This window comes from Hemicordylus capensis, chromosome 14 (assembly GCF_027244095.1).
Source record: "Hemicordylus capensis ecotype Gifberg chromosome 14, rHemCap1.1.pri, whole genome shotgun sequence".
Classification (NCBI taxonomy): Eukaryota; Metazoa; Chordata; class Lepidosauria; order Squamata; family Cordylidae; genus Hemicordylus; species Hemicordylus capensis.
Window position 1 is genome coordinate 1,217,619 of NC_069670.1, and position 72,089 is coordinate 1,289,707.

Below are 72,089 nucleotides of genomic sequence, written 5' to 3' on the forward strand. Positions count from 1 at the left end.
CTATGATATTGTTAGTTCTAAAAGTGCCACCACAACGCACTTATCGACAGAGCTTAAATCAAACCCTCACGTGGAAATCCCAGGGAAATTCTCCTGCTTTTGCAACTGAAAAAGAACAGGAAAAACTTCGATGTGCAAGCTTACACGTGGTGATAAAACGAGAAGTTTCTGAACAGATGAGGCATGTTGCACCAGAGAGAAAAGCCCCATTTGCTAGACTTAAAAATCAGCTTGCATAATAAGCTTGTAAAATGTAAAAAAACAAGCTAGGGGGAGCTTCATTCCAATGCTACACACTTCTTCAGCCTTAGGCCCCCTCAGCTTTTAGTTTCCAGTAAAAATACTCAGTGGTTGCAGGAACAGGTCAAAAAGCACCCCAGATCATTTTGGGCTTTGTGTTTTGTGTTTACACAGAATTGTGTTTACGCAGATGCAAAAAACAGGGATGTAAGAAATACCTTTAAAAGGTTAGAGTAGACGGGTAGACCAACCCCCTCAGCGACTCACAAGTAGACCCCAGCTGCCATACATGCGAGTTGGTTTACTCGTGAGTAGACCCTGGTAGCCTTACAAACGAGTAGACCCCGCTCAGCTGTTCCGTGACTAGACCCCAGTAGACTTACTCGTGAGTAGACACCCTGTCCGCTACTCACGCCTGTCGGCTTGTTGAATAAGCCCCTCCATGCTGTTTGAGCAAAGGCTTCTCCCAAAACCTTCCTATGATATTGTTAGTACTAAAGGTGCCTCCACGAACGCACTTATCGACAGAGCTTAAATCAAACCCTCACGTGGAAATCCCAGGGAACTTCTCCTGCTTTTGCAACTGAAAAAGAACAGGGAAAACTTCCATGTGCAAGCTTACACATGGTGATAAAACGAGAAGCTTCTGAACAGATGAGGCATGTTGCACCAGAGAGAAAAGCCCCCTTTGCTAGACTTAAAAATCAGCTTGGATAATAAGCTTGTAAAATGTAAAAAAACCAGATGGGGGGAGATTCGTTCAAATGCTACACACCTCTTCAATCTTAGGCCCCCTCAGCTTTTAGTTACCAGTAAAAATACTCTGTGGTTGCAGGAACAGGTCAAAAAGCACTCCAGATCATTTTGGGCTTTGTGTTTTGTCTTTACGCAGAATTGTGTTTACGCAGAAGCAAAAAACAGGGATGTAAGAAATACCTTTAAAAAGTTAGACCAACCCCCTCAGCGACTCATGAGTAGACCCCAGCTGCCATACATGCGAGTTGGTTTACTCGTGAGTAGACCCTGGTAGCCTTACTCACGAGTAGACCCCGCTCAGCTGATGCCTGAGAAGACCACGGGTGGCTTATTCATGAGTAGACCCCGCTCAGCTTACTCGTGAGTAGACCCCAGTAGGCTTACTCGTGAGTAGTGGCTCACTAGTGAGCAGACCCCGCTCAGCTTACTCGTGAGTAGACCCCAGTTGGCTTACTCGTGAGTAGACACCCTGTCCGCTACTCACGCCTGTCGGCTTGTTGAATAATCCCGTCGATGCTGTTTGAGCAAAGGCTTCTCCCAAAACCTTCCTATGATATTGTTCTAAAAGTGCCACCACAACGCACTTATCGACAGAGCTTAAATCAAACCCTCACGTGGAAATCCCAGGGAAATTCTCCTGCTTTTGCAACTGAAAAAGAACAGGAAAAACTTCCATGTGCAAGCTTACACGTGGTGATAAAACGAGAAGTTTCTGAACAGATGAGGCATGTTGCACCAGAGAGAAAAGCCCCATTTGCTAGACTTAAAAATCAGCTTGCATAATAAGCTTGTAAAATGTAAAAAAACAAGCTAGGGGGAGCTTCATTCCAATGCTACACACTTCTTCAGCCTTAGGCCCCCTCAGCTTTTAGTTTCCAGTAAAAATACTCAGTGGTTGCAGGAACAGGTCAAAAAGCACCCCAGATCATTTTGGGCTTTGTGTTTTGTGTTTACACAGAATTGTGTTTACGCAGATGCAAAAAACAGGGATGTAAGAAATACCTTTAAGAAGTTAGACCAACCCCCTCAGCGACTCACAAGTAGACCGCAGCTGCCATACATGCGAGTTGGTTTACTCGTGAGTAGACCCTGGTAGCCTTACTCACGAGTAGACCCCGCTCAGCTGTTCCGTGAGAAGACCACTGGTGGCTTACTCGTTAATAGACCCCACTCAGCTTACTCGTGAGTAGACCCCAGTAGGCTTACTCGTGAGTAGACACCCTGTCCGCTACTCACGCCTGTCGGCTTGTTGAATAAGCCCCTCCATGCTGTTTGAGCAAAGGCTTCTCCCAAAACCTTCCTATGATATTGTTAGTACTAAAGGTGCCTCCACGAACGCACTTATCGACAGAGCTTAAATCAAACCCTCACGTGGAAATCCCAGGGAAATTCTCCTGCTTTTGCAACTGAAAAAGAACAGGGAAAACTTCCATGTGCAAGCTTACACATGGTGATAAAACGAGAAGCTTCTGAACAGATGAGGCATGTTGCACCAGAGAGAAAAGCCCCCTTTGCTAGACTTAAAAATCAGCTTGGATAATAAGTGTGTAAAATGTAAAAAATCAAGATGGGGGGAGATTCATTCAAATGCTACACACCTCTTCAGTCTTAGGCCCCCTCAGCTTTTAGTTTCCAGTAAAAATACTCAGTGGCTGCAGGAACAGGTCAAAAAGCACTCCAGATCATTTTGGGCTTTGTGTTTTGTCTTTACGCAGAATTGTGTTTACGCAAAAGCAAAAAACATGGATGTAAGAAATACCTTTAAAAAGTTAGACCAACCCCCTCAGCGACTCATGAGTAGACCCCAGCTGCCATACATGCGAGTTGGTTTACTCATGAGTAGACCCTGGTAGCCTTACTCACGAGTAGACCCCGCTCAGCTGATGCCTGAGAAGACCACGGGTGGCTTATTCATGAGTAGACCCCGCTCAGCTTACTCGTGAGTAGACCCCAGTAGGCTTACTCGTGAGTAGTGGCTTACTAGTGAGCAGACCCCGCTCAGCTTACTCGTGAGTAGACCCCAGTTGGCTTACTCGTGAGTAGACACCCTGTCCGCTACTCACGCCTGTCGGCTTGTTGAATAATCCCGTCGATGCTGTTTGAGCAAAGGCTTCTCCCAAAACCTTCCTATGATATTGTTAGTTCTAAAAGTGCCACCACAACGCACTTATCGACAGAGCTTAAATCGACCCCTCACGTGGAAATCCCAGGGAATTTCTCCTGCTTTTGCAACTGAAAAAGAACAGGAAAAACTTCCATGTGCAAGCTTACACGTGGTGATAAAACGAGAAGTTTCTGAACAAATGAGACATGTTGCACCAGAGAGAAAAGCCCCATTTGCTAGACTTAAAAATCAGCTTGCATAATAAGCTTGTAAAATGTAAAAAAACAAGCTAGGGGGTGCTTCATTCCAATGCTACACACTTCTTCAGCCTTAGGCCCCCTCAGCTTTTAGTTTCCAGTAAAAATACTCAGTGGTTGCAGGAACAGGTCAAAAAGCACCCCAGATCATTTTGGGCTTTGTGTTTTGTGTTTACACAGAATTGTGTTTACGCAGATGCAAAAAACAGGGATGTAAGAAATACCTTTAAAAGGTTAGAGTAGACGGGTAGACCAACCCCCTCAGCGACTCACAAGTAGACCCCAGCTGCCATACATGCGAGTTGGTTTACTCGTGAGTAGACCCTGGTAACCTTACTCACGAGTAGACCCCGCTCAGCTGTTCCGTGAGAAGACCACTGGTGGCTTACTCGTTAATAGACCCCACTCAGCTTACTCGTGAGTAGACCCCAGTAGGCTTACTCGTGAGTAGACACCCTGTCCGCTACTCACGCCTGTCTGCTTGTTGAATAAGCCCCTCCATGCTGTTTGAGCAAAGGCTTCTCCCAAAAACTTCCTATGATATTGTTAGTACTAAAGGTGCCTCCACGAACGCACTTATCGACAGAGCTTAAATCAAACCCTCACGTGGAAATCCCAGGGAAATTCTCCTGCTTTTGCAACTGAAAAAGAACAGGGAAAACTTCCATGTGCAAGCTTACACATGGTGATAAAACGAGAAGCTTCTGAACAGATGAGGCATGTTGCACCAGAGAGAAAAGCCCCCTTTGCTAGACTTAAAAATCAGCTTGGATAATAAGTGTGTAAAATGTAAAAAATCAAGATGGGGGGAGATTCATTCAAATGCTACACACCTCTTCAGTCTTAGGACCCCTCAGCTTTTAGTTTCCAGTAAAAATACTCAGTGGCTGCAGGAACAGGTCAAAAAGCACTCCAGATCATTTTGGGCTTTGTGTTTTGTCTTTACGCAGAATTGTGTTTACGCAAAAGCAAAAAACATGGATGTAAGAAATACCTTTAAAAAGTTAGACCAACCCCCTCAGCGACTCATGAGTAGACCCCAGCTGCCATACATGCGAGTTGGTTTACTCATGAGTAGACCCTGGTAGCCTTACTCACGAGTAGACCCCGCTCAGCTGATGCCTGAGAAGACCACGGGTGGCTTATTCATGAGTAGACCCCGCTCAGCTTACTCGTGAGTAGACCCCAGTAGGCTTACTCGTGAGTAGTGGCTTACTAGTGAGCAGACCCCGCTCAGCTTACTCGTGAGTAGACCCCAGTTGGCTTACTCGTGAGTAGACACCCTGTCCGCTACTCACGCCTGTCGGCTTGTTGAATAATCCCGTCGATGCTGTTTGAGCAAAGGCTTCTCCCAAAACCTTCCTATGATATTGTTAGTTCTAAAAGTGCCACCACAACGCACTTATCGACAGAGCTTAAATCGACCCCTCACGTGGAAATCCCAGGGAATTTCTCCTGCTTTTGCAACTGAAAAAGAACAGGAAAAACTTCCATGTGCAAGCTTACACGTGGTGATAAAACGAGAAGTTTCTGAACAAATGAGACATGTTGCACCAGAGAGAAAAGCCCCATTTGCTAGACTTAAAAATCAGCTTGCATAATAAGCTTGTAAAATGTAAAAAAACAAGCTAGGGGGTGCTTCATTCCAATGCTACACACTTCTTCAGCCTTAGGCCCCCTCAGCTTTTAGTTTCCAGTAAAAATACTCAGTGGTTGCAGGAACAGGTCAAAAAGCACCCCAGATCATTTTGGGCTTTGTGTTTTGTGTTTACACAGAATTGTGTTTACGCAGATGCAAAAAACAGGGATGTAAGAAATACCTTTAAAAGGTTAGAGTAGACGGGTAGACCAACCCCCTCAGCGACTCACAAGTAGACCCCAGCTGCCATACATGCGAGTTGGTTTACTCGTGAGTAGACCCTGGTAACCTTACTCACGAGTAGACCCCGCTCAGCTGTTCCGTGAGAAGACCACTGGTGGCTTACTCGTTAATAGACCCCACTCAGCTTACTCGTGAGTAGACCCCAGTAGGCTTACTCGTGAGTAGACACCCTGTCCGCTACTCACGCCTGTCTGCTTGTTGAATAAGCCCCTCCATGCTGTTTGAGCAAAGGCTTCTCCCAAAAACTTCCTATGATATTGTTAGTACTAAAGGTGCCTCCACGAACGCACTTATCGACAGAGCTTAAATCAAACCCTCACGTGGAAATCCCAGGGAAATTCTCCTGCTTTTGCAACTGAAAAAGAACAGGGAAAACTTCCATGTGCAAGCTTACACATGGTGATAAAACGAGAAGCTTCTGAACAGATGAGGCATGTTGCACCAGAGAGAAAAGCCCCCTTTGCTAGACTTAAAAATCAGCTTGGATAATAAGCTTGTAAAATGTAAAAAAACCAGATGGGGGGAGATTCATTCAAATGCTACACACCTCTTCAATCTTAGGCCCCCTCAGCTTTTAGTTACCAGTAAAAATACTCAGTGGCTGCAGGAACAGGTCAAAAAGCACTCCAGATCATTTTGGGCTTTGTGTTTTTTCTTTACGCAGAATTGTGTTTACGCAGAAGCAAAAAACAGGGATGTAAGAAATACCTTTAAAAAGTTAGACCAACCCCCTCAGCGACTCATGAGTAGACCCCAGCTGCCATACATGCGAGTTGGCTTACTCGTGAGTAGACACCCTGTCCGCTACTCACGCCTGTCGGCTTGTTGAATAAGCCCCTCCATGCTGTTTGAGCAAAGGCTTCTCCCAAAACCTTCCTATGATATTGTTAGTTCTAAAAGTGCCACCACAATGCACTTATCGACAGAGCTTAAATCGACCCCTCACGTGGAAATCCCAGGGAAATTCTCCTGCTTTTGCAACTGAAAAAGAACAGGAAAAACTTCCATGTGCAAGCTTACACGTGGTGATAAAACGAGAAGTTTCTGAACAGATGAGGAATGTTGCACCAGAGAGAAAAGCCCCATTTGCTAGACTTAAAAATCAGCTTGCATAATAAGCTTGTAAAATGTAAAAAAACAAGCTAGGGGGAGCTTCATTCCAATGCTACACACTTCTTCAGCCTTAGGCCCCCTCAGCTTTTAGTTTCCAGTAAAAATACTCAGTGGTTGCAGGAACAGGTCAAAAAGCACCCCAGATCATTTTGGGCTTTGTGTTTTGTGTTTACACAGAATTGTGTTTACGCAGATGCAAAAAACAGGGATGTAAGAAATACCTTTAAAAGGTTAGAGTAGACGGGTAGACCAACCCCCTCAGCGACTCACAAGTAGACCCCAGCTGCCATACATGCGAGTTGGTTTACTCGTGAGTAGACCCTGGTAGCCTTACTCACGAGTAGACCCCGCTCAGCTGTTCCGTGAGAAGACCACTGGTGGCTTACTCGTTAATAGACCCCACTCAGCTTACTCGTGAGTAGACCCCAGTAGGCTTACTCGTGAGTAGACACCCTGTCCGCTACTCACGCCTGTCGGCTTGTTGAATAAGCCCCTCCATGCTGTTTGAGCAAAGGCTTCTTCCAAAACCTTCCTATGATATTGTTAGTACTAAAGGTGCCTCCACGAACGCACTTATCGACAGAGCTTAAATCAAACCCTCACGTGGAAATCCCAGGGAAATTCTCCTGCTTTTGCAACTGAAAAAGAACAGGGAAAACTTCCATGTGCAAGCTTACACATGGTGATAAAACGAGAAGCTTCTGAACAGATGAGGCATGTTGCACCAGAGAGAAAAGCCCCCTTTGCTAGACTTAAAAATCAGCTTGGATAATAAGCTTGTAAAATGTAAAAAAACCAGATGGGGGGAGATTCGTTCAAATGCTACACACCTCTTCAATCTTAGGCCCCCTCAGCTTTTAGTTACCAGTAAAAATACTCAGTGGTTGCAGGAACAGGTCAAAAAGCACTCCAGATCATTTTGGGCTTTGTGTTTTGTCTTTACGCAGAATTGTGTTTACGCAGAAGCAAAAAACAGGGATGTAAGAAATACCTTTAAAAAGTTAGACCAACCCCCTCAGCGACTCATGAGTAGACCCCAGCTGCCATACATGCGAGTTGGTTTACTCGTGAGTAGACCCTGGTAGCCTTACTCACGAGTAGACCCCGCTCAGCTGATGCCTGAGAAGACCACGGGTGGCTTATTCATGAGTAGACCCCGCTCAGCTTACTCGTGAGTAGACCCCAGTTGGCTTACTCGTGAGTAGTGGCTGACTAGTGAGCAGACCCCGCTCAGCTTACTCGTGAGTAGACCCCAGTTGGCTTACTCGTGAGTAGACACCCTGTCCGCTACTCACGCCTGTCGGCTTGTTGAATAAGCCCCTCCATGCTGTTTGAGCAAAGGCTTCTCCCAAAACCTTCCTATGATATTGTTCTAAAAGTGCCACCACAACGCACTTATCGACAGAGCTTAAATCAAACCCTCACGTGGAAATCCCAGGGAAATTCTCCTGCTTTTGCAACTGAAAAAGAACAGGAAAAACTTCCATGTGCAAGCTTACACGTGGTGATAAAACGAGAAGTTTCTGAACAGATGAGGCATGTTGCACCAGAGAGAAAAGCCCCATTTGCTAGACTTAAAAATCAGCTTGCATAATAAGCTTGTAAAATGTAAAAAAACAAGCTAGGGGGAGCTTCATTCCAATGCTACACACTTCTTCAGCCTTAGGCCCCCTCAGCTTTTAGTTTCCAGTAAAAATACTCAGTGGTTGCAGGAACAGGTCAAAAAGCACCCCAGATCATTTTGGGCTTTGTGTTTTGTGTTTACACAGAATTGTGTTTACGCAGATGCAAAAAACAGGGATGTAAGAAATACCTTTAAAAGGTTAGAGTAGACGGGTAGACCAACCCCCTCAGCGACTCACAAGTAGACCCCAGCTGCCATACATGCGAGTTGGTTTACTCGTGAGTAGACCCTGGTAGCCTTACAAACGAGTAGACCCCGCTCAGCTGTTCCGTGACTAGACCCCAGTAGACTTACTCGTGAGTAGACACCCTGTCCGCTACTCACGCCTGTCGGCTTGTTGAATAAGCCCCTCCATGCTGTTTGAGCAAAGGCTTCTCCCAAAACCTTCCTATGATATTGTTAGTACTAAAGGTGCCTCCACGAACGCACTTATCGACAGAGCTTAAATCAAACCCTCACGTGGAAATCCCAGGGAACTTCTCCTGCTTTTGCAACTGAAAAAGAACAGGGAAAACTTCCATGTGCAAGCTTACACATGGTGATAAAACGAGAAGCTTCTGAACAGATGAGGCATGTTGCACCAGAGAGAAAAGCCCCCTTTGCTAGACTTAAAAATCAGCTTGGATAATAAGCTTGTAAAATGTAAAAAAACCAGATGGGGGGAGATTCGTTCAAATGCTACAAACCTCTTCAATCTTAGGCCCCCTCAGCTTTTAGTTACCAGTAAAAATACTCTGTGGTTGCAGGAACAGGTCAAAAAGCACTCCAGATCATTTTGGGCTTTGTGTTTTGTCTTTACGCAGAATTGTGTTTACGCAGAAGCAAAAAACAGGGATGTAAGAAATACCTTTAAAAAGTTAGACCAACCCCCTCAGCGACTCATGAGTAGACCCCAGCTGCCATACATGCGAGTTGGTTTACTCGTGAGTAGACCCTGGTAGCCTTACTCACGAGTAGACCCCGCTCAGCTGATGCCTGAGAAGACCACGGGTGGCTTATTCATGAGTAGACCCCGCTCAGCTTACTCGTGAGTAGACCCCAGTAGGCTTACTCGTGAGTAGTGGCTCACTAGTGAGCAGACCCCGCTCAGCTTACTCGTGAGTAGACCCCAGTTGGCTTACTCGTGAGTAGACACCCTGTCCGCTACTCACGCCTGTCGGCTTGTTGAATAATCCCGTCGATGCTGTTTGAGCAAAGGCTTCTCCCAAAACCTTCCTATGATATTGTTCTAAAAGTGCCACCACAACGCACTTATCGACAGAGCTTAAATCAAACCCTCACGTGGAAATCCCAGGGAAATTCTCCTGCTTTTGCAACTGAAAAAGAACAGGAAAAACTTCCATGTGCAAGCTTACACGTGGTGATAAAACGAGAAGTTTCTGAACAGATGAGGCATGTTGCACCAGAGAGAAAAGCCCCATTTGCTAGACTTAAAAATCAGCTTGCATAATAAGCTTGTAAAATGTAAAAAAACAAGCTAGGGGGAGCTTCATTCCAATGCTACACACTTCTTCAGCCTTAGGCCCCCTCAGCTTTTAGTTTCCAGTAAAAATACTCAGTGGTTGCAGGAACAGGTCAAAAAGCACCCCAGATCATTTTGGGCTTTGTGTTTTGTGTTTACACAGAATTGTGTTTACGCAGATGCAAAAAACAGGGATGTAAGAAATACCTTTAAGAAGTTAGACCAACCCCCTCAGCGACTCACAAGTAGACCGCAGCTGCCATACATGCGAGTTGGTTTACTCGTGAGTAGACCCTGGTAGCCTTACTCACGAGTAGACCCCGCTCAGCTGTTCCGTGAGAAGACCACTGGTGGCTTACTCGTTAATAGACCCCACTCAGCTTACTCGTGAGTAGACCCCAGTAGGCTTACTCGTGAGTAGACACCCTGTCCGCTACTCACGCCTGTCGGCTTGTTGAATAAGCCCCTCCATGCTGTTTGAGCAAAGGCTTCTCCCAAAACCTTCCTATGATATTGTTAGTACTAAAGGTGCCTCCACGAACGCACTTATCGACAGAGCTTAAATCAAACCCTCACGTGGAAATCCCAGGGAAATTCTCCTGCTTTTGCAACTGAAAAAGAACAGGGAAAACTTCCATGTGCAAGCTTACACATGGTGATAAAACGAGAAGCTTCTGAACAGATGAGGCATGTTGCACCAGAGAGAAAAGCCCCCTTTGCTAGACTTAAAAATCAGCTTGGATAATAAGCTTGTAAAATGTAAAAAAACCAGATGGGGGGAGATTCATTCAAATGCTACACACCTCTTCAATCTTAGGCCCCCTCAGCTTTTAGTTACCAGTAAAAATACTCAGTGGTTGCAGGAACAGGTCAAAAAGCACTCCAGATCATTTTGGGCTTTGTGTTTTGTCTTTACGCAGAATTGTGTTTACGCAGAAGCAAAAAACAGGGATGTAAGAAATACCTTTAAAAAGTTAGACCAACCCCCTCAGCGACTCATGAGTAGACCCCAGCTGCCATACATGCGAGTTGGTTTACTCGTGAGTAGACCCTGGTAGCCTTACTCACGAGTAGACCCCGCTCAGCTGATGCCTGAGAAGACCACGGGTGGCTTATTCATGAGTAGACCCCGCTCAGCTTACTCGTGAGTAGACCCCAGTTGGCTTACTCGTGAGTAGTGGCTGACTAGTGAGCAGACCCCGCTCAGCTTACTCGTGAGTAGACCCCAGTTGGCTTACTCGTGAGTAGACACCCTGTCCGCTACTCACGCCTGTCGGCTTGTTGAATAATCCCGTCGATGCTGTTTGAGCAAAGGCTTCTCCCAAAACCTTCCTATGATATTGTTCTAAAAGTGCCACCACAACGCACTTATCGACAGAGCTTAAATCAAACCCTCACGTGGAAATCCCAGGGAAATTCTCCTGCTTTTGCAACTGAAAAAGAACAGGAAAAACTTCGATGTGCAAGCTTACACGTGGTGATAAAACGAGAAGTTTTTGAACAGATGAGGCATGTTGCACCAGAGAGAAAAGCCCCATTTGCTAGACTTAAAAATCAGCTTGCATAATAAGCTTGTAAAATGTAAAAAAACAAGCTAGGGGGAGCTTCATTCCAATGCTACACACTTCTTCAGCCTTAGGCCCCCTCAGCTTTTAGTTTCCAGTAAAAATACTCAGTGGTTGCAGGAACAGGTCAAAAAGCACCCCAGATCATTTTGGGCTTTGTGTTTTGTGTTTACACAGAATTGTGTTTACGCAGATGCAAAAAACAGGGATGTAAGAAATACCTTTAAGAAGTTAGACCAACCCCCTCAGCGACTCACAAGTAGACCCCAGCTGCCATACATGCGAGTTGGTTTACTCGTGAGTAGACCCTGGTAGCCTTACTCACGAGTAGACCCCGCTCAGCTGTTCCGTGAGAAGACCACTGGTGGCTTACTCGTTAATAGACCCCACTCAGCTTACTCGTGAGTAGACCCCAGTAGGCTTACCCGTGAGTAGACACCCTGTCCGCTACTCACGCCTGTCGGCTTGTTGAATAAGCCCCTCCATGCTGTTTGAGCAAAGGCTTCTCCCAAAACCTTCCTATGATATTGTTAGTTCTAAAAGTGCCACCACAACGCACTTATCGACAGAGCTTAAATCAAACCCTCACGTGGAAATCCCAGGGAAATTCTCCTGCTTTTGCAACTGAAAAAGAACAGGAAAAACTTCGATGTGCAAGCTTACACGTGGTGATAAAACGAGAAGTTTCTGAACAGATGAGGCATGTTGCACCAGAGAGAAAAGCCCCATTTGCTAGACTTAAAAATCAGCTTGCATAATAAGCTTGTAAAATGTAAAAAAACAAGCTAGGGGGAGCTTCATTCCAATGCTACACACTTCTTCAGCCTTAGGCCCCCTCAGCTTTTAGTTTCCAGTAAAAATACTCAGTGGTTGCAGGAACAGGTCAAAAAGCACCCCAGATCATTTTGGGCTTTGTGTTTTGTGTTTACACAGAATTGTGTTTACGCAGATGCAAAAAACAGGGATGTAAGAAATACCTTTAAAAGGTTAGAGTAGAAGGGTAGACCAACCCCCTCAGCGACTCACAAGTAGACCCCAGCTGCCATACATGCGAGTTGGTTTACTCGTGAGTAGACCCTGGTAGCCTTACTCACGAGTAGACCCCGCTCAGCTGTTCCGTGAGAAGACCACTGGTGGCTTACTCGTTAATAGACCCCACTCAGCTTACTCGTGAGTAGACCCCAGTAGGCTTACTCGTGAGTAGACACCCTGTCCGCTACTCACGCCTGTCGGCTTGTTGAATAAGCCCCTCCATGCTGTTTGAGCAAAGGCTTCTCCCAAAACCTTCCTATGATACTGTTAGTACTAAAGGTGCCTCCACGAACGCACTTATCGACAGAGCTTAAATCAAACCCTCACGTGGAAATCCCAGGGAAATTCTCCTGCTTTTGCAACTGAAAAAGAACAGGGAAAACTTCCATGTGCAAGCTTACACATGGTGATAAAACGAGAAGCTTCTGAACAGATGAGGCATGTTGCACCAGAGAGAAAAGCCCCCTTTGCTAGACTTAAAAATCAGCTTGGATAATAAGCTTGTAAAATGTAAAAAAACCAGATGGGGGGAGATTCATTCAAATGCTACACACCTCTTCAATCTTAGGCCCCCTCAGCTTTTAGTTACCAGTAAAAATACTCAGTGGTTGCAGGAACAGGTCAAAAAGCACTCCAGATCATTTTGGGCTTTGTGTTTTGTCTTTACGCAGAATTGTGTTTACGCAGAAGCAAAAAACAGGGATGTAAGAAATACCTTTAAAAAGTTAGACCAACCCCCTCAGCGACTCATGAGTAGACCCCAGCTGCCATACATGCGAGTTGGTTTACTCGTGAGTAGACCCTGGTAGCCTTACTCACGAGTAGACCCCGCTCAGCTGATGCCTGAGAAGACCACGGGTGGCTTATTCATGAGTAGACCCCGCTCAGCTTACTCGTGAGTAGACCCCAGTTGGCTTACTCGTGAGTAGTGGCTGACTAGTGAGCAGACCCCGCTCAGCTTACTCGTGAGTAGACCCCAGTTGGCTTACTCGTGAGTAGACACCCTGTCCGCTACTCACGCCTGTCGGCTTGTTGAATAAGCCCCTCCATGCTGTTTGAGCAAAGGCTTCTCCCAAAACCTTCCTATGATATTGTTAGTTCTAAAAGTGCCACCACAACGCACTTATCGACAGAGCTTAAATCAAACCCTCACGTGGAAATCCCAGGGAAATTCTCCTGCTTTTGCAACTGAAAAAGAACAGGAAAAACTTCGATGTGCAAGCTTACACGTGGTGATAAAACGAGAAGTTTCTGAACAGATGAGGCATGTTGCACCAGAGAGAAAAGCCCCATTTGCTAGACTTAAAAATCAGCTTGCATAATAAGCTTGTAAAATGTAAAAAAACAAGCTAGGGGGAGCTTCATTCCAATGCTACACACTTCTTCAGCCTTAGGCCCCCTCAGCTTTTAGTTTCCAGTAAAAATACTCAGTGGTTGCAGGAACAGGTCAAAAAGCACCCCAGATCATTTTGGGCTTTGTGTTTTGTGTTTACACAGAATTGTGTTTACGCAGATGCAAAAAACAGGGATGTAAGAAATACCTTTAAAAGGTTAGAGTAGACGGGTAGACCAACCCCCTCAGCGACTCACAAGTAGACCCCAGCTGCCATACATGCGAGTTGGTTTACTCGTGAGTAGACCCTGGTAGCCTTACAAACGAGTAGACCCCGCTCAGCTGTTCCGTGACTAGACCCCAGTAGACTTACTCGTGAGTAGACACCCTGTCCGCTACTCACGCCTGTCGGCTTGTTGAATAAGCCCCTCCATGCTGTTTGAGCAAAGGCTTCTCCCAAAACCTTCCTATGATATTGTTAGTACTAAAGGTGCCTCCACGAACGCACTTATCGACAGAGCTTAAATCAAACCCTCACGTGGAAATCCCAGGGAACTTCTCCTGCTTTTGCAACTGAAAAAGAACAGGGAAAACTTCCATGTGCAAGCTTACACATGGTGATAAAACGAGAAGCTTCTGAACAGATGAGGCATGTTGCACCAGAGAGAAAAGCCCCCTTTGCTAGACTTAAAAATCAGCTTGGATAATAAGCTTGTAAAATGTAAAAAAACCAGATGGGGGGAGATTCGTTCAAATGCTACACACCTCTTCAATCTTAGGCCCCCTCAGCTTTTAGTTACCAGTAAAAATACTCTGTGGTTGCAGGAACAGGTCAAAAAGCACTCCAGATCATTTTGGGCTTTGTGTTTTGTCTTTACGCAGAATTGTGTTTACGCAGAAGCAAAAAACAGGGATGTAAGAAATACCTTTAAAAAGTTAGACCAACCCCCTCAGCGACTCATGAGTAGACCCCAGCTGCCATACATGCGAGTTGGTTTACTCGTGAGTAGACCCTGGTAGCCTTACTCACGAGTAGACCCCGCTCAGCTGATGCCTGAGAAGACCACGGGTGGCTTATTCATGAGTAGACCCCGCTCAGCTTACTCGTGAGTAGACCCCAGTAGGCTTACTCGTGAGTAGTGGCTCACTAGTGAGCAGACCCCGCTCAGCTTACTCGTGAGTAGACCCCAGTTGGCTTACTCGTGAGTAGACACCCTGTCCGCTACTCACGCCTGTCGGCTTGTTGAATAATCCCGTCGATGCTGTTTGAGCAAAGGCTTCTCCCAAAACCTTCCTATGATATTGTTCTAAAAGTGCCACCACAACGCACTTATCGACAGAGCTTAAATCAAACCCTCACGTGGAAATCCCAGGGAAATTCTCCTGCTTTTGCAACTGAAAAAGAACAGGAAAAACTTCCATGTGCAAGCTTACACGTGGTGATAAAACGAGAAGTTTCTGAACAGATGAGGCATGTTGCACCAGAGAGAAAAGCCCCATTTGCTAGACTTAAAAATCAGCTTGCATAATAAGCTTGTAAAATGTAAAAAAACAAGCTAGGGGGAGCTTCATTCCAATGCTACACACTTCTTCAGCCTTAGGCCCCCTCAGCTTTTAGTTTCCAGTAAAAATACTCAGTGGTTGCAGGAACAGGTCAAAAAGCACCCCAGATCATTTTGGGCTTTGTGTTTTGTGTTTACACAGAATTGTGTTTACGCAGATGCAAAAAACAGGGATGTAAGAAATACCTTTAAGAAGTTAGACCAACCCCCTCAGCGACTCACAAGTAGACCGCAGCTGCCATACATGCGAGTTGGTTTACTCGTGAGTAGACCCTGGTAGCCTTACTCACGAGTAGACCCCGCTCAGCTGTTCCGTGAGAAGACCACTGGTGGCTTACTCGTTAATAGACCCCACTCAGCTTACTCGTGAGTAGACCCCAGTAGGCTTACTCGTGAGTAGACACCCTGTCCGCTACTCACGCCTGTCGGCTTGTTGAATAAGCCCCTCCATGCTGTTTGAGCAAAGGCTTCTCCCAAAACCTTCCTATGATATTGTTAGTACTAAAGGTGCCTCCACGAACGCACTTATCGACAGAGCTTAAATCAAACCCTCACGTGGAAATCCCAGGGAAATTCTCCTGCTTTTGCAACTGAAAAAGAACAGGGAAAACTTCCATGTGCAAGCTTACACATGGTGATAAAACGAGAAGCTTCTGAACAGATGAGGCATGTTGCACCAGAGAGAAAAGCCCCCTTTGCTAGACTTAAAAATCAGCTTGGATAATAAGCTTGTAAAATGTAAAAAAACCAGATGGGGGGAGATTCATTCAAATGCTACACACCTCTTCAATCTTAGGCCCCCTCAGCTTTTAGTTACCAGTAAAAATACTCAGTGGTTGCAGGAACAGGTCAAAAAGCACTCCAGATCATTTTGGGCTTTGTGTTTTGTCTTTACGCAGAATTGTGTTTACGCAGAAGCAAAAAACAGGGATGTAAGAAATACCTTTAAAAAGTTAGACCAACCCCCTCAGCGACTCATGAGTAGACCCCAGCTGCCATACATGCGAGTTGGTTTACTCGTGAGTAGACCCTGGTAGCCTTACTCACGAGTAGACCCCGCTCAGCTGATGCCTGAGAAGACCACGGGTGGCTTATTCATGAGTAGACCCCGCTCAGCTTACTCGTGAGTAGACCCCAGTTGGCTTACTCGTGAGTAGTGGCTGACTAGTGAGCAGACCCCGCTCAGCTTACTCGTGAGTAGACCCCAGTTGGCTTACTCGTGAGTAGACACCCTGTCCGCTACTCACGCCTGTCGGCTTGTTGAATAATCCCGTCGATGCTGTTTGAGCAAAGGCTTCTCCCAAAACCTTCCTATGATATTGTTCTAAAAGTGCCACCACAACGCACTTATCGACAGAGCTTAAATCAAACCCTCACGTGGAAATCCCAGGGAAATTCTCCTGCTTTTGCAACTGAAAAAGAACAGGAAAAACTTCGATGTGCAAGCTTACACGTGGTGATAAAACGAGAAGTTTCTGAACAGATGAGGCATGTTGCACCAGAGAGAAAAGCCCCATTTGCTAGACTTAAAAATCAGCTTGCATAATAAGCTTGTAAAATGTAAAAAAACAAGCTAGGGGGAGCTTCATTCCAATGCTACACACTTCTTCAGCCTTAGGCCCCCTCAGCTTTTAGTTTCCAGTAAAAATACTCAGTGGTTGCAGGAACAGGTCAAAAAGCACCCCAGATCATTTTGGGCTTTGTGTTTTGTGTTTACACAGAATTGTGTTTACGCAGATGCAAAAAACAGGGATGTAAGAAATACCTTTAAGAAGTTAGACCAACCCCCTCAGCGACTCACAAGTAGACCCCAGCTGCCATACATGCGAGTTGGTTTACTCGTGAGTAGACCCTGGTAGCCTTACTCACGAGTAGACCCCGCTCAGCTGTTCCGTGAGAAGACCACTGGTGGCTTACTCGTTAATAGACCCCACTCAGCTTACTCGTGAGTAGACCCCAGTAGGCTTACCCGTGAGTAGACACCCTGTCCGCTACTCACGCCTGTCGGCTTGTTGAATAAGCCCCTCCATGCTGTTTGAGCAAAGGCTTCTCCCAAAACCTTCCTATGATATTGTTAGTTCTAAAAGTGCCACCACAACGCACTTATCGACAGAGCTTAAATCAAACCCTCACGTGGAAATCCCAGGGAAATTCTCCTGCTTTTGCAACTGAAAAAGAACAGGAAAAACTTCGATGTGCAAGCTTACACGTGGTGATAAAACGAGAAGTTTCTGAACAGATGAGGCATGTTGCACCAGAGAGAAAAGCCCCATTTGCTAGACTTAAAAATCAGCTTGCATAATAAGCTTGTAAAATGTAAAAAAACAAGCTAGGGGGAGCTTCATTCCAATGCTACACACTTCTTCAGCCTTAGGCCCCCTCAGCTTTTAGTTTCCAGTAAAAATACTCAGTGGTTGCAGGAACAGGTCAAAAAGCACCCCAGATCATTTTGGGCTTTGTGTTTTGTGTTTACACAGAATTGTGTTTACGCAGATGCAAAAAACAGGGATGTAAGAAATACCTTTAAAAGGTTAGAGTAGAAGGGTAGACCAACCCCCTCAGCGACTCACAAGTAGACCCCAGCTGCCATACATGCGAGTTGGTTTACTCGTGAGTAGACCCTGGTAGCCTTACTCACGAGTAGACCCCGCTCAGCTGTTCCGTGAGAAGACCACTGGTGGCTTACTCGTTAATAGACCCCACTCAGCTTACTCGTGAGTAGACCCCAGTAGGCTTACTCGTGAGTAGACACCCTGTCCGCTACTCACGCCTGTCGGCTTGTTGAATAAGCCCCTCCATGCTGTTTGAGCAAAGGCTTCTCCCAAAACCTTCCTATGATACTGTTAGTACTAAAGGTGCCTCCACGAACGCACTTATCGACAGAGCTTAAATCAAACCCTCACGTGGAAATCCCAGGGAAATTCTCCTGCTTTTGCAACTGAAAAAGAACAGGGAAAACTTCCATGTGCAAGCTTACACATGGTGATAAAACGAGAAGCTTCTGAACAGATGAGGCATGTTGCACCAGAGAGAAAAGCCCCCTTTGCTAGACTTAAAAATCAGCTTGGATAATAAGCTTGTAAAATGTAAAAAAACCAGATGGGGGGAGATTCATTCAAATGCTACACACCTCTTCAATCTTAGGCCCCCTCAGCTTTTAGTTACCAGTAAAAATACTCAGTGGTTGCAGGAACAGGTCAAAAAGCACTCCAGATCATTTTGGGCTTTGTGTTTTGTCTTTACGCAGAATTGTGTTTACGCAGAAGCAAAAAACAGGGATGTAAGAAATACCTTTAAAAAGTTAGACCAACCCCCTCAGCGACTCATGAATAGACCCCAGCTGCCATACATGCGAGTTGGTTTACTCGTGAGTAGACCCTGGTAGCCTTACTCACGAGTAGACCCCGCTCAGCTGATGCCTGAGAAGACCACGGGTGGCTTATTCATGAGTAGACCCCGCTCAGCTTACTCGTGAGTAGACCCCAGTTGGCTTACTCGTGAGTAGTGGCTGACTAGTGAGCAGACCCCGCTCAGCTTACTCGTGAGTAGACCCCAGTTGGCTTACTCGTGAGTAGACACCCTGTCCGCTACTCACGCCTGTCGGCTTGTTGAATAAGCCCCTCCATGCTGTTTGAGCAAAGGCTTCTCCCAAAACCTTCCTATGATATTGTTAGTTCTAAAAGTGCCACCACAACGCACTTATCGACAGAGCTTAAATCAAACCCTCACGTGGAAATCCCAGGGAAATTCTCCTGCTTTTGCAACTGAAAAAGAACAGGAAAAACTTCGATGTGCAAGCTTACACGTGGTGATAAAACGAGAAGTTTCTGAACAGATGAGGCATGTTGCACCAGAGAGAAAAGCCCCATTTGCTAGACTTAAAAATCAGCTTGCATAATAAGCTTGTAAAATGTAAAAAAACAAGCTAGGGGGAGCTTCATTCCAATGCTACACACTTCTTCAGCCTTAGGCCCCCTCAGCTTTTAGTTTCCAGTAAAAATACTCAGTGGTTGCAGGAACAGGTCAAAAAGCACCCCAGATCATTTTGGGCTTTGTGTTTTGTGTTTACACAGAATTGTGTTTACGCAGATGCAAAAAACAGGGATGTAAGAAATACCTTTAAAAGGTTAGAGTAGAAGGGTAGACCAACCCCCTCAGCGACTCACAAGTAGACCCCAGCTGCCATACATGCGAGTTGGTTTACTCGTGAGTAGACCCTGGTAGCCTTACTCACGAGTAGACCCCGCTCAGCTGTTCCGTGAGAAGACCACTGGTGGCTTACTCGTTAATAGACCCCACTCAGCTTACTCGTGAGTAGACCCCAGTAGGCTTACTCGTGAGTAGACACCCTGTCCGCTACTCACGCCTGTCGGCTTGTTGAATAAGCCCCTCCATGCTGTTTGAGCAAAGGCTTCTCCCAAAACCTTCCTATGATACTGTTAGTACTAAAGGTGCCTCCACGAACGCACTTATCGACAGAGCTTAAATCAAACCCTCACGTGGAAATCCCAGGGAAATTCTCCTGCTTTTGCAACTGAAAAAGAACAGGGAAAACTTCCATGTGCAAGCTTACACATGGTGATAAAACGAGAAGCTTCTGAACAGATGAGGCATGTTGCACCAGAGAGAAAAGCCCCCTTTGCTAGACTTAAAAATCAGCTTGGATAATAAGCTTGTAAAATGTAAAAAAACCAGATGGGGGGAGATTCGTTCAAATGCTACACACCTCTTCAATCTTAGGCCCCCTCAGCTTTTAGTTACCAGTAAAAATACTCAGTGGTTGCAGGAACAGGTCAAAAAGCACTCCAGATCATTTTGGGCTTTGTGTTTTGTCTTAACGCAGAATTGTGTTTACGCAGAAGCAAAAAACAGGGATGTAAGAAATACCTTTAAAAAGTTAGACCAACCCCTTCAGCGACTCATGAGTAGACCCCAGCTGCCATACATGCGAGTTGGTTTACTCGTGAGTAGACCCTGGTAGCCTTACTCACGAGTAGACCCCGCTCAGCTGATGCCTGAGAAGACCACGGGTGGCTTATTCATGAGTAGACCCCGTTCAGCTTACTCGTGAGTAGACCCCAGTAGGCTTACTCGTGAGTAGTGGCTCACTAGTGAGCAGACCCCGCTCAGCTTACTCGTGAGTAGACCCCAGTTGGCTTACTCGTGAGTAGACACCCTGTCCGCTACTCACGCCTGTCGGCTTGTTGAATAATCCCGTCGATGCTGTTTGAGCAAAGGCTTCTCCCAAAACCTTCCTATGATATTGTTCTAAAAGTGCCACCACAACGCACTTATCGACAGAGCTTAAATCAAACCCTCACGTGGAAATCCCAGGGAAATTCTCCTGCTTTTGCAACTGAAAAGAACAGGAAAAACTTCGATGTGCAAGCTTACACGTGGTGATAAAACGAGAAGTTTCTGAACAGATGAGGCATGTTGCACCAGAGAGAAAAGCCCCATTTGCTAGACTTAAAAATCAGCTTGCATAATAAGCTTGTAAAATGTAAAAAAACAAGCTAGGGGGAGCTTCATTCCAATGCTACACACTTCTTCAGCCTTAGGCCCCCTCAGCTTTTAGTTTCCAGTAAAAATACTCAGTGGTTGCAGGAACAGGTCAAAAAGCACCCCAGATCATTTTGGGCTTTGTGTTTTGTGTTTACACAGAATTGTGTTTACGCAGATGCAAAAAACAGGGATGTAAGAAATACCTTTAAAAGGTTAGAGTAGAAGGGTAGACCAACCCCCTCAGCGACTCACAAGTAGACCCCAGCTGCCATACATGCGAGTTGGTTTACTCGTGAGTAGACCCTGGTAGCCTTACTCACGAGTAGACCCCGCTCAGCTGTTCCGTGAGAAGACCACTGGTGGCTTACTCGTTAATAGACCCCACTCAGCTTACTCGTGAGTAGACCCCAGTAGGCTTACTCGTGAGTAGACACCCTGTCCGCTACTCACGCCTGTCGGCTTGTTGAATAAGCCCCTCCATGCTGTTTGAGCAAAGGCTTCTCCCAAAACCTTCCTATGATATTGTTAGTACTAAAGGTGCCTCCACGAACGCACTTATCGACAGAGCTTAAATCAAACCCTCACGTGGAAATCCCAGGGAAATTCTCCTGCTTTTGCAACTGAAAAAGAACAGGGAAAACTTCCATGTGCAAGCTTACACGTGGTGATAAAACGAGAAGTTTCTGAACAAATGAGGCATGTTGCACCAGAGAGAAAAGCCCCATTTGCTAGACTTAAAAATCAGCTTGCATAATAAGCTTGTAAAATGTAAAAAAACCAGATGGGGGGAGATTCATTCAAATGCTACACACCTCTTCAATCTTAGGCCCCCTCAGCTTTTAGTTACCAGTAAAAATACTCAGTGGTTGCAGGAACAGGTCAAAAAGCACTCCAGATCATTTTGGGCTTTGTGTTTTGTCTTTACGCAGAATTGTGTTTACGCAGAAGCAAAAAACATGGATGTAAGAAATACCTTTAAAAAGTTAGACCAACCCCCTCAGCGACTCATGAGTAGAGCCCAGCTGCCATACATGCGAGTTGGTTTACTCGTGAGTAGACCCTGGTAGCCTTACTCACGAGTAGACCCCGCTCAGCTGATGCCTGAGAAGACCACGGGTGGCTTATTCATGAGTAGACCCCGCTCAGCTTACTCGTGAGTAGACCCCAGTTGGCGTACTCGTGAGTAGTGGCTGACTAGTGAGCAGACCCCGCTCAGCTTACTCGTGAGTAGACCCCAGTTGGCTTACTCGTGAGTAGACACCCTGTCCGCTACTCACGCCTGTCGGCTTGTTGAATAATCCCGTCGATGCTGTTTGAGCAAAGGCTTCTCCCAAAACCTTCCTATGATATTGTTAGTTCTAAAAGTGCCACCACAACGCACTTATCGACAGAGCTTAAATCAAACCCTCACGTGGAAATCCCAGGGAAATTCTCCTGCTTTTGCAACTGAAAAAGAACAGGAAAAACTTCGATGTGCAAGCTTACACGTGGTGATAAAACGAGAAGTTTCTGAACAGATGAGGCATGTTGCACCAGAGAGAAAATCCCCATTTGCTAGACTTAAAAATCAGCTTGCATAATAAGCTTGTAAAATGTAAAAAAACAAGCTAGGGGGAGCTTCATTCCAATGCTACACACTTCTTCAGCCTTAGGCCCCCTCAGCTTTTAGTTTCCAGTAAAAATACTCAGTGGTTGCAGGAACAGGTCAAAAAGCACCCCAGATCATTTTGGGCTTTGTGTTTTGTGTTTACACAGAATTGTGTTTACGCAGATGCAAAAAACAGGGATGTAAGAAATACCTTTAAAAGGTTAGAGTAGACGGGTAGACCAACCTCCTCAGCGACTCACAAGTAGACCCCAGCTGCCATACATGCGAGTTGGTTTACTCATGAGTAGACCCTGGTAGCCTTACTCACGAGTAGACCCCGCTCAGCTGTTCCGTGAGAAGACCACTGGTGGCTTACTCGTTAATAGACCCCACTCAGCTTACTCGTGAGTAGACCCCAGTAGGCTTACTCGTGAGTAGACACCCTGTCCGCTACTCACGCCTGTCGGCTTGTTGAATAAGCCCCTCCATGCTGTTTGAGCAAAGGCTTCTCCCAAAACCTTCCTATGATATTGTTAGTACTAAAGGTGCCTCCACGAACGCTCTTATCGACAGAGCTTAAATCAAACCCTCACGTGGAAATCCCAGGGAACTTCTCCTGCTTTTGCAACTGAAAAAGAACAGGGAAAACTTCCATGTGCAAGCTTACACATGGTGATAAAACGAGAAGCTTCTGAACAGATGAGGCATGTTGCACCAGAGAGAAAAGCCCCCTTTGCTAGACTTAAAAATCAGCTTGGATAATAAGCTTGTAAAATGTAAAAAAACCAGATGGGGGGAGATTCGTTCAAATGCTACACACCTCTTCAATCTTAGCCCCTCTCAGCTTTTAGTTACCAGTAAAAATACTCAGTGGTTGCAGGAACAGGTCAAAAAGCACTCCAGATCATTTTGGGCTTTGTGTTTTGTCTTTACGCAGAATTGTGTTTACGCAGAAGCAAAAAACAGGGATGTAAGAAATACCTTTAAAAAGTTAGACCAACCCCCTCAGCGACTCATGAGTAGACCCCCAGCTGCCATACATGCGAGTTGGTTTACTCGTGAGTAGACCCTGGTAGCCTTACTCACGAGTAGACCCCGCTCAGCTGATGCCTGAGAAGACCACGGGTGGCTTATTCATGAGTAGACCCCGCTCAGCTTACTCGTGAGTAGACCCCAGTTGGCTTACTCGTGAGTAGTGGCTCACTAGTGAGCAGACCCCGCTCAGCTTACTCGTGAGTAGACCCCAGTTGGCTTACTCGTGAGTAGACACCCTGTCCGCTACTCACGCCTGTCGGCTTGTTGAATAATCCCGTCGATGCTGTTTGAGCAAAGGCTTCTCCCAAAACCTTCCTATGATATTGTTCTAAAAGTGCCACCACAACGCACTTATCGACAGAGCTTAAATCAAACCCTCACGTGGAAATCCCAGGGAAATTCTCCTGCTTTTGCAACTGAAAAAGAACAGGAAAAACTTCCATGTGCAAGCTTACACGTGGTGATAAAACGAGAAGTTTCTGAACAGATGAGGCATGTTGCACCAGAGAGAAAAGCCCCATTTGCTAGACTTAAAAATCAGCTTGCATAATAAGCTTGTAAAATGTAAAAAAACAAGCTAGGGGGAGCTTCATTCCAATGCTACACACTTCTTCAGCCTTAGGCCCCCTCAGCTTTTAGTTTCCAGTAAAAATACTCAGTGGTTGCAGGAACAGGTCAAAAAGCACCCCAGATCATTTTGGGCTTTGTGTTTTGTGTTTACACAGAATTGTGTTTACGCAGATGCAAAAAACAGGGATGTAAGAAATACCTTTAAAAGGTTAGAGTAGAAGGGTAGACCAACCCCCTCAGCGACTCACAAGTAGACCCCAGCTGCCATACATGCGAGTTGGTTTACTCGTGAGTAGATCCTGGTAGCCTTACTCACGAGTAGACCCCGCTCAGCTGTTCCGTGAGAAGACCACTGGTGGCTTACTCGTTAATAGACCCCACTCAGCTTACTCGTGAGTAGACCCCAGTAGGCTTACTCGTGAGTAGACACCCTGTCCGCTACTCACGCCTGTCGGCTTGTTGAATAAGCCCCTCCATGCTGTTTGAGCAAAGGCTTCTCCCAAAACCTTCCTATGATATTGTTAGTACTAAAGGTGCCTCCACGAACGCACTTATCGACAGAGCTTAAATCAAACCCTCACGTGGAAATCCCAGGGAAATTCTCCTGCTTTTGCAACTGAAAAAGAACAGGGAAAACTTCCATGTGCAAGCTTACACATGGTGATAAAACGAGAAGCTTCTGAAGAGATGAGGCATGTTGCACCAGAGAGAAAAGCCCCCTTTGCTAGAATTAAAAATCAGCTTGGATAATAAGCTTGTAAAATGTAAAAAAACCAGATGGGGGGAGATTCATTCAAATGCTACACACTTCTTCAGCCTTAGGCCCCCTCAGCTTTTAGTTTCCAGTAAAAATACTCAGTGGTTGCAGGAACAGGTCAAAAAGCACCCCAGATCATTTTGGGCTTTGTGTTTTGTGTTTACACAGAATTGTGTTTACGCAGATGCAAAAAACAGGGATGTAAGAAATACCTTTAAGAAGTTAGACCAACCCCCTCAGCGACTCACAAGTAGACCCCAGCTGCCATACATGCGAGTTGGTTTACTCGTGAGTAGACCCTGGTAGCCTTACTCACGAGTAGACCCCGCTCAGCTGTTCCGTGAGAAGACCACTGGTGGCTTACTCGTTAATAGACCCCACTCAGCTTACTCGTGAGTAGACCCCAGTAGGCTTACTCGTGAGTAGACACCCTGTCCGCTACTCACGCCTGTCGGCTTGTTGAATAAGCCCCTCCATGCTGTTTGAGCAAAGGCTTCTCCCAAAAACTTCCTATGATATTGTTAGTACTAAAGGTGCCTCCACGAACGCACTTATCGACAGAGCTTAAATCAAACCCTCACGTGGAAATCCCAGGGAAATTCTCCTGCTTTTGCAACTGAAAAAGAACAGGGAAAACTTCCATGTGCAAGCTTACACATGGTGATAAAACGAGAAGCTTCTGAACAGATGAGGCATGTTGCACCAGAGAGAAAAGCCCCCTTTGCTAGACTTAAAAATCAGCTTGGATAATAAGCTTGTAAAATGTAAAAAAACCAGATGGGGGGAGATTCATTCAAATGCTACACACCTCTTCAATCTTAGGCCCCCTCAGCTTTTAGTTACCAGTAAAAATACTCAGTGGCTGCAGGAACAGGTCAAAAAGCACTCCAGATCATTTTGGGCTTTGTGTTTTTTCTTTACGCAGAATTGTGTTTACGCAGAAGCAAAAAACATGGATGTAAGAAATACCTTTAAAAAGTTAGACCAACCCCCTCAGCGACTCATGAGTAGACCCCAGCTGCCATACATGCGAGTTGGTTTACTCGTGAGTAGACCCTGGTAGCCTTACTCACGAGTAGACCCCGCTCAGCTGATGCCTGAGAAGACCACGGGTGGCTTATTCATGAGTAGACCCCGCTCAGCTTACTCGTGAGTAGACCCCAGTTGGCTTACTCGTGAGTAGTGGCTGACTAGTGAGCAGACCCCGCTCAGCTTACTCGTGAGTAGACCCCAGTTGGCTTACTCGTGAGTAGACACCCTGTCCGCTACTCACGCCTGTCGGCTTGTTGAATAAGCCCCTCCATGCTGTTTGAGCAAAGGCTTCTCCCAAAACCTTCCTATGATATTGTTAGTTCTAAAAGTGCCACCACAACGCACTTATCGACAGAGCTTAAATCGACCCCTCACGTGGAAATCCCAGGGAAATTCTCCTGCTTTTGCAACTGAAAAAGAACAGGAAAAACTTCCATGTGCAAGCTTACACGTGGTGATAAAACGAGAAGTTTCTGAACAAATGAGGCATGTTGCACCAGAGAGAAAAGCCCCATTTGCTAGACTTAAAAATCAGCTTGCATAATAAGCTTGTAAAATGTAAAAAAACAAGCTAGGGGGAGCTTCATTCCAATGCTACACACTTCTTCAGCCTTAGGCCCCCTCAGCTTTTAGTTTCCAGTAAAAATACTCAGTGGTTGCAGGAACAGGTCAAAAAGCACCCCAGATCATTTTGGGCTTTGTGTTTTGTGTTTACACAGAATTGTGTTTACGCAGATGCAAAAAACAGGGATGTAAGAAATACCTTTAAAAGGTTAGAGTAGACGGGTAGACCAACCCCCTCAGCGACTCACAAGTAGACCCCAGCTGCCATACATGCGAGTTGGTTTACTCGTGAGTAGACCCTGGTAGCCTTACTCACGAGTAGACCCCGCTCAGCTGTTCCGTGAGAAGACCACTGGTGGCTTACTCGTTAATAGACCCCACTCAGCTTACTCGTGAGTAGACCCCAGTAGGCTTACTCATGAGTAGACACCCTGTCCGCTACTCACGCCTGTCGGCTTGTTGAATAAGCCCCTCCATGCTGTTTGAGCAAAGGCTTCTCCCAAAACCTTCCTATGATATTGTTAGTACTAAAGGTGCCTCCACGAACGCACTTATCGACAGAGCTTAAATCAAACCCTCACGTGGAAATCCCAGGGAACTTCTCCTGCTTTTGCAACTGAAAAAGAACAGGGAAAACTTCCATGTGCAAGCTTACACATGGTGATAAAACGAGAAGCTTCTGAACAGATGAGGCATGTTGCACCAGAGAGAAAAGCCCCCTTTGCTAGACTTAAAAATCAGCTTGGATAATAAGCTTGTAAAATGTAAAAAAACCAGATGGGGGGAGATTCGTTCAAATGCTACACACCTCTTCAATCTTAGCCCCTCTCAGCTTTTAGTTACCAGTAAAAATACTCAGTGGTTGCAGGAACAGGTCAAAAAGCACTCCAGATCATTTTGGGCTTTGTGTTTTGTCTTTACGCAGAATTGTGTTTACGCAGAAGCAAAAAACAGGGATGTAAGAAATACCTTTAAAAAGTTAGACCAACCCCCTCAGCGACTCATGAGTAGACCCCCAGCTGCCATACATGCGAGTTGGTTTACTCGTGAGTAGACCCTGGTAGCCTTACTCACGAGTAGACCCCGCTCAGCTGATGCCTGAGAAGACCACGGGTGGCTTATTCATGAGTAGACCCCGCTCAGCTTACTCGTGAGTAGACCCCAGTTGGCTTACTCGTGAGTAGTGGCTCACTAGTGAGCAGACCCCGCTCAGCTTACTCGTGAGTAGACCCCAGTTGGCTTACTCGTGAGTAGACACCCTGTCCGCTACTCACGCCTGTCGGCTTGTTGAATAATCCCGTCGATGCTGTTTGAGCAAAGGCTTCTCCCAAAACCTTCCTATGATATTGTTCTAAAAGTGCCACCACAACGCACTTATCGACAGAGCTTAAATCAAACCCTCACGTGGAAATCCCAGGGAAATTCTCCTGCTTTTGCAACTGAAAAAGAACAGGAAAAACTTCCATGTGCAAGCTTACACGTGGTGATAAAACGAGAAGTTTCTGAACAGATGAGGCATGTTGCACCAGAGAGAAAAGCCCCATTTGCTAGACTTAAAAATCAGCTTGCATAATAAGCTTGTAAAATGTAAAAAAACAAGCTAGGGGGAGCTTCATTCCAATGCTACACACTTCTTCAGCCTTAGGCCCCCTCAGCTTTTAGTTTCCAGTAAAAATACTCAGTGGTTGCAGGAACAGGTCAAAAAGCACCCCAGATCATTTTGGGCTTTGTGTTTTGTGTTTACACAGAATTGTGTTTACGCAGATGCAAAAAACAGGGATGTAAGAAATACCTTTAAAAGGTTAGAGTAGAAGGGTAGACCAACCCCCTCAGCGACTCACAAGTAGACCCCAGCTGCCATACATGCGAGTTGGTTTACTCGTGAGTAGATCCTGGTAGCCTTACTCACGAGTAGACCCCGCTCAGCTGTTCCGTGAGAAGACCACTGGTGGCTTACTCGTTAATAGACCCCACTCAGCTTACTCGTGAGTAGACCCCAGTAGGCTTACTCGTGAGTAGACACCCTGTCCGCTACTCACGCCTGTCGGCTTGTTGAATAAGCCCCTCCATGCTGTTTGAGCAAAGGCTTCTCCCAAAACCTTCCTATGATATTGTTAGTACTAAAGGTGCCTCCACGAACGCACTTATCGACAGAGCTTAAATCAAACCCTCACGTGGAAATCCCAGGGAAATTCTCCTGCTTTTGCAACTGAAAAAGAACAGGGAAAACTTCCATGTGCAAGCTTACACATGGTGATAAAACGAGAAGCTTCTGAAGAGATGAGGCATGTTGCACCAGAGAGAAAAGCCCCCTTTGCTAGAATTAAAAATCAGCTTGGATAATAAGCTTGTAAAATGTAAAAAAACCAGATGGGGGGAGATTCATTCAAATGCTACACACTTCTTCAGCCTTAGGCCCCCTCAGCTTTTAGTTTCCAGTAAAAATACTCAGTGGTTGCAGGAACAGGTCAAAAAGCACCCCAGATCATTTTGGGCTTTGTGTTTTGTGTTTACACAGAATTGTGTTTACGCAGATGCAAAAAACAGGGATGTAAGAAATACCTTTAAGAAGTTAGACCAACCCCCTCAGCGACTCACAAGTAGACCCCAGCTGCCATACATGCGAGTTGGTTTACTCGTGAGTAGACCCTGGTAGCCTTACTCACGAGTAGACCCCGCTCAGCTGTTCCGTGAGAAGACCACTGGTGGCTTACTCGTTAATAGACCCCACTCAGCTTACTCGTGAGTAGACCCCAGTAGGCTTACTCATGAGTAGACACCCTGTCCGCTACTCACGCCTGTCGGCTTGTTGAATAAGCCCCTCCATGCTGTTTGAGCAAAGGCTTCTCCCAAAACCTTCCTATGATATTGTTAGTACTAAAGGTGCCTCCACGAACGCACTTATCGACAGAGCTTAAATCAAACCCTCACGTGGAAATCCCAGGGAACTTCTCCTGCTTTTGCAACTGAAAAAGAACAGGGAAAACTTCCATGTGCAAGCTTACACATGGTGATAAAACGAGAAGCTTCTGAACAGATGAGGCATGTTGCACCAGAGAGAAAAGCCCCCTTTGCTAGACTTAAAAATCAGCTTGGATAATAAGCTTGTAAAATGTAAAAAAACCAGATGGGGGGAGATTCGTTCAAATGCTACACACCTCTTCAATCTTAGGCCCCCTCAGCTTTTAGTTACCAGTAAAAATACTCAGTGGTTGCAGGAACAGGTCAAAAAGCACTCCAGATCATTTTGGGCTTTGTGTTTTGTCTTTACGCAGAATTGTGTTTACGCAGAAGCAAAAAACAGGGATGTAAGAAATACCTTTAAAAAGTTAGACCAACCCCCTCAGCGACTCATGAGTAGACCCCAGCTGCCATACATGCGAGTTGGTTTACTCGTGAGTAGACCCTGGTAGCCTTACTCACGAGTAGACCCCGCTCAGCTGATGCCTGAGAAGACCACGGGTGGCTTATTCATGAGTAGACCCCGCTCAGCTTACTCGTGAGTAGACCCCAGTTGGCTTACTCGTGAGTAGTGGCTGACTAGTGAGCAGACCCCGCTCAGCTTACTCGTGAGTAGACCCCAGTTGGCTTACTCGTGAGTAGACACCCTGTCCGCTACTCACGCCTGTCGGCTTGTTGAATAAGCCCCTCCATGCTGTTTGAGCAAAGGCTTCTCCCAAAACCTTCCTATGATATTGTTAGTTCTAAAAGTGCCACCACAACGCACTTATCGACAGAGCTTAAATCAAACCCTCACGTGGAAATCCCAGGGAAATTCTCCTGCTTTTGCAACTGAAAAAGAACAGGAAAAACTTCCATGTGCAAGCTTACACGTGGTGATAAAACGAGAAGTTTCTGAACAAATGAGGCATGTTGCACCAGAGAGAAAAGCCCCATTTGCTAGACTTAAAAATCAGCTTGCATAATAAGCTTGTAAAATGTAAAAAAAACAAGCTAGGGGGAGCTTCATTCCAATGCTACACACTTCTTCAGCCTTAGGCCCCCTCAGCTTTTAGTTTCCAGTAAAAATACTCAGTGGTTGCAGGAACAGGTCAAAAAGCACCCCAGATCATTTTGGGCTTTGTGTTTTGTGTTTACACAGAATTGTGTTTACGCAGATGCAAAAAACAGGGATGTAAGAAATACCTTTAAGAAGTTAGACCAACCCCCTCAGCGACTCACAAGTAGACCCCAGCTGCCATACATGCGAGTTGGTTTACTCGTGAGTAGACCCTGGTAGCCTTACTCACGAGTAGACCCCGCTCAGCTGTTCCGTGAGAAAACCACTGGTGGCTTACTCGTTAATAGACCCCACTCAGCTTACTCGTGAGTAGACCCGAGTAGGCTTACTCGTGAGTAGACACCCTGTCCGCTACTCACGCCTGTCGGCTTGTTGAATAAGCCCCTCCATGCTGTTTGAGCAAAGGCTTCTCCCAAAACCTTCCTATGATATTGTTAGTACTAAAGGTGCCTCCACGAACGCACTTATCGACAGAGCTTAAATCAAACCCTCACGTGGAAATCCCAGGGAACTTCTCCTGCTTTTGCAACTGAAAAAGAACAGGGAAAACTTCCATGTGCAAGCTTACACATGGTGATAAAACGAGAAGCTTCTGAACAGATGAGGCATGTTGCACCAGAGAGAAAAGCCCCCTTTGCTAGACTTAAAAATCAGCTTGGATAATAAGCTTGTAAAATGTAAAAAAACCAGATGGGGGGAGATTCATTCAAATGCTACACACCTCTGCAATCTTAGGCCCACTCAGCTTTTAGTTACCAGTAAAAATACTCAGTGGCTGCAGGAACAGGTCAAAAAGCACTCCAGATCATTTTGGGCTTTGTGTTTTTTCTTTACGCAGAATTGTGTTTACGCAGAAGCAAAAAACATGGATGTAAGAAATACCTTTAAAAAGTTAGACCAACCCCCTCAGCGACTCATGAGTAGAGCCCAGCTGCCATACATGCGAGTTGGTTTACTCGTGAGTAGACCCTGGTAGCCTTACTCACGAGTAGACCCCGCTCAGCTGATGCCTGAGAAGACCACGGGTGGCTTATTCATGAGTAGACCCCGCTCAGCTTACTCGTGAGTAGACCCCAGTTGGCTTACTCGTGAGTAGTGGCTGACTAGTGAGCAGACCCCGCTCAGCTTACTCGTGAGTAGACCCCAGTTGGCTTACTCGTGAGTAGACACCCTGTCCGCTACTCACGCCTGTCGGCTTGTTGAATAAGCCCCTCCATGCTGTTTGAGCAAAGGCTTCTCCCAAAACCTTCCTATGATATTGTTAGTTCTAAAAGTGCCACCACAACGCACTTATCGACAGAGCTTAAATCGACCCCTCACGTGGAAATCCCAGGGAAATTCTCCTGCTTTTGCAACTGAAAAAGAACAGGAAAAAGTTCCATGTGCAAGCTTACACGTGGTCATAAAACGAGAAGTTTCTGAACAAATGAGGCATGTTGCACCAGAGAGAAAAGCCCCATTTGCTAGACTTAAAAATCAGCTTGCATAATAAGCTTGTAAAATGTAAAAAAACAAGCTAGGGGGAGCTTCATTCCAATGCTACACACTTCTTCAGCCTTAGGCCCCCTCAGCTTTTAGTTTCCAGTAAAAATACTCAGTGGTTGCAGGAACAGGTCAAAAAGCACCCCAGATCATTTTGGGCTTTGTGTTTTGTGTTTACACAGAATTGTGTTTACGCAGATGCAAAAAACAGGGATGTAAGAAATACCTTTAAAAGGTTAGAGTAGACGGGTAGACCAACCTCCTCAGCGACTCACAAGTAGACCCCAGCTGCCATACATGCGAGTTGGTTTACTCATGAGTAGACCCTGGTAGCCTTACTCACGAGTAGACCCCGCTCAGCTGTTCCGTGAGAAGACCACTGGTGGCTTACTCGTTAATAGACCCCACTCAGCTTACTCGTGAGTAGACCCCAGTAGGCTTACTCGTGAGTAGACACCCTGTCCGCTACTCACGCCTGTCGGCTTGTTGAATAAGCCCCTCCATGCTGTTTGAGCAAAGGCTTCTCCCAAAACCTTCCTATGATATTGTTAGTACTAAAGGTGCCTCCACGAACGCACTTATCGACAGAGCTTAAATCAAACCCTCACGTGGAAATCCCAGGGAACTTCTCCTGCTTTTGCAACTGAAAAAGAACAGGGAAAACTTCCATGTGCAAGCTTACACATGGTGATAAAACGAGAAGCTTCTGAACAGATGAGGCATGTTGCACCAGAGAGAAAAGCCCCCTTTGCTAGACTTAAAAATCAGCTTGGATAATAAGCTTGTAAAATGTAAAAAAACCAGATGGGGGGAGATTCGTTCAAATGCTACACACCTCTTCAATCTTAGGCCCCCTCAGCTTTTAGTTACCAGTAAAAATACTCAGTGGTTGCAGGAACAGGTCAAAAAGCACTCCAGATCATTTTGGGCTTTGTGTTTTGTCTTTACGCAGAATTGTGTTTACGCAGAAGCAAAAAACAGGGATGTAAGAAATACCTTTAAAAAGTTAGACCAACCCCCTCAGCGACTCATGAGTAGACCCCAGCTGCCATACATGCGAGTTGGTTTACTCGTGAGTAGACCCTGGTAGCCTTACTCACGAGTAGACCCCACTCAGCTGATGCCTGAGAAGACCACGGGTGGCTTATTCATGAGTAGACCCCGCTCAGCTTACTCGTGAGTAGACCCCAGTTGGCTTACTCGTGAGTAGTGGCTCACTAGTGAGCAGACCCCGCTCAGCTTACTCGTGAGTAGACCCCAGTTGGCTTACTCGTGAGTAGACACCCTGTCCGCTACTCACGCCTGTCGGCTTGTTGAATAATCCCGTCGATGCTGTTTGAGCAAAGGCTTCTCCCAAAACCTTCCTATGATATTGTTCTAAAAGTGCCACCACAACGCACTTATCGACAGAGCTTAAATCAAACCCTCACGTGGAAATCCCAGGGAAATTCTCCTGCTTTTGCAACTGAAAAAGAACAGGAAAAACTTCCATGTGCAAGCTTACACGTGGTGATAAAACGAGAAGTTTCTGAACAGATGAGGCATGTTGCACCAGAGAGAAAAGCCCCATTTGCTAGACTTAAAAATCAGCTTGCATAATAAGCTTGTAAAATGTAAAAAAACAAGCTAGGGGGAGCTTCATTCCAATGCTACACACTTCTTCAGCCTTAGGCCCCCTCAGCTTTTAGTTTCCAGTAAAAATACTCAGTGGTTGCAGGAACAGGTCAAAAAGCACCCCAGATCATTTTGGGCTTTGTGTTTTGTGTTTACACAGAATTGTGTTTACGCAGATGCAAAAAACAGGGATGTAAGAAATACCTTTAAAAGGTTAGAGTAGAAGGGTAGACCAACCCCCTCAGCGACTCACAAGTAGACCCCAGCTGCCATACATGCGAGTTGGTTTACTCGTGAGTAGATCCTGGTAGCCTTACTCACGAGTAGACCCCGCTCAGCTGTTCCGTGAGAAGACCACTGGTGGCTTACTCGTTAATAGACCCCACTCAGCTTACTCGTGAGTAGACCCCAGTAGGCTTACTCGTGAGTAGACACCCTGTCCGCTACTCACGCCTGTCGGCTTGTTGAATAAGCCCCTCCATGCTGTTTGAGCAAAGGCTTCTCCCAAAACCTTCCTATGATATTGTTAGTACTAAAGGTGCCTCCACGAACGCACTTATCGACAGAGCTTAAATCAAACCCTCACGTGGAAATCCCAGGGAAATTCTCCTGCTTTTGCAACTGAAAAAGAACAGGGAAAACTTCCATGTGCAAGCTTACACATGGTGATAAAACGAGAAGCTTCTGAACAGATGAGGCATGTTGCACCAGAGAGAAAAGCCCCCTTTGCTAGACTTAAAAATCAGCTTGGATAATAAGCTTGTAAAATGTAAAAAAACCAGATGGGGGGAGATTCATTCAAATGCTACACACCTCTTCAATCTTAGGCCCCCTCAGCTTTTAGTTACCAGTAAAAATACTCAGTGGTTGCAGGAACAGGTCAAAAAGCACTCCAGATCATTTTGGGCTTTGTGTTTTGTCTTTACGCAGAATTGTGTTTACGCAGAAGCAAAAAACAGGGATGTAAGAAATACCTTTAAAAAGTTAGACCAACCCCCTCAGCGACTCATGAGTAGACCCCAGCTGCCATACATGCGAGTTGGTTTACTCGTGAGTAGACCCTGGTAGCCTTACTCACGAGTAGACCCCGCTCAGCTGATGCCTGAGAAGACCACGGGTGGCTTATTCATGAGTAGACCCCGCTCAGCTTACTCGTGAGTAGACCCCAGTTGGCTTACTCGTGAGTAGTGGCTGACTAGTGAGCAGACCCCGCTCAGCTTACTCGTGAGTAGACCCCAGTTGGCTTACTCGTGAGTAGACACCCTGTCCGCTACTCACGCCTGTCGGCTTGTTGAATAAGCCCCTCCATGCTGTTTGAGCAAAGGCTTCTCCCAAAACCTTCCTATGATATTGTTAGTTCTAAAAGTGCCACCACAACGCACTTATCGACAGAGCTTAAATCAAACCCTCACGTGGAAATCCCAGGGAAATTCTCCTGCTTTTGCAACTGAAAAAGAACAGGAAAAACTTCGATGTGCAAGCTTACACGTGGTGATAAAACGAGAAGTTTCTGAACAGATGAGGCATGTTGCACCAGAGAGAAAAGCCCCATTTGCTAGACTTAAAAATCAGCTTGCATAATAAGCTTGTAAAATGTAAAAAAACAAGCTAGGGGGAGCTTCATTCCAATGCTACACACTTCTTCAGCCTTAGGCCCCCTCAGCTTTTAGTTTCCAGTAAAAATACTCAGTGGTTGCAGGAACAGGTCAAAAAGCACCCCAGATCATTTTGGGCTTTGTGTTTTGTGTTTACACAGAATTGTGTTTACGCAGATGCAAAAAACAGGGATGTAAGAAATACCTTTAAAAGGTTAGAGTAGACGGGTAGACCAACCCCCTCAGCGACTCACAAGTAGACCCCAGCTGCCATACATGCGAGTTGGTTTACTCGTGAGTAGACCCTGGTAGCCTTACTCACGAGTAGACCCCACTCAGCTGTTCCGTGAGAAAACCACTGGTGGCTTACTCGTTAATAGACCCCACTCAGCTTACTCGTGAGTAGACCCCAGTAGGCTTACTCGTGAGTAGACACCCTGTCCGCTACTCACGCCTGTCGGCTTGTTGAATAAGCCCCTCCATGCTGTTTGAGCAAAGGCTTCTCCCAAAACCTTCCTATGATATTGTTAGTACTAAAGGTGCCTCCACGAACGCACTTATCGACAGAGCTTAAATCAAACCCTCACGTGGAAATCCCAGGGAAATTCTCCTGCTTTTGCAACTGAAAAAGAACAGGGAAAACTTCCATGTGCAAGCTTACACATGGTGATAAAACGAGAAGCTTCTGAACAGATGAGGCATGTTGCACCAGAGAGAAAAGCCCCCTTTGCTAGACTTAAAAATCAGCTTGGATAATAAGCTTGTAAAATGTAAAAAAACCAGATGGGGGGAGATTCATTCAAATGCTACACACCTCTTCAATCTTAGGCCCCCTCAGCTTTTAGTTACCAGTAAAAATACTCAGTGGTTGCAGGAACAGGTCAAAAAGCACTCCAGATCATTTTGGGCTTTGTGTTTTGTCTTTACGCAGTTGTGTTTACGCAGAAGCAAAAAACATGGATGTAAGAAATACCTTTAAAAAGTTAGACCAACCCCCTCAGCGACTCATGAGTAGACCCCAGCTGCCATACATGCGAGTTGGTTTACTCGTGAGTAGACCCTGGTAGCCTTACTCACGAGTAGACCCCGCTCAGCTGATGCCTGAGAAGACCACGGGTGGCTTATTCATGAGTAGACCCCGCTCAGCTTACTCGTGAGTAGACCCCAGTTGGCTTACTCGTGAGTAGTGGCTGACTAGTGAGCAGACCCCGCTCAGCTTACTCGTGAGTAGACCCCAGTTGGCTTACTCGTGAGTAGACACCCTGTCCGCTACTCACGCCTGTCGGCTTGTTGAATAAGCCCCTCCATGCTGTTTGAGCAAAGGCTTCTCCCAAAACCTTCCTATGATATTGTTAGTTCTAAAAGTGCCACCACAACGCACTTATCGACAGAGCTTAAATCGACCCCTCACGTGGAAATCCCAGGGAAATTCTCCTGCTTTTGCAACTGAAAAAGAACAGGAAAAACTTCCATGTGCAAGCTTACACGTGGTGATAAAACGAGAAGTTTCTGAACAAATGAGGCATGTTGCACCAGAGAGAAAAGCCCCATTTGCTAGACTTAAAAATCAGCTTGCATAATAAGCTTGTAAAATGTAAAAAAACAAGCTAGGGGGAGCTTCATTCCAATGCTACACACTTCTTCAGCCTTAGGCCCCCTCAGCTTTTAGTTTCCAGTAAAAATACTCAGTGGTTGCAGGAACAGGTCAAAAAGCACCCCAGATCATTTTGGGCTTTGTGTTTTGTGTTTACACAGAATTGTGTTTACGCAGATGCAAAAAACAGGGATGTAAGAAATACCTTTAAAAGGTTAGAGTAGACGGGTAGACCAACCCCCTCAGCAACTCACAAGTAGACCCCAGCTGCCATACATGCGAGTTGGTTTACTCGTGAGTAGACCCTGGTAGCCTTACTCACGAGTAGACCCCGCTCAGCTGTTCCGTGAGAAGACCACTGGTGGCTTACTCGTTAATAGACCCCACTCAGCTTACTCGTGAGTAGACCCCAGTAGGCTTACTCGTGAGTAGACACCCTGTCCGCTACTCACGCCTGTCGGCTTGTTGAATAAGCCCCTCCATGCTGTTTGAGCAAAGGCTTCTCCCAAAACCTTCCTATGATATTGTTAGTACTAAAGGTGCCTCCACGAACGCACTTATCGACAGAGCTTAAATCAAACCCTCACGTGGAAATCCCAGGGAACTTCTCCTGCTTTTGCAACTGAAAAAGAACAGGGAAAACTTCCATGTGCAAGCTTACACATGGTGATAAAACGAGAAGCTTCTGAACAGATGAGGCATGTTGCACCAGAGAGAAAAGCCCCCTTTGCTAGACTTAAAAATCAGCTTGGATAATAAGCTTGTAAAATGTAAAAAAACCAGATGGGGGGAGATTCGTTCAAATGCTACACACCTCTTCAATCTTAGGCCCCCTCAGCTTTTAGTTACCAGTAAAAATACTCAGTGGTTGCAGGAACAGGTCAAAAAGCACTCCAGATCATTTTGGGCTTTGTGTTTTGTCTTTACGCAGAATTGTGTTTACGCAGAAGCAAAAAACATGGATGTAAGAAATACCTTTAAAAAGTTAGACCAACCCCCTCAGCGACTCATGAGTAGAGCCCAGCTGCCATACATGCGAGTTGGTTTACTCGTGAGTAGACCCTGGTAGCCTTACTCACGAGTAGACCCCGCTCAGCTGATGCCTGAGAAGACCACGGGTGGCTTATTCATGAGTAGACCCCGCTCAGCTTACTCGTGAGTAGACCCCAGTTGGCTTACTCGTGAGTAGTGGCTGACTAGTGAGCAGACCCCGCTCAGCTTACTCGTGAGTAGACCCCAGTAGGCTTACTCGTGAGTAGACACCCTGTCCGCTACTCACGCCTGTCGGCTTGTTGAATAATCCCGTCGATGCTGTTTGAGCAAAGGCTTCTCCCAAAACCTTCCGATGATATTGTTCTAAAAGTGCCACCACAACGCACTTATCGACAGAGCTTAAATCAAACCCTCACGTGGAAATCCCAGGGAAATTCTCCTGCTTTTGCAACTGAAAAAGGAACAGGAAAAACTTCGATGTGCAAGCTTACACGTGGTGATAAAACGAGAAGTTTCTGAACAGATGAGGCATGTTGCACCAGAGAGAAAAGCCCCATTTGCTAGACTTAAAAATCAGCTTGCATAATAAGCTTGTAAAATGTAAAAAAAACAAGCTAGGGGGAGCTTCATTCCAATGCTACACACTTCTTCAGCCTTAGGCCCCCTCAGCTTTTAGTTTCCAGTAAAAATACTCAGTGGTTGCAGGAACAGGTCAAAAAGCACCCCAGATCATTTTGGGCTTTGTGTTTTGTGTTTACACAGAATTGTGTTTACGCAGATGCAAAAAACAGGGATGTAAGAAATACCTTTAAAAGGTTAGAGTAGAAGGGTAGACCAACCCCCTCAGCGACTCACAAGTAGACCCCAGCTGCCATACATGCGAGTTGGTTTACTCGTGAGTAGACCCTGGTAGCCTTACTCACGAGTAGACCCCGCTCAGCTGATGCCTGAGAAGACCACGGGTGGCTTATTCATGAGTAGACCCCGCTCAGCTTACTCGTGAGTAGACCCCAGTTGGCTTACTCGTGAGTAGTGGCTGACTAGTGAGCAGACCCCGCTCAGCTTACTCGTGAGTAGACCCCAGTAGGCTTACTCGTGAGTAGACACCCTGTCCGCTACTCACGCCTGTCGGCTTGTTGAATAATCCCGTCGATGCTGTTTGAGCAAAGGCTTCTCCCAAAACCTTCCGATGATATTGTTCTAAAAGTGCCACCACAACGCACTTATCGACAGAGCTTAAATCAAACCCTCACGTGGAAATCCCAGGGAAATTCTCCTGCTTTTGCAACTGAAAAAGGAACAGGAAAAACTTCGATGTGCAAGCTTACACGTGGTGATAAAACGAGAAGTTTCTGAACAGATGAGGCATGTTGCACCAGAGAGAAAAGCCCCATTTGCTAGACTTAAAAATCAGCTTGCATAATAAGCTTGTAAAATGTAAAAAAAACAAGCTAGGGGGAGCTTCATTCCAATGCTACACACTTCTTCAGCCTTAGGCCCCCTCAGCTTTTAGTTTCCAGTAAAAATACTCAGTGGTTGCAGGAACAGGTCAAAAAGCACCCCAGATCATTTTGGGCTTTGTGTTTTGTGTTTACACAGAATTGTGTTTACGCAGATGCAAAAAACAGGGATGTAAGAAATACCTTTAAAAGGTTAGAGTAGACGGGTAGACCAACCCCCTCAGCAACTCACAAGTAGACCCCAGCTGCCATACATGCGAGTTGGTTTACTCGTGAGTAGACCCTGGTAGCCTTACTCACGAGTAGACCCCGCTCAGCTGTTCCGTGAGAAGACCACTGGTGGCTTACTCGTTAATAGACCCCACTCAGCTTACTCGTGAGTAGACCCCAGTAGGCTTACTCGTGAGTAGACACCCTGTCCGCTACTCACGCCTGTCGGCTTGTTGAATAAGCCCCTCCATGCTGTTTGAGCAAAGGCTTCTCCCAAAACCTTCCTATGATATTGTTAGTACTAAAGGTGCCTCCACGAACGCACTTATCGACAGAGCTTAAATCAAACCCTCACGTGGAAATCCCAGGGAACTTCTCCTGCTTTTGCAACTGAAAAAGAACAGGGAAAACTTCCATGTGCAAGCTTACACATGGTGATAAAACGAGAAGCTTCTGAACAGATGAGGCATGTTGCACCAGAGAGAAAAGCCCCCTTTGCTAGACTTAAAAATCAGCTTGGATAATAAGCTTGTAAAATGTAAAAAAACCAGATGGGGGGAGATTCGTTCAAATGCTACACACCTCTTCAATCTTAGGCCCCCTCAGCTTTTAGTTACCAGTAAAAATACTCAGTGGTTGCAGGAACAGGTCAAAAAGCACTCCAGATCATTTTGGGCTTTGTGTTTTGTCTTTACGCAGAATTGTGTTTACGCAGAAGCAAAAAACATGGATGTAAGAAATACCTTTAAAAAGTTAGACCAACCCCCTCAGCGACTCATGAGTAGAGCCCAGCTGCCATACATGCGAGTTGGTTTACTCGTGAGTAGACCCTGGTAGCCTTACTCACGAGTAGACCCCGCTCAGCTGATGCCTGAGAAGACCACGGGTGGCTTATTCATGAGTAGACCCCGCTCAGCTTACTCGTGAGTAGACCCCAGTTGGCTTACTCGTGAGTAGTGGCTGACTAGTGAGCAGACCCCGCTCAGCTTACTCGTGAGTAGACCCCAGTAGGCTTACTCGTGAGTAGACACCCTGTCCGCTACTCACGCCTGTCGGCTTGTTGAATAATCCCGTCGATGCTGTTTGAGCAAAGGCTTCTCCCAAAACCTTCCGATGATATTGTTCTAAAAGTGCCACCACAACGCACTTATCGACAGAGCTTAAATCAAACCCTCACGTGGAAATCCCAGGGAAATTCTCCTGCTTTTGCAACTGAAAAAGGAACAGGAAAAACTTCGATGTGCAAACTTACACGTGGTGATAAAACGAGAAGTTTCTGAACAGATGAGGCATGTTGCACCAGAGAGAAAAGCCCCATTTGCTAGACTTAAAAATCAGCTTGCATAATAAGCTTGTAAAATGTAAAAAAAACAAGCTAGGGGGAGCTTCATTCCAATGCTACACACTTCTTCAGCCTTAGGCCCCCTCAGCTTTTAGTTTCCAGTAAAAATACTCAGTGGTTGCAGGAACAGGTCAAAAAGCACCCCAGATCATTTTGGGCTTTGTGTTTTGTGTTTACACAGAATTGTGTTTACGCAGATGCAAAAAACAGGGATGTAAGAAATACCTTTAAAAGGTTAGAGTAGAAGGGTAGACCAACCCCCTCAGCGACTCACAAGTAGACCCCAGCTGCCATACATGCGAGTTGGTTTACTCGTGAGTAGACCCTGGTAGCCTTACTCACGAGTAGACCCCGCTCTGCTGTTCCGTGAGAAGACCACTGGTGGCTTACTCGTTAATAGACCCCACTCAGCTTACTCGTGAGTAGACCCCAGTAGGCTTACTCGTGAGTAGACACCCTGTCCGCTACTCACGCCTGTCGGCTTGTTGAATAAGCCCCTCCATGCTGTTTGAGCAAAGGCTTCTCCCAAAACCTTCCTATGATATTGTTAGTACTAAAGGTGCCTCCACGAACGCACTTATCGACAGAGCTTAAATCAAACTCACGTGGAAATCCCAGGGAAATTCTCCTGCTTTTGCAACTGAAAAAGAACAGGGAAAACTTCCATGTGCAAGCTTACACATGGTGATAAAACGAGAAGTTTCTGAACAGATGAGGCATGTTGCACCAGAGAGAAAAGCCCCCTTTGCTAGACTTAAAAATCAGCTTGGATAATAAGCTTGTAAAATGTAAAAAAACCAGATGGGGGGAGATTCATTCAAATGCTAAACACCTCTTCAATCTTAGGCCCCCTCAGCTTTTAGTTACCAGTAAAAATACTCAGTGGCTGCAGGAACAGGTCAAAAAGCACTCCAGATCATTTTGGGCTTTGTGTTTTGTGTTTACACAGAATTGTGTTTACGCAGATGCAAAAAACAGGGATGTAAGAAATACCTTTAAAAGGTTAGAGTAGACGGGTAGACCAACCCCCTCAGCGACTCACAAGTAGACCCCAGCTGCCATACATGCGAGTTGGTTTACTCGTGAGTAGACCCTGGTAGCCTTACTCACGAGTAGACCCCGCTCAGCTGTTCCGTGAGAAGACCACTGGTGGCTTACTCGTTAATAGACCCCACTCAGCTTACCCGTGAGTAGACCCCAGTAGGCTTACTCGTGAGTAGACACCCTGTCCGCTACTCACGCCTGTCGGCTTGTTGAATAAGCCCCTCCATGCTGTTTGAGCAAAGGCTTCTCCCAAAACCTTCCTATGATATTGTTAGTACTAAAGGTGCCTCCACGAACGCACTTATCGACAGAGCTTAAATCAAACCCTCACGTGGAAATCCCAGGGAAATTCTCCTGCTTTTGCAACTGAAAAAGAACAGGGAAAACTTCCATGTGCAAGCTTACACATGGTGATAAAACGAGAAGCTTCTGAACAGATGAGGCATGTTGCACCAGAGAGAAAAGCCCCCTTTGCTAGACTTAAAAATCAGCTTGCATAATAAGCTTGTAAAATGTATAAAAACCAGATAGGGGGAGATTCATTCAAATGCTACACACCTCTTCAATCTTAGGCCCCCTCAGCTTTTAGTTACCAGTAAAAATACTCAGTGGTTGCAGGAACAGGTCAAAAAGCACTCCAGATCATTTTGGGCTTTGTGTTTTGTCTTTACGCAGAATTGTGTTTACGCAGAAGCAAAAAACATGGATGTAAGAAATACCTTTAAAAAGTTAGACCAACCCCCTCAGCGACTCATGAGTAGAGCCCAGCTGCCATACATGCGAGTTGGTTTACTCGTGAGTAGACCCTGGTAGCCTTACTCACGAGTAGACCCCGCTCAGCTGATGCCTGAGAAGACCACGGGTGGCTTACTCGTGAGTAGACCCCGCTCAGCTTACTCGTGAGTAGACCCCAGTTGGCTTACTCGTGAGTAGTGGCTGACTAGTGAGCAGACCCCGCTCAGCTTACTCATGAGTAGACCCCAGTTGGCTTACTCGTGAGTAGACACCCTTTCCGCTACTCACGCCTGTCGGCTTGTTGAATAATCCCGTCGATGCTGTTTGAGCAAAGGCTTCTCCCAAAACCTTCCTATGATATTGTTCTAAAAGTGCCACCACAACGCACTTATCGACAGAGCTTAAATCAAACCCTCACGTGGAAATCCCAGGGAAATTCTCCTGCTTTTGCAACTGAAAAAGGAACAGGAAAAACTTCGATGTGCAAGCTTACACGTGGTGATAAAACGAGAAGTTTCTGAACAGATGAGGCATGTTGCACCAGAGAGAAAAGCCCTATTTGCTAGACTTAAAAATCAGCTTGCATAATAAGCTTGTAAAATGTAAAAAAACAAGCTAGGGGGAGCTTCATTCCAATGCTACACACTTCTTCAGCCTTAGGCCCCCTCAGCTTTTAGTTTCCAGTAAAAATACTCAGTGGTTGCAGGAACAGGTCAAAAAGCACCCCAGATCATTTTGGGCTTTGTGTTTTGTGTTTACACAGAATTGTGTTTACGCAGATGCAAAAAACAGGGATGTAAGAAATACCTTTAAAAGGTTAGAGTAGACGGGTAGACCAACCCCCTCAGCGACTCACAAGTAGACCCCAGCTGCCATACATGCGAGTTGGTTTACTCGTGAGTAGACCCTGGTAGCCTTACTCACGAGTAGACCCCACTCAGCTGTTCCGTGAGAAGACCACTGGTGGCTTACTCGTTAATAGACCCCACTCAGCTTACTCGTGAGTAGACCCCAGTAGGCTTACTCGTGAGTAGACACCCTGTCCGCTACTCACGCCTGTCGGCTTGTTGAATAAGCCCCTCCATGCTGTTTGAGCAAAGGCTTCTCCCAAAACCTTCCTATGATATTGTTAGTACTAAAGGTGCCTCCACGAACGCACTTATCGACAGAGCTTAAATCAAACCCTCATGTGGAAATCCCAGGGAAATTCTCCTGCTTTTGCAACTGAAAAAGAACAGGGAAAACTTCCATGTGCAAGCTTACACATGGTGATAAAACGAGAAGCTTCTGAACAGATGAGGCATGTTGCACCAGAGAGAAAAGCCCCCTTTGCTAGACTTAAAAATCAGCTTGGATAATAAGCTTGTAAAATGTAAAAAAACCAGATGGGGGGAGCTTCATTCCAATGCTACACACTTCTTCAGCCTTAGGCCCCCTCAGCTTTTAGTTTCCAGTAAAAATACTCAGTGGTTGCAGGAACAGGTCAAAAAGCACCCCAGATCATTTTGGGCTTTGTGTTTTGTGTTTACACAGAATTGTGTTTACGCAGATGCAAAAAACAGGGATGTAAGAAATACCTTTAAAAGGTTAGAGTAGACGGGTAGACCAACCCCCTCAGCGACTCACAAGTAGACCCCAGCTGCCATACATGCGAGTTGGTTTACTCGTGAGTAGACCCTGGTAGCCTTACTCACGAGTAGACCCCCGCTCAGCTGTTCCGTGAGAAGACCACTGGTGGCTTACTCGTTAATAGACCCCACTCAGCTTACTCGTGAGTAGACCCCAGTAGGCTTACTCGTGAGTAGACACCCTGTCCGCTACTCACGCCTGTCGGCTTGTTGAATAAGCCCCTCCATGCTGTTTGAGCAAAGGCTTCTCCCAAAACCTTCCTATGATATTGTTAGTACTAAAGGTGCCTCCACGAACGCACTTATCGACAGAGCTTAAATCAAACCCTCACGTGGAAATCCCAGGGAACTTCTCCTGCTTTTGCAACTGAAAAAGAACAGGGAAAACTTCCATGTGCAAGCTTACACATGGTGATAAAACGAGAAGCTTCTGAACAGATGAGGCATGTTGCACCAGAGAGAAAAGCCCCCTTTGCTAGACTTAAAAATCAGCTTGCATAATAAGCTTGTAAAATGTAAAAAAACCAGATGGGGGGAGATTCGTTCAAATGCTACACACCTCTTCAATCTTAGGCCCCCTCAGCTTTTAGTTACCAGTAAAAATACTCAGTGGTTGCAGGAACAGGTCAAAAAGCACTCCAGATCATTTTGGGCTTTGTGTTTTGTCTTTACGCAGAATTGTGTTTACGCAGAAGCAAAAAACATGGATGTAAGAAATACCTTTAAAAAGTTAGACCAACCCCCTCAGCGACTCATGAGTAGAGCCCAGCTGCCATACATGCGAGTTGGTTTACTCGTGAGTAGACCCTGGTAGCCTTACTCACGAGTAGACCCCGCTCAGCTGATGCCTGAGAAGACCACGGGTGGCTTATTCATGAGTAGACCCCGCTCAGCTTACTCGTGAGTAGACCCCAGTTGGCTTACTCGTGAGTAGTGGCTGACTAGTGAGCAGACCCCGCTCAGCTTATTCGTGAGTAGACCCCAGTAGGCTTACTCGTGAGTAGACACCCTGTCCGCTACTCACGCCTGTCGGCTTGTTGAATAATCCCGTCGATGCTGTTTGAGCAAAGGCTTCTCCCAAAACCTTCCGATGATATTGTTCTAAAAGTGCCACCACAACGCACTTATCGACAGAGCTTAAATCAAACCCTCACGTGGAAATCCCAGGGAAATTCTCCTGCTTTTGCAACTGAAAAAGGAACAGGAAAAACTTCGATGTGCAAGCTTACACGTGGTGATAAAACGAGAAGTTTCTGAACAGATGAGGCATGTTGCACCAGAGAGAAAAGCCCCATTTGCTAGACTTAAAAATCAGCTTGCATAATAAGCTTGTAAAATGTAAAAAAAACAAGCTAGGGGGAGCTTCATTCCAATGCTACACACTTCTTCAGCCTTAGGCCCCCTCAGCTTTTAGTTTCCAGTAAAAATACTCAGTGGTTGCAGGAACAGGTCAAAAAGCACCCCAGATCATTTTGGGCTTTGTGTTTTGTGTTTACACAGAATTGTGTTTACGCAGATGCAAAAAACAGGGATGTAAGAAATACCTTTAAAAGGTTAGAGTAGAAGGGTAGACCAACCCCCTCAGCGACTCACAAGTAGACCCCAGCTGCCATACATGCGAGTTGGTTTACTCGTGAGTAGACCCTGGTAGCCTTACTCACGAGTAGACCCCGCTCAGCTGATGCCTGAGAAGACCACGGGTGGCTTATTCATGAGTAGACCCCGCTCAGCTTACTCGTGAGTAGACCCCAGTTGGCTTACTCGTGAGTAGTGGCTGACTAGTGAGCAGACCCCGCTCAGCTTACTCGTGAGTAGACCCCAGTAGGCTTACTCGTGAGTAGACACCCTGTCCGCTACTCACGCCTGTCGGCTTGTTGAATAATCCCGTCGATGCTGTTTGAGCAAAGGCTTCTCCCAAAACCTTCCGATGATATTGTTCTAAAAGTGCCACCACAACGCACTTATCGACAGAGCTTAAATCAAACCCTCACGTGGAAATCCCAGGGAAATTCTCCTGCTTTTGCAACTGAAAAAGGAACAGGAAAAACTTCGATGTGCAAGCTTACACGTGGTGATAAAACGAGAAGTTTCTGAACAGATGAGGCATGTTGCACCAGAGAGAAAAGCCCCATTTGCTAGACTTAAAAATCAGCTTGCATAATAAGCTTGTAAAATGTAAAAAAAACAAGCTAGGGGGAGCTTCATTCCAATGCTACACACTTCTTCAGCCTTAGGCCCCCTCAGCTTTTAGTTTCCAGTAAAAATACTCAGTGGTTGCAGGAACAGGTCAAAAAGCACCCCAGATCATTTTGGGCTTTGTGTTTTGTGTTTACACAGAATTGTGTTTACGCAGATGCAAAAAACAGGGATGTAAGAAATACCTTTAAAAGGTTAGAGTAGAAGGGTAGACCAACCCCCTCAGCGACTCACAAGTAGACCCCAGCTGCCATACATGCGAGTTGGTTTACTCGTGAGTAGACCCTGGTAGCCTTACTCACGAGTAGACCCCGCTCTGCTGTTCCGTGAGAAGACCACTGGTGGCTTACTCGTTAATAGACCCCACTCAGCTTACTCGTGAGTAGACCCCAGTAGGCTTACTCGTGAGTAGACACCCTGTCTGCTACTCACGCCTGTCGGCTTGTTGAATAAGCCCCTCCATGCTGTTTGAGCAAAGGCTTCTCCCAAAACCTTCCTATGATATTGTTAGTACTAAAGGTGCCTCCACGAACGCACTTATCGACAGAGCTTAAATCAAACTCACGTGGAAATCCCAGGGAAATTCTCCTGCTTTTGCAACTGAAAAAGAACAGGGAAAACTTCCATGTGCAAGCTTACACATGGTGATAAAACGAGAAGTTTCTGAACAGATGAGGCATGTTGCACCAGAGAGAAAAGCCCCCTTTGCTAGACTTAAAAATCAGCTTGGATAATAAGCTTGTAAAATGTAAAAAAACCAGATGGGGGGAGATTCATTCAAATGCTAAACACCTCTTCAATCTTAGGCCCCCTCAGCTTTTAGTTACCAGTAAAAATACTCAGTGGCTGCAGGAACAGGTCAAAAAGCACTCCAGATCATTTTGGGCTTTGTGTTTTGTGTTTACACAGAATTGTGTTTACGCAGATGCAAAAAACAGGGATGTAAGAAATACCTTTAAAAGGTTAGAGTAGACGGGTAGACCAACCCCCTCAGCGACTCACAAGTAGACCCCAGCTGCCATACATGCGAGTTGGTTTACTCGTGAGTAGACCCTGGTAGCCTTACTCACGAGTAGACCCCGCTCAGCTGTTCCGTGAGAAGACCACTGGTGGCTTACTCGTTAATAGACCCCACTCAGCTTACCCGTGAGTAGACCCCAGTAGGCTTACTCGTGAGTAGACACCCTGTCCGCTACTCACGCCTGTCGGCTTGTTGAATAAGCCCCTCCATGCTGTTTGAGCAAAGGCTTCTCCCAAAACCTTCCTATGATATTGTTAGTACTAAAGGTGCCTCCACGAACGCACTTATCGACAGAGCTTAAATCAAACCCTCACGTGGAAATCCCAGGGAAATTCTCCTGCTTTTGCAACTGAAAAAGAACAGGGAAAACTTCCATGTGCAAGCTTACACATGGTGATAAAACGAGAAGCTTCTGAACAGATGAGGCATGTTGCACCAGAGAGAAAAGCCCCCTTTGCTAGACTTAAAAATCAGCTTGCATAATAAGCTTGTAAAATGTATAAAAACCAGATAGGGGGAGATTCATTCAAATGCTACACACCTCTTCAATCTTAGGCCCCCTCAGCTTTTAGTTACCAGTAAAAATACTCAGTGGTTGCAGGAACAGGTCAAAAAGCACTCCAGATCATTTTGGGCTTTGTGTTTTGTCTTTACGCAGAATTGTGTTTACGCAGAAGCAAAAAACATGGATGTAAGAAATACCTTTAAAAAGTTAGACCAACCCCCTCAGCGACTCATGAGTAGAGCCCAGCTGCCATACATGCGAGTTGGTTTACTCGTGAGTAGACCCTGGTAGCCTTACTCACGAGTAGACCCCGCTCAGCTGATGCCTGAGAAGACCACGGGTGGCTTACTCGTGAGTAGACCCCGCTCAGCTTACTCGTGAGTAGACCCCAGTTGGCTTACTCGTGAGTAGTGGCTGACTAGTGAGCAGACCCCGCTCAGCTTACTCGTGAGTAGACCCCAGTTGGCTTACTCGTGAGTAGACACCCTTTCCGCTACTCACGCCTGTCGGCTTGTTGAATAATCCCGTCGATGCTGTTTGAGCAAAGGCTTCTCCCAAAACCTTCCTATGATATTGTTCTAAAAGTGCCACCACAACGCACTTATCGACAGAGCTTAAATCAAACCCTCACGTGGAAATCCCAGGGAAATTCTCCTGCTTTTGCAACTGAAAAAGGAACAGGAAAAACTTCGATGTGCAAGCTTACACGTGGTGATAAAACGAGAAGTTTCTGAACAGATGAGGCATGTTGCACCAGAGAGAAAAGCCCTATTTGCTAGACTTAAAAATCAGCTTGCATAATAAGCTTGTAAAATGTAAAAAAACAAGCTAGGGGGAGCTTCATTCCAATGCTACACACTTCTTCAGCCTTAGGCCCCCTCAGCTTTTAGTTTCCAGTAAAAATACTCAGTGGTTGCAGGAACAGGTCAAAAAGCACCCCAGATCATTTTGGGCTTTGTGTTTTGTGTTTACACAGAATTGTGTTTACGCAGATGCAAAAAACAGGGATGTAAGAAATACCTTTAAAAGGTTAGAGTAGACGGGTAGACCAACCCCCTCAGCGACTCACAAGTAGACCCCAGCTGCCATACATGCGAGTTGGTTTACTCGTGAGTAGACCCTGGTAGCCTTACTCACGAGTAGACCCCACTCAGCTGTTCCGTGAGAAGACCACTGGTGGCTTACTCGTTAATAGACCCCACTCAGCTTACTCGTGAGTAGACCCCAGTAGGCTTACTCGTGAGTAGACACCCTGTCCGCTACTCACGCCTGTCGGCTTGTTGAATAAGCCCCTCCATGCTGTTTGAGCAAAGGCTTCTCCCAAAACCTTCCTATGATATTGTTAGTACTAAAGGTGCCTCCACGAACGCACTTATCGACAGAGCTTAAATCAAACCCTCACGTGGAAATCCCAGGGAAATTCTCCTGCTTTTGCAACTGAAAAAGAACAGGGAAAACTTCCATGTGCAAGCTTACACATGGTGATAAAACGAGAAGCTTCTGAACAGATGAGGCATGTTGCACCAGAGAGAAAAGCCCCCTTTGCTAGACTTAAAAATCAGCTTGGATAATAAGCTTGTAAAATGTAAAAAAACCAGATGGGGGGAGCTTCATTCCAATGCTACACACTTCTTCAGCCTTAGGCCCCCTCAGCTTTTAGTTTCCAGTAAAAATACTCAGTGGTTGCAGGAACAGGTCAAAAAGCACCCCAGATCATTTTGGGCTTTGTGTTTTGTGTTTACACAGAATTGTGTTTACGCAGATGCAAAAAACAGGGATGTAAGAAATACCTTTAAAAGGTTAGAGTAGACGGGTAGACCAACCCCCTCAGCGACTCACAAGTAGACCCCAGCTGCCATACATGCGAGTTGGTTTACTCGTGAGTAGACCCTGGTAGCCTTACTCACGAGTAGACCCCCGCTCAGCTGTTCCGTGAGAAGACCACTGGTGGCTTACTCGTTAATAGACCCCACTCAGCTTACTCGTGAGTAGACCCCAGTAGGCTTACTCGTGAGTAGACACCCTGTCCGCTACTCACGCCTGTCGGCTTGTTGAATAAGCCCCTCCATGCTGTTTGAGCAAAGGCTTCTCCCAAAACCTTCCTATGATATTGTTAGTACTAAAGGTGCCTCCACGAACGCACTTATCGACAGAGCTTAAATCAAACCCTCACGTGGAAATCCCAGGGAACTTCTCCTGCTTTTGCAACTGAAAAAGAACAGGGAAAACTTCCATGTGCAAGCTTACACATGGTGATAAAACGAGAAGCTTCTGAACAGATGAGGCATGTTGCACCAGAGAGAAAAGCCCCCTTTGCTAGACTTAAAAATCAGCTTGCATAATAAGCTTGTAAAATGTAAAAAAACCAGATGGGGGGAGATTCGTTCAAATGCTACACACCTCTTCAATCTTAGGCCCCCTCAGCTTTTAGTTACCAGTAAAAATACTCAGTGGTTGCAGGAACAGGTCAAAAAGCACTCCAGATCATTTTGGGCTTTGTGTTTTGTCTTTACGCAGAATTGTGTTTACGCAGAAGCAAAAAACATGGATGTAAGAAATACCTTTAAAAAGTTAGACCAACCCCCTCAGCGACTCATGAGTAGAGCCCAGCTGCCATACATGCGAGTTGGTTTACTCGTGAGTAGACCCTGGTAGCCTTACTCACGAGTAGACCCCGCTCAGCTGATGCCTGAGAAGACCACGGGTGGCTTATTCATGAGTAGACCCCGCTCAGCTTACTCGTGAGTAGACCCCAGTTGGCTTACTCGTGAGTAGTGGCTGACTAGTGAGCAGACCCCGCTCAGCTTACTCGTGAGTAGACCCCAGTAGGCTTACTCGTGAGTAGACACCCTGTCCGCTACTCACGCCTGTCGGCTTGTTGAATAATCCCGTCGATGCTGTTTGAGCAAAGGCTTCTCCCAAAACCTTCCGATGATATTGTTCTAAAAGTGCCACCACAACGCACTTATCGACAGAGCTTAAATCAAACCCTCACGTGGAAATCCCAGGGAAATTCTCCTGCTTTTGCAACTGAAAAAGGAACAGGAAAAACTTCGATGTGCAAGCTTACACGTGGTGATAAAACGAGAAGTTTCTGAACAGATGAGGCATGTTGCACCAGAGAGAAAAGCCCCATTTGCTAGACTTAAAAATCAGCTTGCATAATAAGCTTGTAAAATGTAAAAAAAACAAGCTAGGGGGAGCTTCATTCCAATGCTACACACTTCTTCAGCCTTAGGCCCCCTCAGCTTTTAGTTTCCAGTAAAAATACTCAGTGGTTGCAGGAACAGGTCAAAAAGCACCCCAGATCATTTTGGGCTTTGTGTTTTGTGTTTACACAGAATTGTGTTTACGCAGATGCAAAAAACAGGGATGTAAGAAATACCTTTAAAAGGTTAGAGTAGAAGGGTAGACCAACCCCCTCAGCGACTCACAAGTAGACCCCAGCTGCCATACATGCGAGTTGGTTTACTCGTGAGTAGACCCTGGTAGCCTTACTCACGAGTAGACCCCGCTCAGCTGTTCCGTGAGAAGACCACTGGTGGCTTACTCGTTAATAGACCCCACTCAGCTTACTCGTGAGTAGACCCCAGTAGGCTTACTCGTGAGTAGACACCCTGTCCGCTACTCACGCCTGTCGGCTTGTTGAATAAGCCCCTCCATGCTGTTTGAGCAAAGGCTTCTCCCAAAACCTTCCTATGATATTGTTAGTACTAAAGGTGCCTCCACGAACGCACTTATCGACAGAGCTTAAATCAAACTCACGTGGAAATCCCAGGGAAATTCTCCTGCTTTTGCAACTGAAAAAGAACAGGGAAAACTTCCATGTGCAAGCTTACACATGGTGATAAAACGAGAAGTTTCTGAACAGATGAGGCATGTTGCACCAGAGAGAAAAGCCCCCTTTGCTAGACTTAAAAATCAGCTTGGATAATAAGCTTGTAAAATGTAAAAAAACCAGATGGGGGGAGATTCATTCAAATGCTAAACACCTCTTCAATCTTAGGCCCCCTCAGCTTTTAGTTACCAGTAAAAATACTCAGTGGCTGCAGGAACAGGTCAAAAAGCACTCCAGATCATTTTGGGCTTTGTGTTTTTTCTTTACGCAGAATTGTGTTTACGCAGAAGCAAAAAACATGGATGTAAGAAATACCTTTAAAAAGTTAGACCAACCCCCTCAGCGACTCATGAGTAGACCCCAGCTGCCATACATGCGAGTTGGTTAACTCGTGAGTAGACCCTGGTAGCCTTACTCATGAGTAGACCCCGCTCAGCTGATGCCTGAGAAGACCACGGGTGGCTTATTCATGAGTAGACCCCGCTCAGCTTACTCGTGAGTAGACCCCAGTTGGCTTACTCATGAGTAGTGGCTGACTAGTGAGCAGACCCCGCTCAGCTTACTCGTGAGTAGACCCCAGTTGGCTTACTCATGAGTAGACACCCTGTCCGCTACTCACGCCTGTCGGCTTGTTGAATAAGCCCCTCCATGCTGTTTGAGCAAAGGCTTCTCCCAAAACCTTCCTATGATATTGTTAGTTCTAAAAGTGCCACCACAACGCACTTATCGACAGAGCTTAAATCGACCCCTCACGTGGAAATCCCAGGGAAATTCTCCTGCTTTTGCAACTTAAAAAGAACAGGAAAAACTTCCATGTGCAAGCTTACACGTGGTGATAAAACGAGAAGTTTCTGAACAAATGAGGCATGTTGCACCAGAGAGAAAAGCCCCATTTGCTAGACTTAAAAATCAGCTTGCATAATAAGCTTGTAAAATGTAAAAAAACAAGCTAGGGGGAGCTTCATTCCAATGCTACACACTTCTTCAGCCTTAGGCCCCCTCAGCTTTTAGTTTCCAGTAAAAATACTCAGTGGTTGCAGGAACAGGTCAAAAAGCACCCCAGATCATTTTGGGCTTTGTGTTTTGTGTTTACACAGAATTGTGTTTACGCAGATGCAAAAAACAGGGATGTAAGAAATACCTTTAAAAGGTTAGAGTAGACGGGTAGACCAACCCCCTCAGCGACTCACAAGTAGACCCCAGCTGCCATACATGCGAGTTGGTTTACTCGTGAGTAGACCCTGGTAGCCTTACTCACGAGTAGACCCCGCTCAGCTGTTCCGTGAGAAGACCACTGGTGGCTTACTCGTTAATAGACCCCACTCAGCTTACTCGTGAGTAGACCCCAGTAGGCTTACTCGTGAGTAGACACCCTGTCCGCTACTCACGCCTGTCGGCTTGTTGAATAAGCCCCTCCATGCTGTTTGAGCAAAGGCTTCTCCCAAAACCTTCCTATGATATTGTTAGTACTAAAGGTGCCTCCACGAACGCACTTATCGACAGAGCTTAAATCAAACCCTCACGTGGAAATCCCAGGGAAATTCTCCTGCTTTTGCAACTGAAAAAGAACAGGGAAAACTTCCATGTGCAAGCTTACACGTGGTGATAAAACGAGAAGTTTCTGAACAGATGAGGCATGTTGCACCAGAGAGAAAAGCCCCCTTTGCTAGACTTAAAAATCAGCTTGGATAATAAGCTTGTAAAATGTAAAAAAACCAGATGGGGGGAGATTCATTCAAATGCTAAACACCTCTTCAATCTTAGGCCCCCTCAGCTTTTAGTTACCAGTAAAAATACTCAGTGGTTGCAGGAACAGGTCAAAAAGCACTCCAGATCATTTTGGGCTTTGTGTTTTGTCTTTACGCAGAATTGTCTTTACGCAGAAGCAAAAAACAGGGATGTAAGAAATACCTTTAAAAAGTTAGACCAACCCCCTCAGCGACTCATGAGTAGACCCCAGCTGCCATACATGCGAGTTGGTTTACTCGTGAGTAGACCCTGGTAGCCTTACTCACGAGTAGACCCCGCTCAACTGATGCCTGAGAAGACCACGGGTGGCTTATTCATGAGTAGACCCCGCTCAGCTTACTAGTGAGTAGACCCCAGTTGGCTTACTCGTGAGTAGTGGCTGACTAGTGAGCAGACCCCGCTCAGCTTACTCGTGAGTAGACCCCAGTTGGCTTACTCGTGAGTAGACACCCTGTCCGCTACTCACGCCTGTCGGCTTGTTGAATAATCCCGTCGATGCTGTTTGAGCAAAGGCTTCTCCCAAAACCTTCCTATGATATTGTTCTAAAAGTGCCACCACAACGCACTTATCGACAGAGCTTAAATCAAACCCTCACGTGGAAATCCCAGGGAAATTCTCCTGCTTTTGCAACTGAAAAAGAACAGGAAAAACTTCGATGTGCAAGCTTACACGTGGTGATAAAACGAGAAGTTTCTGAACAGATGAGGCATGTTGCACCAGAGAGAAAAGCCCCATTTGCTAGACTTAAAAATCAGCTTGCATAATAAGCTTGTAAAATGTAAAAAAACAATCTAGGGGGAGCTTCATTCCAATGCTACACACTTCTTCAGCCTTAGGCCCCCTCAGCTTTTAGTTTCCAGTAAAAATACTCAGTGGTTGCAGGAACAGGTCAAAAAGCACCCCAGATCATTTTGGGCTTTGTGTTTTGTGTTTACACAGAATTGTGTTTACGCAGATGCAAAAAACAGGGATGTAAGAAATACCTTTAAAAGGTTAGAGTAGACGGGTAGACCAACCCCCTCAGCGACTCACAAGTAGACCCCAGCTGCCATACATGCGAGTTGGTTTACTCGTGAGTAGACCCTGGTAGCCTTACTCACGAGTAGACCCCGCTCAGCTGTTCCGTGAGAAGACCACTGGTGGCTTACTCGTTAATAGACCCCACTCAGCTTACTCGTGAGTAGACCCCAGTAGGCTTACTCGTGAGTAGACACCCTGTCCGCTACTCACGCCTGTCGGCTTGTTGAATAAGCCCCTCCATGCTGTTTGAGCAAAGGCTTCTCCCAAAACCTTCCTATGATATTGTTAGTACTAAAGGTGCCTCCACGAACGCACTTATCGACAGAGCTTAAATCAAACCCTCACGTGGAAATCCCAGGGAAATTCTCCTGCTTTTGCAACTGAAAAAGAACAGGGAAAACTTCCATGTGCAAGCTTACACATGGTGATAAAACGAGAAGCTTCTGAACAGATGAGGCATGTTGCACCAGAGAGAAAAGCCCCCTTTGCTAGACTTAAAAATCAGCTTGGATAATAAGCTTGTAAAATGTAAAAAAAACGGATGGGGGGAGATTCGTTCAAATGCTACACACCTCTTCAATCTTAGGCCCCCTCAGCTTTTAGTTACCAGTAAAAATACTCAGTGGTTGCAGGAACAGGTCAAAAAGCACTCCAGATCATTTTGGGCTTTGTGTTTTGTCTTTACGCAGAATTGTGTTTACGCAGAAGCAAAAAACATGGATGTAAGAAATACCTTTAAAAAGTTAGACCAACCCCCTCAGCGACTCATGAGTAGAGCCCAGCTGCCATACATGCGAGTTGGTTTACTCGTGAGTAGACCCTGGTAGCCTTACTCACGAGTAGACCCCGCTCAGCTGATGCCTGAGAAGACCACGGGTGGCTTATTCATGAGTAGACCCCGCTCAGCTTACTCGTGAGTAGACCCCAGTTGGCTTACTCGTGAGTAGTGGCTGACTAGTGAGCAGACCCCGCTCAGCTTACTCGTGAGTAGACCCCAGTTGGCTTACTCGTGAGTAGACACCCTGTCCGCTACTCACGCCTGTCGGCTTGTTGAATAATCCCGTCGATGCTGTTTGAGCAAAGGCTTCTCCCAAAACCTTCCGATGATATTGTTCTAAAAGTGCCACCACAACGCACTTATCGACAGAGCTTAAATCAAACCCTCACGTGGAAATCCCAGGGAAATTCTCCTGCTTTTGCAACTGAAAACGGAACAGGAAAAACTTCGATGTGCAAGCTTACACGTGGTGATAAAACGAGAAGTTTCTGAACAGATGAGGCATGTTGCACCAGAGAGAAAAGCCCCATTTGCTAGACTTAAAAATCAGCTTGCATAATAAGCTTGTAAAATGTAAAAAAACAAGCTAGGGGGAGCTTCATTCCAATGCTACACACTTCTTCAGCCTTAGGCCCCCTCAGCTTTTAGTTTCCAGTAAAAATACTCAGTGGTTGCAGGAACAGGTCAAAAAGCACCCCAGATCATTTTGGGCTTTGTGTTTTGTGTTTACACAGAATTGTGTTTACGCAGATGCAAAAAACAGGGATGTAAGAAATACCTTTAAAAGGTTAGAGTAGAAGGGTAGACCAACCCCCTCAGCGACTCACAAGTAGACCCCAGCTGCCATACATGCGAGTTGGTTTACTCATGAGTAGACCCTGGTAGCCTTACTCACGAGTAGACCCCGCTCAGCTGTTCCGTGAGAAGAACACTGGTGGCTTACTCGTTAATAGACCCCACTCAGCTTACTCGTGAGTAGACCCCAGTAGGCTTACTCGTGAGTAGACACCCTGTCCGCTACTCACGCCTGTCGGCTTGTTGAATAAGCCCCTCCATGCTGTTTGAGCAAAGGCTTCTCCCAAAACCTTCCTATGATATTGTTAGTACTAAAGGTGCCTCCACGAACGCACTTATCGACAGAGCTTAAATCAAACTCACGTGGAAATCCCAGGGAAATTCTCCTGCTTTTGCAACTGAAAAAGAACAGGGAAAACTTCCATGTGCAAGCTTACACATGGTGATAAAACGAGAAGTTTCTGAACAGATGAGGCATGTTGCACCAGAGAGAAAAGCCCCCTTTGCTAGACTTAAAAATCAGCTTGGATAATAAGCTTGTAAAATGTAAAAAAACCAGATGGGGGGAGATTCATTCAAATGCTAAACACCTCTTCAATCTTAGGCCCCCTCAGCTTTTAGTTACCAGTAAAAATACTCAGTGGCTGCAGGAACAGGTCAAAAAGCACTCCAGATCATTTTGGGCTTTGTGTTTTTTCTTTACGCAGAATTGTGTTTACGCAGAAGCAAAAAACATGGATGTAAGAAATACCTTTAAAAAGTTAGACCAACCCCCTCAGCGACTCATGAGTAGACCCCAGCTGCCATACATGCGAGTTGGTTAACTCGTGAGTAGACCCTGGTAGCCTTACTCATGAGTAGACCCCGCTCAGCTGATGCCTGAGAAGACCACGGGTGGCTTATTCATGAGTAGACCCCGCTCAGCTTACTCGTGAGTAGACCCCAGTAGGCTTACTCATGAGTAGTGGCTGACTAGTGAGCAGACCCCGCTCAGCTTACTCGTGAGTAGACCCCAGTTGGCTTACTCGTGAGTAGACACCCTGTCCGCTACTCACGCCTGTCGGCTTGTTGAATAAGCCCCTCCATGCTGTTTGAGCAAAGGCTTCTCCCAAAAACTTCCCATGATATTGTTAGTACTAAAGGTGCCTCCACGAACGCACTTATCGACAGAGGTTAAATCGACCCCTCACGTGGAAATCTCAGGGAAATTCTCCTGCTTTTGCAACTGAAAAAGAACAGGAAAAACTTCCATGAGCAAGCTTACACGTGGTGATAAAACGAGAAGTTTCTGAACAGATGAGGCATGTTGCACCAGAGAGAAAAGCCCCATTTGCTAGACTTAAAAATCAGCTTGCATAATAAGCTTGTAAAATGTAAAAAAACAAGCTAGGGGGAGCTTCATTCCAATGCTACACACTTCTTCAGCCTTAGGCCCCCTCAGCTTTTAGTTTCCAGTAAAAATACTCAGTGGTTGCAGGAACAGGTCAAAAAGCACTCCAGATCATTTTGGGCTTTGTGTTTTGTCTTTACGCAGAATTGTGTTTACGCAGAAGCAAAAAACATGGATGTAAGAAATACCTTTAAAAAGTTAGACCAACCCCCTCAGCGACTCACGAGTAGACCCCAGCTGCCATACATGCGAGTTGGTTTACTCGTGAGTAGACCCTGGTAGCCTTACTCACGAGTAGACCCCGCTCAGCTGTTCCGTGAGAAAACCACTGGTGGCTTACTCGTTAATAGACCCCACTCAGCTTACTCGTGAGTAGACCCCAGTAGGCTTACTCGTGAGTAGACACCCTGTCCGCTACTCACGCCTGTCGGCTTGTTGAATAAGCCCCTCCATGCTGTTTGAGCAAAGGCTTCTCCCAAAACCTTCCTATGATATTGTTAGTACTAAAGCTGCCACCACAACGCACTTATCGACAGAGCTTAAATCAAACCCTCACGTGGAAATCCCAGGGAAATTCTCCTGCTTTTGCAACTGAAAAAGAACAGGAAAAACTTCCATGTGCAAGCTTACACATGGTGATAAAACGAGAAGTTTCTGAACAGATGAGGCATGTTGCACCAGAGAGAAAAGCCCCATTTGCTAGACTTAAAAATCAGCTTGCATAATAAGCTTGTAAAATGTAAAAAAACAAGCTAGGGGGAGCTTCATTCCAATGCTACACACTTCTTCAGCCTTAGGCCCCCTCAGCTTTTAGTTTCCAGTAAAAATACTCAGTGGTTGCAGGAACAGGTCAAAAAGCACCCCAGATCATTTTGGGCTTTGTGTTTTGTGTTTACACAGAATTGTGTTTACGCAGATGCAAAAAACAGGGATGTAAGAAATACCTTTAAAAGGTTAGAGTAGACGGGTAGACCAACCCCCTCAGCGACTCACAAGTAGACCCCAGCTGCCATACATGCGAGTTGGTTTACTCGTGAGCAGACCCTGGTAGCCTTACTCACGAGTAGACCCCGCTCAGCTGTTCCGTGAGAAGACCACTGGTGGCTTACTCGTTAATAGACCCCACTCAGCTTACTCGTGAGTAGACCCCAGTAGGCTTACTCGTGAGTAGACACCCTGTCCGCTACTCACGCCTGTCGGCTTGTTGAATAAGCCCCTCCATGCTGTTTGAGCAAAGGCTTCTCCCAAAACCTTCCTATGATATTGTTAGTACTAAAGGTGCCTCCACGAACGCACTTATCGACAGAGCTTAAATCAAACCCTCACGTGGAAATCCCAGGGAAATTCTCCTGCTTTTGCAACTGAAAAAGAACAGGGAAAACTTCCATGTGCAAGCTTACACATGGTGATAAAACGAGAAGCTTCTGAACAGATGAGGCATGTTGCACCAGAGAGAAAAGCCCCCTTTGCTAGACTTAAAAATCAGCTTGGATAATAAGCTTGTAAAATGTAAAAAAACCAGATGGGGGGAGATTCATTCAAATGCTACACACCTCTTCAATCTTAGGCCCCCTCAGCTTTTAGTTACCAGTAAAAATACTCAGTGGTTGCAGGAACAGGTCAAAAAGCACTCCAGATCATTTTGGGCTTTGTGTTTTTTCTTTACGCAGAATTGTGTTTACGCAGAAGCAAAAAACATGGATGTAAGAAATACCTTTAAAAAGTTAGACCAACCCCCTCAGCGACTCATGAGTAGACCCCAGCTGCCATACATGCGAGTTGGTTTACTCGTGAGTAGACCCTGGTAGCCTTACTCATGAGTAGACCCCGCTCAGCTGTTGCCTGAGGAGACGACGGGTGGCTTACTCATGAGTAGACCCCACTCAGCTTACTCGTGAATAGACCCCAGTTGGCTTACTCGTGAGTAGACACCCTGTCCGCTACTCACGCCTGTCGGCTTGTTGAATAAGCCCCTCCATGCTGTTTGAGCAAAGGCTTCTCCCAAAAACTTCCTATGATATTGTTAGTACTAAAGGTGCCTCCACGAACGCACTTATCGACAGAGCTTAAATCGACCCCTCACGTGGAAATCTCAGGGAAATTCTCCTGCTTTTGCAACTGAAAAAGAACAGGAAAAACTTCCATGAGCAAGCTTACACGTGGTGATAAAACGAGAAGTTTCTGAACAGATGAGGCATGTTGCACCAGAGAGAAAAGCCCCATTTGCTAGACTTAAAAATCAGCTTGCATAATAAGCTTGTAAAATGTAAAAAAACAAGCTAGGGGGAGCTTCATTCCAATGCTACACACTTCTTCAGCCTTAGGCCCCCTCAGCTTTTAGTTTCCAGTAAAAATACTCAGTGGTTGCAGGAACAGGTCAAAAAGCACTCCAGATCATTTTGGGCTTTGTGTTTTGTCTTTACGCAGAATTGTGTTTACGCAGAAGCAAAAAACATGGATGTAAGAAATACCTTTAAAAAGTTAGACCAACCCCCTCAGCGACTCACGAGTAGACCCCAGCTGCCATACATGCGAGTTGGTTTACTCGTGAGTAGACCCTGGTAGCCTTACTCATGAGTAGACCCCGCTCAGCTGTTGCCTGAGGAGACGACGGGTGGCTTACTCATGAGTAGACCCCACTCAGCTTACTCGTGAGTAGACCCCAGTTGGCTTACTCGTGAGTAGACACCCTGTCCGCTACTCACGCCTGTCGGCTTGTTGAATAAGCCCCTCCATGCTGTTTGAGCAAAGGCTTCTCCCAAAACCTTCCTATGATATTGTTAGTACTAAAGGTGCCTCCACGAACGCACTTATCGACAGAGCTTAAATCAAACCCTCACGTGGAAATCCCAGGGAAATTCTCCTGCTTTTGCAACTGAAAAAGAACAGGAAAAACTTCCATGTGCAAGCTTACACGTGGTGATAAAACGAGAAGTTTCTGAACAGATGAGGCATGTTGCACCAGAGAGAAAAGCCCCATTTGCTAGACTTAAAAATCAGCTTGCATAATAAGCTTGTAAAATGTAAAAAAACAAGCTAGGGGGAGCTTCATTCCAATGCTACACACTTCTTCAGCCTTAGGCCCCCTCAGCTTTTAGTTTCCAGTAAAAATACTCAGTGGTTGCAGGAACAGGTCAAAAAGCACCCCAGATCATTTTGGGCTTTGTGTTTTGTGTTTACACAGAATTGTGTTTACGCAGATGCAAAAAACAGGGATGTAAGAAATACCTTTAAAAGGTTAGAGTAGACGGGTAGACCAACCCCCTCAGCGACTCACAAGTAGACCACAGCTGCCATACATGCGAGTTGGTTTACTCGTGAGCAGACCCTGGTAGCCTTACTCACGAGTAGACCCCGCTCAGCTGTTCCGTGAGAAGACCACTGGTGGCTTACTCGTTAATAGACCCCACTCAGCTTACTCGTGAGTAGACCCCAGTAGGCTTACTCGTGAGTAGACACCCTGTCCGCTACTCACGCCTGTCGGCTTGTTGAATAAGCCCCTCCATGCTGTTTGAGCAAAGGCTTCTCCCAAAACCTTCCTATGATATTGTTAGTACTAAAGGTGCCACCACAACGCACTTATCGACAGAGCTTAAATCAAACCCTCACGTGGAAATCCCAGGGAAATTCTCCTGCTTTTGCAACTGAAAAAGAACAGGGAAAACTTCCATGTGCAAGCTTACACATGGTGATAAAACGAGAAGCTTCTGAACAGATGAGGCATGTTGCACCAGAGAGAAAAGCCCCCTTTGCTAGACTTAAAAATCAGCTTGGATAATAAGCTTGTAAAATGTAAAAAAACCAGATGGGGGGAGATTCATTCAAATGCTACACACCTCTTCAATCTTAGGCCCCCTCAGCTTTTAGTTACCAGTAAAAATACTCAGTGGTTGCAGGAACAGGTCAAAAAGCACTCCAGATCATTTTGGGCTTTGTGTTTTTTCTTTACGCAGAATTGTGTTTACGCAGAAGCAAAAAACATGGATGTAAGAAATACCTTTAAAAAGTTAGACCAACCCCCTCAGCGACTCATGAGTAGACCCCAGCTGCCATACATGCGAGTTGGTTTACTCGTGAGTAGACCCTGGTAGCCTTACTCATGAGTAGACCCCGCTCAGCTGTTGCCTGAGGAGACGACGGGTGGCTTACTCATGAGTAGACCCCACTCAGCTTACTCGTGAGTAGACCCCAGTTGGCTTACTCGTGAGTAGACACCCTGTCCGCTACTCACGCCTGTCGGCTTGTTGAATAAGCCCCTCCATGCTGTTTGAGCAAAGGCTTCTCCCAAAACCTTCCTATGATATTGTTAGTACTAAAGGTGCCTCCACGAACGCACTTATCGACAGAGCTTAAATCAAACCCTCACGTGGAAATCCCAGGGAAATTCTCCTGCTTTTGCAACTGAAAAAGAACAGGAAAAACTTCCATGTGCAAGCTTACACGTGGTGATAAAACGAGAAGTTTCTGAACAGATGAGGCATGTTGCACCAGAGAGAAAAGCCCCATTTGCTAGACTTAAAAATCAGCTTGCATAATAAGCTTGTAAAATGTAAAAAAACAAGCTAGGGGGAGCTTCATTCCAATGCTACACACTTCTTCAGCCTTAGGCCCCCTCAGCTTTTAGTTTCCAGTAAAAATACTCAGTGGTTGCAGGAACAGGTCAAAAAGCACTCCAGATCATTTTGGGCTTTGTGTTTTGTCTTTACGCAGAATTGTGTTTACGCAGAAGCAAAAAACATGGATGTAAGAAATACCTTTAAAAAGTTAGACCAACCCCCTCAGCGACTCACGAGTAGACCCCAGCTGCCATACATGCGAGTTGGTTTACTCGTGAGTAGACCCTGGTAGCCTTACTCACGAGTAGACCCCGCTCAGCTGTTCCGTGAGAAAACCACTGGTGGCTTACTCGTTAATAGACCCCACTCAGCTTACTCGTGAGTAGACCCCAGTAGGCTTACTCGTGAGTAGACACCCTGTCCGCTACTCACGCCTGTCGGCTTGTTGAATAAGCCCCTCCATGCTGTTTGAGCAAAGGCTTCTCCCAAAACCTTCCTATGATATTGTTAGTACTAAAGGTGCCACCACAACGCACTTATCGACAGAGCTTAAATCAAACCCTCACGTGGAAATCCCAGGGAAATTCTCCTGCTTTTGCAACTGAAAAAGAACAGGAAAAACTTCCATGTGCAAGCTTACACATGGTGATAAAACGAGAAGTTTTTGAACAGATGAGGCATGTTGCACCAGAGAGAAAAGCCCCATTTGCTAGACTTAAAAATCAGCTTGCATAATAATCTTGTAAAATGTAAAAAAACAAGCTAGGGGGAGCTTCATTCCAATGCTACACACTTCTTCAGCCTTAGGCCCCCTCAGCTTTTAGTTTCCAGTAAAAATACTCAGTGGTTGCAGGAACAGGTCAAAAAGCACCCCAGATCATTTTGGGCTTTGTGTTTTGTGTTTACACAGAATTGTGTTTACGCAGATGCAAAAAACAGGGATGTAAGAAATACCTTTAAAAGGTTAGAGTAGACGGGTAGACCAACCCCCTCAGCGACTCACAAGTAGACCCCAGCTGCCATACATGCGAGTTGGTTTACTCGTGAGCAGACCCTGGTAGCCTTACTCACGAGTAGACCCCGCTCAGCTGTTCCGTGAGAAGACCACTGGTGGCTTACTCGTTAATAGACCCCACTCAGCTTACTCGTGAGTAGACCCCAGTAGGCTTACTCGTGAGTAGACACCCTGTCCGCTACTCACGCCTGTCGGCTTGTTGAATAAGCCCCTCCATGCTGTTTGAGCAAAGGCTTCTCCCAAAACCTTCCTATGATATTGTTAGTACTAAAGGTGCCACCACAACGCACTTATCGACAGAGCTTAAATCAAACCCTCACGTGGAAATCCCAGGGAAATTCTCCTGCTTTTGCAACTGAAAAAGAACAGGGAAAACTTCCATGTGCAAGCTTACACATGGTGATAAAACGAGAAGCTTCTGAACAGATGAGGCATGTTGCACCAGAGAGAAAAGCCCCCTTTGCTAGACTTAAAAATCAGCTTGGATAATAAGCTTGTAAAATGTAAAAAAACCAGATGGGGGGAGATTCATTCAAATGCTACACACCTCTTCAATCTTAGGCCCCCTCAGCTTTTAGTTACCAGTAAAAATACTCAGTGGTTGCAGGAACAGGTCAAAAAGCACTCCAGATCATTTTGGGCTTTGTGTTTTTTCTTTACGCAGAATTGTGTTTACGCAGAAGCAAAAAACATGGATGTAAGAAATACCTTTAAAAAGTTAGACCAACCCCCTCAGCGACTCATGAGTAGACCCCAGCTGCCATACATGCGAGTTGGTTTACTCGTGAGTAGACCCTGGTAGCCTTACTCATGAGTAGACCCCGCTCAGCTGTTGCCTGAGGAGACGACGGGTGGCTTACTCATGAGTAGACCCCACTCAGCTTACTCGTGAGTAGACCCCAGTTGGCTTACTCGTGAGTAGACACCCTGTCCGCTACTCACGCCTGTCGGCTTGTTGAATAAGCCCCTCCATGCTGTTTGAGCAAAGGCTTCTCCCAAAACCTTCCTATGATATTGTTAGTACTAAAGGTGCCTCCACGAACGCACTTATCGACAGAGCTTAAATCAAACCCTCACGTGGAAATCCCAGGGAAATTCTCCTGCTTTTGCAACTGAAAAAGAACAGGAAAAACTTCCATGTGCAAGCTTACACGTGGTGATAAAACGAGAAGTTTCTGAACAGATGAGGCATGTTGCACCAGAGAGAAAAGCCCCATTTGCTAGACTTAAAAATCAGCTTGCATAATAAGCTTGTAAAATGTAAAAAAACAAGCTAGGGGGAGCTTCATTCCAATGCTACACACTTCTTCAGCCTTAGGCCCCCTCAGCTTTTAGTTTCCAGTAAAAATACTCAGTGGTTGCAGGAACAGGTCAAAAAGCACTCCAGATCATTTTGGGCTTTGTGTTTTGTCTTTACGCAGAATTGTGTTTACGCAGAAGCAAAAAACATGGATGTAAGAAATACCTTTAAAAAGTTAGACCAACCCCCTCAGCGACTCACGAGTAGACCCCAGCTGCCATACATGCGAGTTGGTTTACTCGTGAGTAGACCCTGGTAGCCTTACTCACGAGTAGACCCCGCTCAGCTGTTCCGTGAGAAAACCACTGGTGGCTTACTCGTTAATAGACCCCACTCAGCTTACTCGTGAGTAGACCCCAGTAGGCTTACTCGTGAGTAGACACCCTGTCCGCTACTCACGCCTGTCGGCTTGTTGAATAAGCCCCTCCATGCTGTTTGAGCAAAGGCTTCTCCCAAAACCTTCCTATGATATTGTTAGTACTAAAGGTGCCACCACAACGCACTTATCGACAGAGCTTAAATCAAACCCTCACGTGGAAATCCCAGGGAAATTCTCCTGCTTTTGCAACTGAAAAAGAACAGGAAAAACTTCCATGTGCAAGCTTACACATGGTGATAAAACGAGAAGTTTTTGAACAGATGAGGCATGTTGCACCAGAGAGAAAAGCCCCATTTGCTAGACTTAAAAATCAGCTTGCATAATAAGCTTGTAAAATGTAAAAAAACAAGCTAGGGGGAGCTTCATTCCAATGCTACACACTTCTTCAGCCTTAGGCCCCCTCAGCTTTTAGTTTCCAGTAAAAATACTCAGTGGTTGCAGGAACAGGTCAAAAAGCACCCCAGATCATTTTGGGCTTTGTGTTTTGTGTTTACACAGAATTGTGTTTACGCAGATGCAAAAAACAGGGATGTAAGAAATACCTTTAAAAGGTTAGAGTAGACGGGTAGACCAACCCCCTCAGCGACTCACAAGTAGACCCCAGCTGCCATACATGCGAGTTGGTTTACTCGTGAGCAGACCCTGGTAGCCTTACTCACGAGTAGACCCCGCTCAGCTGTTCCGTGAGAAGACCACTGGTGGCTTACTCGTTAATAGACCCCACTCAGCTTACTCGTGAGTAGACCCCAGTAGGCTTACTCGTGAGTAGACACCCTGTCCGCTACTCACGCCTGTCGGCTTGTTGAATAAGCCCCTCCATGCTGTTTGAGCAAAGGCTTCTCCCAAAACCTTCCTATGATATTGTTAGTACTAAAGGTGCCTCCACGAACGCACTTATCGACAGAGCTTAAATCAAACCCTCACGTGGAAATCCCAGGGAAATTCTCCTGCTTTTGCAACTGAAAAAGAACAGGGAAAACTTCCATGTGCAAGCTTACACATGGTGATAAAACGAGAAGCTTCTGAACAGATGAGGCATGTTGCACCAGAGAGAAAAGCCCCCTTTGCTAGACTTAAAAATCAGCTTGGATAATAAGCTTGTAAAATGTAAAAAAACCAGATGGGGGGAGATTCATTCAAATGCTACACACCTCTTCAATCTTAGGCCCCCTCAGCTTTTAGTTACCAGTAAAAATACTCAGTGGTTGCAGGAACAGGTCAAAAAGCACTCCAGATCATTTTGGGCTTTGTGTTTTTTCTTTACGCAGAATTGTGTTTACGCAGAAGCAAAAAACATGGATGTAAGAAATACCTTTAAAAAGTTAGACCAACCCCCTCAGCGACTCATGAGTAGACCCCAGCTGCCATACATGCGAGTTGGTTTACTCGTGAGTAGACCCTGGTAGCCTTACTCATGAGTAGACCCCGCTCAGCTGTTGCCTGAGGAGACGACGGGTGGCTTACTCATGAGTAGACCCCACTCAGCTTACTCGTGAGTAGACCCCAGTTGGCTTACTCGTGAGTAGACACCCTGTCCGCTACTCACGCCTGTCGGCTTGTTGAATAAGCCCCTCCATGCTGTTTGAGCAAAGGCTTCTCCCAAAAACTTCCTATGATATTGTTAGTACTAAAGGTGCCTCCACGAACGCACTTATCGACAGAGGTTAAATCGACCCCTCACGTGGAAATCTCAGGGAAATTCTCCTGCTTTTGCAACTGAAAAAGAACAGGAAAAACTTCCATGAGCAAGCTTACACGTGGTGATAAAACGAGAAGTTTCTGAACAGATGAGGCATGTTGCACCAGAGAGAAAAGCCCCATTTGCTAGACTTAAAAATCAGCTTGCATAATAAGCTTGTAAAATGTAAAAAAACAAGCTAGGGGGAGCTTCATTCCAATGCTACACACTTCTTCAGCCTTAGGCCCCCTCAGCTTTTAGTTTCCAGTAAAAATACTCAGTGGTTGCAGGAACAGGTCAAAAAGCACTCCAGATCATTTTGGGCTTTGTGTTTTGTCTTTACGCAGAATTGTGTTTACGCAGAAGCAAAAAACATGGATGTAAGAAATACCTTTAAAAAGTTAGACCAACCCCCTCAGCGACTCACGAGTAGACCCCAGCTGCCATACATGCGAGTTGGTTTACTCGTGAGTAGACCCTGGTAGCCTTACTCATGAGTAGACCCCGCTCAGCTGTTGCCTGAGGAGACGACGGGTGGCTTACTCATGAGTAGACCCCACTCAGCTTACTCGTGAGTAGACCCCAGTTGGCTTACTCGTGAGTAGACACCCTGTCCGCTACTCACGCCTGTCGGCTTGTTGAATAAGCCCCTCCATGCTGTTTGAGCAAAGGCTTCTCCCAAAACCTTCCTATGATATTGTTAGTACTAAAGGTGCCTCCACGAACGCACTTATCGACAGAGCTTAAATCAAACCCTCACGTGGAAATCCCAGGGAAATTCTCCTGCTTTTGCAACTGAAAAAGAACAGGAAAAACTTCCATGTGCAAGCTTACACGTGGTGATAAAACGAGAAGTTTCTGAACAGATGAGGCATGTTGCACCAGAGAGAAAAGCCCCATTTGCTAGACTTAAAAATCAGCTTGCATAATAAGCTTGTAAAATGTAAAAAAACAAGCTAGGGGGAGCTTCATTCCAATGCTACACACTTCTTCAGCCTTAGGCCCCCTCAGCTTTTAGTTTCCAGTAAAAATACTCAGTGGTTGCAGGAACAGGTCAAAAAGCACCCCAGATCATTTTGGGCTTTGTGTTTTGTGTTTACACAGAATTGTGTTTACGAGATGCAAAAAACAGGGATGTAAGAAATACCTTTAAAAGGTTAGAGTAGACGGGTAGACCAACCCCCTCAGCGACTCACAAGTAGACCACAGCTGCCATACATGCGAGTTGGTTTACTCGTGAGCAGACCCTGGTAGCCTTACTCACGAGTAGACCCCGCTCAGCTGTTCCGTGAGAAGACCACTGGTGGCTTACTCGTTAATAGACCCCACTCAGCTTACTCGTGAGTAGACCCCAGTAGGCTTACTCGTGAGTAGACACCCTGTCCGCTACTCACGCCTGTCGGCTTGTTGAATAAGCCCCTCCATGCTGTTTGAGCAAAGGCTTCTCCCAAAACCTTCCTATGATATTGTTAGTACTAAAGGTGCCACCACAACGCACTTATCGACAGAGCTTAAATCAAACCCTCACGTGGAAATCCCAGGGAAATTCTCCTGCTTTTGCAACTGAAAAAGAACAGGGAAAACTTCCATGTGCAAGCTTACACATGGTGATAAAACGAGAAGCTTCTGAACAGATGAGGCATGTTGCACCAGAGAGAAAAGCCCCCTTTGCTAGACTTAAAAATCAGCTTGGATAATAAGCTTGTAAAATGTAAAAAAACCAGATGGGGGGAGATTCATTCAAATGCTACACACCTCTTCAATCTTAGGCCCCCTCAGCTTTTAGTTACCAGTAAAAATACTCAGTGGTTGCAGGAACAGGTCAAAAAGCACTCCAGATCATTTTGGGCTTTGTGTTTTTTCTTTACGCAGAATTGTGTTTACGCAGAAGCAAAAAACATGGATGTAAGAAATACCTTTAAAAAGTTAGACCAACCCCCTCAGCGACTCATGAGTAGACCCCAGCTGCCATACATGCGAGTTGGTTAACTCGTGAGTAGACCCTGGTAGCCTTACTCATGAGTAGACCCCGCTCAGCTGTTGCCTGAGGAGACGACGGGTGGCTTACTCATGAGTAGACCCCACTCAGCTTACTCGTGAGTAGACCCCAGTTGGCTTACTCGTGAGTAGACACCCTGTCCGCTACTCACGCCTGTCGGCTTGTTGAATAAGCCCCTCCATGCTGTTTGAGCAAAGGCTTCTCCCAAAACCTTCCTATGATATTGTTAGTACTAAAGGTGCCTCCACGAACGCACTTATCGACAGAGCTTAAATCAAACCCTCACGTGGAAATCCCAGGGAAATTCTCCTGCTTTTGCAACTGAAAAAGAACAGGAAAAACTTCCATGTGCAAGCTTACACGTGGTGATAAAACGAGAAGTTTCTGAACAGATGAGGCATGTTGCACCAGAGAGAAAAGCCCCATTTGCTAGACTTAAAAATCAGCTTGCATAATAAGCTTGTAAAATGTAAAAAAACAAGCTAGGGGGAGCTTCATTCCAATGCTACACACTTCTTCAGCCTTAGGCCCCCTCAGCTTTTAGTTTCCAGTAAAAATACTCAGTGGTTGCAGGAACAGGTCAAAAAGCACTCCAGATCATTTTGGGCTTTGTGTTTTGTCTTTACGCAGAATTGTGTTTACGCAGAAGCAAAAAACATGGATGTAAGAAATACCTTTAAAAAGTTAGACCAACCCCCTCAGCGACTCACGAGTAGACCCCAGCTGCCATACATGCGAGTTGGTTTACTCGTGAGTAGACCCTGGTAGCCTTACTCACGAGTAGACCCCGCTCAGCTGTTCCGTGAGAAAACCACTGGTGGCTTACTCGTTAATAGACCCCAGTAGGCTTACTCGTGAGTAGACCCCAGTAGGCTTACTCGTGAGTAGACACCCTGTCCGCTACTCACGCCTGTCGGCTTGTTGAATAAGCCCCTCCATGCTGTTTGAGCAAAGGCTTCTCCCAAAACCTTCCTATGATATTGTTAGTACTAAAGGTGCCACCACAACGCACTTATCGACAGAGCTTAAATCAAACCCTCACGTGGAAATCCCAGGGAAATTCTCCTGCTTTTGCAACTGAAAAAGAACAGGAAAAACTTCCATGTGCAAGCTTACACATGGTGATAAAACGAGAAGTTTTTGAACAGATGAGGCATGTTGCACCAGAGAGAAAAGCCCCATTTGCTAGACTTAAAAATCAGCTTGCATAATAAGCTTGTAAAATGTAAAAAAACAAGCTAGGGGGAGCTTCATTCCAATGCTACACACTTCTTCAGCCTTAGGCCCCCTCAGCTTTTAGTTTCCAGTAAAAATACTCAGTGGTTGCAGGAACAGGTCAAAAAGCACCCCAGATCATTTTGGGCTTTGTGTTTTGTGTTTACACAGAATTGTGTTTACGCAGATGCAAAAAACAGGGATGTAAGAAATACCTTTAAAAGGTTAGAGTAGACGGGTAGACCAACCCCCTCAGCGACTCACAAGTAGACCCCAGCTGCCATACATGCGAGTTGGTTTACTCGTGAGCAGACCCTGGTAGCCTTACTCATGAGTAGACCCCGCTCAGCTGTTCCGTGAGAAGACCACTGGTGGCTTACTCGTTAATAGACCCCACTCAGCTTACTCGTGAGTAGACCCCAGTAGGCTTACTCGTGAGTAGACACCCTGTCCGCTACTCACGCCTGTCGGCTTGTTGAATAAGCCCCTCCATGCTGTTTGAGCAAAGGCTTCTCCCAAAACCTTCCTATGATATTGTTAGTACTAAAGGTGCCTCCACGAACGCACTTATCGACAGAGCTTAAATCAAACCCTCACGTGGAAATCCCAGGGAAATTCTCCTGCTTTTGCAACTGAAAAAGAACAGGAAAAACTTCCATGTGCAAGCTTACACATGGTGATAAAACGAGAAGTTTCTGAACAGATGAGGCATGTTGCACCAGAGAGAAAAGCCCCCTTTGCTAGACTTAAAAATCAGCTTGGATAATAAGCTTGTAAAATGTAAAAAAACCAGATGGGGGGAGCTTCATTCAAATGCTACACACCTCTTCAATCTTAGGCCCCCTCAGCTTTTAGTTACCAGTAAAAATACTCAGTGGTTGCAGGAACAGGTCAAAAAGCACTCCAGATCATTTTGGGCTTTGTGTTTTTTCTTTACGCAGAATTGTGTTTACGCAGAAGCAAAAAACATGGATGTAAGAAATACCTTTAAAAAGTTAGACCAACCCCCTCAGCGACTCATGAGTAGACCCCAGCTGCCATACATGCGAGTTGGTTTACTCGTGAGTAGACCCTGGTAGCCTTACTCATGAGTAGACCCCGCTCAGCTGTTGCCTGAGGAGACGACGGGTGGCTTACTCATGAGTAGACCCCACTCAGCTTACTCGTGAGTAGACCCCAGTTGGCTTACTCGTGAGTAGACACCCTGTCCGCTACTCACGCCTGTCGGCTTGTTGAATAAGCCCCTCCATGCTGTTTGAGCAAAGGCTTCTCCCAAAACCTTCCTATGATATTGTTAGTACTAAAGGTGCCTCCACGAACGCACTTATCGACAGAGCTTAAATCAAACCCTCACGTGGAAATCCCAGGGAAATTCTCCTGCTTTTGCAACTGAAAAAGAACAGGAAAAACTTCCATGTGCAAGCTTACACGTGGTGATAAAACGAGAAGTTTCTGAACAGATGAGGCATGTTGCACCAGAGAGAAAAGCCCCATTTGCTAGACTTAAAAATCAGCTTGCATAATAAGCTTGTAAAATGTAAAAAAACAAGCTAGGGGGAGCTTCATTCCAATGCTACACACTTCTTCAGCCTTAGGCCCCCTCAGCTTTTAGTTTCCAGTAAAAATACTCAGTGGTTGCAGGAACAGGTCAAAAAGCACTCCAGATCATTTTGGGCTTTGTGTTTTGTCTTTACGCAGAATTGTGTTTACGCAGAAGCAAAAAACATGGATGTAAGAAATACCTTTAAAAAGTTAGACCAACCCCCTCAGCGACTCACGAGTAGACCCCAGCTGCCATACATGCGAGTTGGTTTACTCGTGAGTAGACCCTGGTAGCCTTACTCATGAGTAGACCCCGCTCAGCTGTTGCCTGAGGAGACGACGGGTGGCTTACTCATGAGTAGACCCCACTCAGCTTACTCGTGAGTAGACCCCAGTTGGCTTACTCGTGAGTAGACACCCTGTCCGCTACTCACGCCTGTCGGCTTGTTGAATAAGCCCCTCCATGCTGTTTGAGCAAAGGCTTCTCCCAAAACCTTCCTATGATATTGTTAGTACTAAAGGTGCCTCCACGAACGCACTTATCGACAGAGCTTAAATCAAACCCTCACGTGGAAATCCCAGGGAAATTCTCCTGCTTTTGCAACTGAAAAAGAACAGGAAAAACTTCCATGTGCAAGCTTACACGTGGTGATAAAACGAGAAGTTTCTGAACAGATGAGGCATGTTGCACCAGAGAGAAAAGCCCCATTTGCTAGACTTAAAAATCAGCTTGCATAATAAGCTTGTAAAATGTAAAAAAACAAGCTAGGGGGAGCTTCATTCCAATGCTACACACTTCTTCAGCCTTAGGCCCCCTCAGCTTTTAGTTTCCAGTAAAAATACTCAGTGGTTGCAGGAACAGGTCAAAAAGCACCCCAGATCATTTTGGGCTTTGTGTTTTGTGTTTACACAGAATTGTGTTTACGAGATGCAAAAAACAGGGATGTAAGAAATACCTTTAAAAGGTTAGAGTAGACGGGTAGACCAACCCCCTCAGCGACTCACACGTAGACCACAGCTGCCATACATGCGAGTTGGTTTACTCGTGAGCAGACCCTGGTAGCCTTACTCACGAGTAGACCCCGCTCAGCTGTTCCGTGAGAAGACCACTGGTGGCTTACTCGTTAATAGACCCCACTCAGCTTACTCGTGAGTAGACCCCAGTAGGCTTACTCGTGAGTAGACACCCTGTCCGCTACTCACGCCTGTCGGCTTGTTGAATAAGCCCCTCCATGCTGTTTGAGCAAAGGCTTCTCCCAAAACCTTCCTATGATATTGTTAGTACTAAAGGTGCCACCACAACGCACTTATCGACAGAGCTTAAATCAAACCCTCACGTGGAAATCCCAGGGA